Source organism: Miniopterus natalensis, chromosome 2 (assembly GCF_054644295.1).
Source record: "Miniopterus natalensis isolate mMinNat1 chromosome 2, mMinNat1.hap1, whole genome shotgun sequence".
Taxonomy (NCBI): Eukaryota; Metazoa; Chordata; class Mammalia; order Chiroptera; family Miniopteridae; genus Miniopterus; species Miniopterus natalensis.
This window is the reverse complement of record NC_142082.1, coordinates 32,344,964-32,417,052: the sequence shown is the minus strand read 5'-3', so window position 1 is coordinate 32,417,052 and position 72,089 is coordinate 32,344,964.

Sequence of the window (72,089 nt, the reverse complement as noted above, 5' to 3'; positions counted from 1 at the left end):
ATAGACACATTTAATCAGCGACTTATTGTTATTTATATTGCTCCCAATAGCTCGAAATTCAAAATGATGCTGTGATAAGCATTCTTGTGTTCTAGCAACAATAAATTCTTTGGCATACATTACCAAAGATAATGTTGAATTAATCAAATAACTCAGAAAGTTTTAAATAAAAAGACTGAGAAGAATATACAAAAAATAAATTATTACTATTAATAATAAACTGAGCAATATTAATATAAGCAATTTTGATTAAGTACTAATACTTTGCTATGCACTTGAATTCATCAAAGGACAATTTCATTTGGTGGGCACTATTTCCACTTTATAAATGAGGAAGTTTCAATTTTCAGAAGCTATTTTACTTGAAATAAAACAAGAAATGATAATATGTTTATGTACATGTGGACAAAACACAAAATATTAAACAGTGTTAAATGAGAAAAAGTTATTTTTTATAAATAAATAATGCTTATTAGTTATAAACATATAAATCACAAGTTTATATGTGTATTTATAAATATATATCATAAAAATCTATTTGCTAAATAATACAAGTATAATTAGATGAATAATAGTCGGAATAAAAAAGTTCACAGGTTAAGAATAAGACTAGCATAGCAATCAAAGATGTGTACCCAGCGTGTATTATTTCTTTTGTTAGACTGTCAAAGATTAAAAATAATAACATTCTTCTTATAATGGGAAGACTGAGGAGATGACTTCATCTTTCTCATATCCAAGTCCCATAATCTTGGAAAGACACTTTAAAAAAAATAAAGCCATATATCAGATAGACTGAGATGGGCCCAACAGAGAACAAGATATTTCAACACATTTCTCAAAGAGAGAAGCTGAGTGGATATGAAGTGAGGCACTACAAAACAGGCAGAACAGAAATTGTTAATAAACATCTGATTTCAAAATCTAGTGGTTATGGCTGAAAGCAGATGTACCCAGAGAGAGGACTAGTTAATTAAAATTTGTCTGTGAAAACACAATAACAATTTTTTATTATACCTCACTCTTCTTGCCTTTCTCTGATATTTATGCAGGTTAAGTTCAGCCAGGGTCTTGTGTATCCTCAGGCTGAAAGACAAAATTCAATGCCTTCTTTCCTAAAGATAGTGAAAGAAATGCCAGTGAAGATTTAAGGTAGTAATGGCTTTATATGGAAAAAACAAAAACAAAAAATAAAACCCACCAAATACTCTGAAATTTAAAAATTCAGCCTGAAGTGCAGATTTATGATTGTTCTACCTTTATTTAGTAACTCTATCTTATTAATGCCTTTTAGGCAGCTAACTTTTCTCACAATCTGAATTACTAATCATTAGCCAATCTTCTCAATGAAAGATGTAGTAAGGTTATGGCAGGGAGAGGAAACATGTGTCTACATATACAGGTACAAAAAAATAAGAGAGAATTACTTTTAATACAGCATTATATTTGTTTTAAAATATAAATGTCTAATTGAAGTTTATAAGACATATGACAATAGTTAACGTATTAAAGAAAGTACTCAAAAACAAGAAAAGTTGAAAAAAGTGTAACAGACAAAAGGAACCTAACTGTAATGTCATATCCTGAATGGGATTCTGAAAGTGACCAAAAAATTTAGGTATAAAAATAAAGGAACACTGACTCAAGTATAGACTTCATTTAATAATACTATATCACCTTTGCTTATTAATTATGAAATATGTACCATTACAATTTCTCGATGAAATCTGGGAAAATTTTCCCTGGCATTAATAACATGGTAAAGTCCTGAGCTTTATCACTGATGTCTTTCATGTACAGAGATCATATGCAAAATCATTTGCCTTGTGAGATATTATAATCACTTTCATAAATATTATTTTCCAATTATCAGAACCCATAATTTATATCAACATACTATGTTATTTATTTTCTTTGTCTCTGTATGGAATATATCAGCATATCTTCCATATGTTAAAGGTCACAAGATGCTTGATTTTAAAAAAACACACAACTTTTATTTTTGTATGCAGGGGTGGGCAAATGTAGATTTACAGTTGTGAGTGTGTGAAACACAGTTTACTCTTGCATAATTATTTATTAATTATTGTATTATTTTCCACTGGAACAACTATAGACCTACTTTTGCTAATCCTTCGTATAATGTATAATGTATGTCTTTGGTTTTTTATTAGCTGGTATTTATACTTACTGAGTATCAAAACAAGGTTTTATATTTTTTTGGATTTTTTTGACTTTATTATGTATACCTACTAAGTATCAAAAGCCACCAATCTGTGTTCTATTTTTACCAGTGGTTGAATTTATATGGCATGAACTCTGCCTGGTGGACCCATCTGGTTTTCTAAAAACATAGTATGACGTGTTAAATTCTAGAGATAAAATCAGGTATCATGACTTGTATTTCCAGATGCTCAGTATTGATTATTTATGACTTTGTAAAAACTAATCAACTGGTAAATTAACCTAAATATATCTCATGGCTTGAGGGTAAATAATGAATTAATTATTATCAAAAATTTTAAATATTTTTTAAACTGTAAGATGCACTACATAGACTCATGTTCATAACCATATTGTAAATTAATTAATGTATGAACATATAAGAATTTATGTGAATTTTAATTTTTGATAACTAAGAATGGTGATTAGAAGTGCTGCAGGAATTCAGAAATTTGATTCTCCAATTGTTTTAGACAAGAAAATAGAAGCTGATATAGAATTTCTGCAAGGCAACTGGGACATTTTCCCAGTTTCAATTAATATGCCTGGATGTCATCATCTTCAGCAGGCAGAGAACATGGAATTATCTTTGGTTCCACAAGGATCCTCCTTTCCATTGCAAACAAAATGCTGGCATCAGTGAGTGAAAAAGAAACAAAACCAAAAAAGGTTCAGAAGAAAACAAACACATTAACATTTTTTACTTGCTTTTCTTTTAGAGAAACGACGATGCCCACTGCACGAAGTCACTGCCAAATGAACACAAGCATACAATTACTGCTCTGGGTTGAGGAGTTGCTTGTTTTTTTCTGGGAGCACTGTATGAAATTGTTGTAGATGTCAAGAAGTGGTATAATGAAAATGAGGTGATTACTCATTTAAGCCAAATGGAAAGCTGTGTCTAATTGTCTGACTGCTCCATTGACTTCAAATAGTCTGCAGTCCCAGACTCCTGATTCGTTTAATGCCTTCACGAGGAGCGAAATGGTCTTTCCGCAGCAGTGAATGGCCATGGGAATTCAAAGAGGATTCCTGTTGATTCTGTGTCTTTTCATGTCTTCTCAGTGCTAATTTTGTTTTTTTAATTCACACACTGAAATTTCTTGGTTCCTGGTTTTCTTAGAGGTTGTGAGAGAAAACAAAAGCTTGGGAGTAATAATATCAAAGCAAGATTACACTATTTCTTTTTGTTATTTTACATCTAAGCAAAATACAGGCACAAGTTTTCATCTCTCAGTGATCCCATAGCTATTGCCAGCACCCTGGTATTTATTCAATCATTCAAAAAGATTTTCTTTTGTACAATCTTTTCTAATTTCATAACAGAGTAAGTTTTCTTTTTAACCAGCTTAAAAAAAAAAAATTCATGAGCTACTTTAACATTCAGCTTTTTTTCTTTGATGTTTAGATTGACTAAAGTAAAAAGTTAGACATAGCCTGCAGTTAACATACCGAATGAAAAAAATTTAAATAAGGGAGTTTCCTAAAGAATGTTGAAAATTGGGCATTGTTTTGATTAGCCATAGAGATATTTTTACTTAACAACAACCAAAAACATTGGATCAAAAATTTATAAAATCTAAATTGAAATTGCTTAAGTTGTAGAATATTTTCTCATCGTGATGCTCTGGAAATCTGGAACTTGGAAATAATATTTGCTTACCATTAATATGGCATCTTATACCTATTTATACATATATCTAGATTGTAAAACAATTAGAATAATAAGATAAAGCTGAGCTCAAGTTTCACATAGGTATTAATTCTGTTTCCTATTAAGACAGCATTTATTTGGCCTCAAAGAAAATTCTTCATATAAAAATTAACAAAAAAGAACTTAGGCAAAATAAGAAAGCAAATCCTGAATCAGGCAACTCCAAAGTATACATACCATAATATTTATTTGGAAATAATTTATGGAAATTCACATATTACAGTCAACAGTAGAGGTAAATAGGAGCTAACCATCAGAGACACATCAAAATTCATGACTTCTGATTTAGTAAGCTAGTAGCACCAGTGAAATTTCTTAGTTCGTGGTTTTCTTGTTTGTTTTTTCATGAATTTCATTTGCTAGAGTCTTAGGGAAAATTAAACTGATCAGAGTGAAAAGGCTCAGATAGAAATAGAGAATATAAAAATATACATATTGTTGAACAGTCTAATCAAAGACCAAGCATTCCTACTGAAAAGGATTAGAACATTAGAATTTGTGGCTTATATTGTCATATGATCAGAGGACCCAGGAACACAATAACAATGTGGAGATTTTTAGAGGTAGCCCCATCCCCCAGGAAACTAAATATAGCACAGAAGGAGGGTATCATTTACAAGGCTTGGAAGAACTTATCTGGCTAAGATGTGTTCGAAGTCCTTCTGACAATGAATTAGACTAATGGTAACAGTTGTGTGCAGAGAGATAGGCAACTCTGAAAGATCATTACTTTTCTTTTAAAAATAGCCTTTGGTTTGCTGTATTTATCAAGTTGACACCCATAGTTTCCCCAGTTATCTCCATTGTCTTGTGTTCATCTTACCAAGCCATCAAAATCAGTTTATAACTCTGCAAGGCAGAAGCTGTATTTCACTTATATCCTAAGTGCTTACCATGCTTTGGTTTTTCAGTTAAGTAGTTGGTGTAGATAATATATTTGCAAAATGAGTAAGCTGCTCCTGGAAGATATGAAACTTATTTATTTTTTTAAATATATTTTTAAAAAATACATCTTTATTGATTTCAGAGAGAGGAAGGGAAAGGGAGGGAGAGATAGAAACATCAATGATGAGAGTCATTATCAGATGCCTGCTGCAGGCTCCCTGCTGGGGATTGAGCCTGCAGCCAGAGCATGTGTCCTGACGGGGAACTGAGCCTTGATCTCCTGGATCCTAGGTCGACGCTCAACCGCTGAGCCACGCCCGGCCGGGCTGTCTTCATTTTTCAAGAGTATTTTTTCTGGATTCAGGATTCTTGGTTATTTCTTTTAGCCTTATAAAGAACTTAATCCATTATCCTCTGATTTTTTAAAATTTCTATTGAGACTTACCAATCAGTCTTATGCTTGCCCATTTGAAATAACTGTCTTTTTCCACTCATTATTTTTCTAAGTATTTCCTTTTATTTGCATACTTTCTGCTAACTTCCATTTCTCCCTGTCTTATGTGTCTAATCTTCTGTTAATATGACCTAAATAGTTCTTAATTCCAAGTGCTTTATTTTTCAGTTCCAGAGCCTTCATATATTTTCTCTTTATGGATTCTAATCAATTATGAAATTATTCATATTTTAATCTACTTTGTCCATCCCACTCCCCCCACTTTTTAAAAAGTTGTTTCAAAGCCCTAATCAGCTGATTTCAATTTTTGGCTCACTTGTAAGTTTGTTTCTTTGTTTCATTTTCCATTCTCTCTCTCCTTCTTAGCTTTCAGTTCTATCATTTGGTGCAAGTAGCAATTTTAGATTGAATGCCAGACTTTGATATTGCATATACAAATTTTGAAGCCTCCAGGTAATATTATCATCCTCTAAGCCAAGGGTTGGCAAAATGTAGCTCATGAGTCAAATCTGCCTAGTTTGCTGTTTTTGTAAAAAAAAAAGTTTGATTGGAACACAGCCACACTCATTTATCTACATATTGTATATGACTGCATTTGCAATTTAGCATACTTGAGAAGTTGCAGTAAGACATTGTATGGCCTGCTAAGCCAAAAATACTTACTATTTGGCCCTTTACAGAAAAATTTAGGCCCCCTCTTCTCAGCTACTAAACTAGATTTTGATCATTCGAATCTAAACAGGACTTGCTATACCAAAGCTGTGTTGCCTCCTGGTGAGGCCCACTCTAGCTATGGTCTCTCTGGTCCTATAGTGTTTTAAATAAAGTGACAGTGGGTCCTTCTATATAAAGAAATAATATTTTTGTCTCAGAAAACTAACAAAATTCTCTGCTTTGGCTTCTGCTGGCTTTCAACTTCAGTATTTCATCCCAGCCCCATAGACTCTCAGTATTCAGCAAATGTACTTAGGGAAAAATTGGCTGTATGTTTGTGGACCCTCAGCCCTCTAAAAAAAATTTTCAGTTCTATTTTTCCAGTAGCTGTCCTCTATAGGCACATAACCTGGAGAGTCAATCTTCTGCAATTACCCAGAATTCAAAAATTGCTCAATAGTAAATTTCTTGACAGAATGTTAGCTCACTTCTACACGGTTCTTTCCTCTCAGTAGTGTTAGTTCCTTTATTTGTCTTTGTTTCAGCAACTCTCATTGTCTTCTCATAGTTTTCCATCCCCTTTATTATTTTACTTTTCTTGTAGGTGAGGAAGGAGGGAATGTCAACCACCAACTATTTCACATCAGCCAGCAAACTTCCGGCACTTAAAGTTTGTCAGATGTTGCTATATATAACAGCCATGGTGAAATTGTTCTTTTATAATGGTTTCCAAGTTTTTCCTTTGGATCTGGTTTTTAATTTCTAAATGTTCATCTTATTATATATGTTATACTTTGTAAGCTACCTCGCATGTTATTAGAGTTATAAATGCATTAAATGATTAACAAGAAGACATTTAGAAATGTCTATTATTTGCATTTAAATATATTTAAATAGAAAATAAAATGCTTTTCAATAACAGTAAATTTATATTGGTTCTTTCATAACCTCTTTCAAAAGTAGTCTGACAATAAAATAGAAGCATCCCTTATATGCACAGCCCTTCAGGAATTTCCTTTGACCTAGAGATTAGAAATCCTCTTATCATTCAGTGCACCTAGTTATTGTTCAAATTCATTAATACTTCTATTTTCTCCACCACAATGAGGTCATCATTCGATTATCTTTAGTCATATAATTTTCAATTATTACTTATTCACAAACATGATATTTTAATACTATTGCTTCAGCCCTCCTTTTATCATGGTTAGTGGTTTGCATTAAATAAAAAGTTGTCTATCTTACAGATTACCTCTTCATCAATACTCAACAAAGGCTGGGATGCTTTTTTTTTACACTCTTCTTAAAATTGTCCCGTGTTCTGATATTGCTTTTCCTAAGTCTCTTACAATTCATTTTTTCTAATTTTTGAGGTTATTGGATATTACTTTATATAAAGATTTGATTAAAATAATACAATATGTGAGGAACAAAATTGATCAAGAAACTAATATAACCTAGTTACTGTGTGAATTATAGTATACATATTGTTTTCAACTTAATTCCTTATATTTTTACTGATATTTAATGCATGAGAAAACTAAGCTGAAGAAAAGGTTAATGAATTTTCCTAAATTACTCTCTAAGTTATTGTTATCAGACTTTGAAAGTTACAAATAATTATTAAATAATCATAAATACAGAATGAATGTTCATTTCCCAAAGTGTTTTATAACAGAGGTTCTCATTTATTCCATATATCATAATTCATTAATAGGATAGATAAGTTACTTCCAGTTTTTTATTGCTGTATAACAAAACTTTTAAAATTTAGTGGCTTAAAACAAAAAATAAAGTACTATTTTCTTTTATGTGTCTGAATGGAAAAGACCAAATTTATGATTTTTCTCTTCTGTGTCTGTGGGTTGACTGGGTTCTGCTAGGTAGTTTTCTCTTGGAGTTTCCTTTGAGGATACATCAGATGTTGGATGCCCTGAAGTAATAGTAAATTGGAGTCAGCTTTTGCTGGCTCAGAAGATGCAATATAAAGATAATTGGATTTTATAATCTTCACATACAACTTAAATAAAAGCCATGATCTTCTATACTCTCTGTTTGGGATTGATATTCACTCATGTATTCATATATTTATTTCAATCAAAATTCATGTATTTAAAGCATATAATGAAGCCCACATCAGGGGCAATTTCATCACTTAATAATATTCTTCTACCTTATAGAGGAAGATGAAACCCATTTATATTGGCCACCAATAAAACTAAGTAAAATTATTTTTATTGTACCTTTCAAGATGAACAAGTCAATACTCCTAAGGGAGATTTCAGAAACCTCTAAATAAATATTTTTCAAACTACTGATTAAAGTTTGGGAGCTGCCCTGGCCAATGTAACTCAGTTGATTGGACATTGCCCCAGGCATCAAAGGTTGCTGGTTCGATTCCCGGTCAGGACACATGCCTGGGTTTCTGGCTAGATCCCCTGAGGGGTGCGCAGGAGGCAGCCCATGGATGATTCTCTCTCCCCCTCTCTCTAAAAGAATCAATTAAAAATCTTTTAAAAACTGAGTTTGGAAATGCTGTTAGTAGAGAGAGAATATTATACATTCATTTTATTGGAATCTTCATAAGGGATGAATCTGTAAGAGTCTTAGATAATACCAATTTTGGAGGGTTTTCTTTCCATTCTCCTACAAGAGATTTTTTATTTTCTTCTAAACTCAGATCTATTACATATTATAAAGTAGATCTTTTCCTCAAAAACAAGCAAGTTGAAAAAAAGAAAAGAAAGCTAATTATAAGAACCTAACTAAAGGTACGATAAAAATAATTTTACTTTGTTTTATTGATAGTCAATATGAAAGAGTTGCAAAAATTGAATTAATGATACATGCTTAGGTAGAATACCAAATAACTACCTGAAAAGACTTTCTGAAGAAGATGAAACTATTGATTAGTGATATTTCTCATTGGTTTAAGATCAAGGAATGTGCCACTTATTCGCCATCCTTGGTTCACAAAATCTAAGAACCACTTGAAGGATCCAGTGATTCAGAAAGTACAGGATAATGATGCAGAGCATAGTTTTTGAGTCACACTGACTTGAATTGTAGCTCCTCCTCACCTCGTATCTGAGTAAACTTGGGCAGATCACCTCTGAATCTTGGATTTCCCACTTGTAAAATGGGAGAAATTATAACTATCTCAAAGGTCTGTTGATGATGGTAAATGAGATAAAACATGTAAGACACTTAGCCCAGTAAAAGGCATATAGTAAGCAGCCACTAAATGATACTCATCATTGCCTGTCCACAGCAGGATTAGAAAACCTTGAGGCAGCGCTCATATGCAGTTTTCTCTGAAATGATTTAGAGTAAATATTTAGATGATAAAATATATTTATTATTTTAAAGATTAAAACACACTTACTTCGATAATACCATTCATTTCAAGTAGGAAAATGTGGTTTTGTTATGGGAAATGGATGAAAAACATTCTGAGACATTAAGGAGTATGCAGTCAACAAGTAACATAGCATCTGAAGTTTTAATTGATGACTGCTTACTATGCTCAGCACTTCCCTCTATTTTTAATTGTGGCTTTAATATAGAATTTTGACCAAGTGTAGGGCAAAGATTCTTTTATTATTAATCTTTTTGTTTTTGTTTGGACTTAGTGTAGAGCTCTTTATTTAAGCTGACTTAGGTTTGATTTAGCAAAGACAGAAAATCCCCAAACAGATTGAAACCATATTGTCACCTGAAGCATGTGAGATCATTCTTTTAGCAAAATTTATTTTATTTTTTTATAGCTGAGGCTTAATTACTCATCTAAGGAAGAAGTTTCTCAAATTTAATAGAGGAAAATGTTCTTTTATAAAGGTATCTTACTCCAATAACAGAATAGTACTTGGAGATCAATCTAGTTATAACCTAGAAAAAGAACAATTTGGTGTATAGTTCCCTTCACATCTGTAAGACTAATCCATATTTGGTTCTTTTTTTTACTATAACTTGTATAGAGATGTAAAAGTGCTAGCCAAAGAAGTGATAATGAATAAAATCTTATTATTTTCATATCACTACCCTGTCAAATAATACATTACAAAATAGTTTTTCTTAAACTGGCAACCGTTAATTAGCCAGAGTGTGCTAGATTCAGTTCATTATACATTCTAAGTAATATCTATTTTTCATTTTCTCAAAGTATTAATTTTAACCTTATAATAAAATGTTATTTCCTGATCAAACTGTACTGGAATGAGCTCTTAAGGCTTGTTAAGCTTTAATCACAAAAAAATATTTTGTCGTAAGTCTGAAAGCCTGTTTAAAAGTTTTCCATTGGATCTCTCAATAAGGAAATTGGTTAAAAGGTAAAAGGATTATTTATATATGATATATATTTGTAGTCCAAAATATGTGAATTAAGTTATGATGATAAAATTTATTTCACTAGCTTTATTACATTAAGATGCATAATACTCAGTTCAATCAAAATAAAACAAAATAAAAATATAAGTTTAGAGAATTTTAGAAGAAAATATTGTTCTATAATAGCTTAAGATATAGAAATTTAATTTTGTTCACAATTTTTCTCATTAAAAATTAAAATTTATTTTGAATACATTTTTCTTCCTTTTGCACAAAATAAGGCCCTTAACAGTCTCTTTCCCTGTTTCTCTCTCATCCCCCCTCTCTCCACACACACACACACACACACACACACACACACACACACACACACGTAATTTTTCCTTTCAGTGCTTCTTTGCAAGTCTACTATATTTGTTTAGTAAAGACATGTTTTAGACATAATTTTCCATGTATTTTGTCATTATATTTTAAAAAGGCATTGGGAAATATAAACAAAAAAAATTAATTTTTTTTGTTGTTAAAATTTACAGGGAAAGGTATTTTGCTAGTGCAGTCCAAGACATTTTTATTTCCATCCAAATGATATTTAACATAGTAAATTAGACATCATTTAATGTTCATTCTGAAAACATATCTATCTTTTTCAAATCATGATGAATTTTTGCCAAAGAAGTTTAAATGTTCTTTAATATGCTGAATTTTGCTTTGGGTAAATCTATCAATCATATATTATGTAATTAAAAATGATTTTAAACAATTATACTTGATAAGGAACAGTTTTTTAATAATTTAATATGTGTAATTAGTACTTTCTGAATATGAACATTTCAGATGTTCTGTTGTCACTATGATACTCCTGTGAAAGTATTGTCACGTCATTAAGTTTTCTAAATTTAATATTACAGTTGAATAGTGATGTGTAATTCAGTTAATTCAAAAATGAATTCAATTTAAAAGCAACTTCTCATCATAACAAAAGGGAGTTACCCTTTGGTGATTCTACTAAGGTAATTAATTTCCTTTCCAGGTAGACTTGAGTACTGTATTTGTGCAATCCAGAAATTCAGTGCCTTGAACATTTTAATGTATACTAAGCAGATGTCTCCCTTTCAGTACTGGAAATTTTTATTTATTATAAGATCCAGATATCTACCTTTATGTTAATTAGTATTAAAATGTACTTAAATTTCAAACTTTAGAAATATATGACTACTCTCCTGTCACAAAGCATGGGATTTTGACTCTAAAAAGAAGGTTTAAATGAGGTCAGAAGTTGATTATGGTATATAAATGCCACCTCAAAGTTTTATCATTAGAGATGAAGGAAAATATTTAATTTTATAGCAAAAATACAGGAGTCAGTGATTGCAGGAAATATAAATTTTAATTAAAAATATTATATTCATGATATTTTTGTTAGAAAATACAGGTCGGGACAAAAGTAAGTTTACAGTTGTTCATATGGAAAATAATACAATAATAATAAATAATAACACAAGAATAAGCTGTGTTTTGCATTCTCACAACTGTAAAAGCTACTTCTGACCATCCTGTAATATAGCAAATACAAAGGCAAGAAGAATGATCTATCTACCTATCTATCTACCTGTTTATCCATTCATCCATCCACCCACCCATCCATTCATCCATTCATCCATCCATCTACTTATGTATCATCTATGTGTCTAGTTAATAGCCATCTGATATAAAATTCAATAAAACTTTATTGGTAACTTACTAAGTTTTTCAGTGTTTATGTCTAGCACTATAGTTTATATTTTGTTTATTTAAACTTTGTAAACTTTTATTACAGTCTTTTCATTTGTAAATGACATAGGGTACTAAGTTCACTCTTGAAAGTTTGAAATAAATGTGTGAAAATGCAATATACAAACTGGTGTTCTGGACAACAGGACATGTATGTGTATAATATGAGAGCATGATAGAACTATTTCTACTCTGAATATATATGTTGACTAGGAATTCTTCCTAATGCATAAGAGATATTGCATGGCACTAGAAATGATGACGCTGAGTTCTAATTCTGATCTTAATCATCTTTGTGGCCTTCATAAAGTCATATACTCTTTTTTGGGGTCTCAGTATTACCACTGATGAGAAGTACTAATAATCCAGATAGCTACAACTACAAGGATAGCTACAACTACATTTCTGCACAAAGGTAGGGACACACAAATACAATATTATATGTACATAGCCATGCGTACATTTTACACTTTTATTTTGTTTTCACTTCTCAACTTCTCTGCTAAAATTATCGTAAACATTTCACCTCCTGGTCTAAGCTATGCATTTGCTAAATACAAGGTACTGACACATGGTTTTTCATTTGCTGGCCAGCTTGTCCTATTGTTGGCTGTCAATAATGATGTTTCCTAACAGTCCACAATTATTGTGTTGCCTAAATGTTTGCTTTAGAATGTCTTTATACTATCTAAAAGAAAATAAAGTGTTGACAAATGTTCAAAAGTGTCAGTCAGGAAAGTGATAATTGAAAATACTGAAAGGTGGAAATGGTGATAAGATGTCAATGCCAGAGGGGTAAAAACCCATCAGTCAATGAAATGTGGGCTGAAATGTGGTGGCTCTTGGAGGTACAAAGCATTCCTCTAACAAAGAATGCAAAAGCATAAGTATAAAGATGTGAAGGTCTAAAAGCAGGGAACTTTGAGAGAGATAATATCACACATTAAACTCAAAATAAAATGTTTGGCTAAGTTTATGGCTTTCCTACAAAGCCTTTTCTTTGTGGACATCATTTTATATTTTTAACACCAGTCATGTAACATAACATAGAAAGCATATTTCAAAATATTTGTTTATTTAATGAATAAGAAGTAAATAAACAAGAATATCAACTGGACAGAAGGCTAAGGCAGAGATCCTCAAACAACAAGGTACAGACAATTGGATTTTTATATGATAACAAATAGATGTAATTAATTTTCCAGGCAATTCAAGTTAAGGAATAGCAGTTCACAAATTAGTAACTAGTCATAGAGTTTGCATAACATATTGGTTAAAAATAAAATGCTATTACTAATGGAATTCTTCAAGTTAATAAGCAAGTATCTAAATGGAGACTGAGAATACCAGCACTGGTAAAAGAATTTAGTTCTGATTGAAAAAGAGTTAGGGTTAACCCCAAAATGTGAAAAAAAATCTTGGCAAAGAAAAAAGAAGTCAGTCTGACAAAGACTCCAAAAAGGACAAAAATAGTAAATTGGACTGAACATTAAGAAAATATTTTTAGAAATTCATGGATAAATACTTCAGTAGCTTAGTAAATATATTTGAATTTAATACCAGAAACTCATTATAAGTATGCTTTAGAACAATGAATAGATCATAAAATGAGTATTTAGTCCTGTTAAAATAATAATCATGTTCTTTTTAGAAACACTTCAAATAATTTCATGGATAGATTTATACACAAAATTAGTCTTGTCTGACTTATTTTGATTTGAGGGTAACAGAAATTTTAAAAAAGATAAGCAGGACCCCTTGTATAATATTGTCTTATCAAGACTAACTTGATATGCTCTATGTTACTCTCTCATTTGTATTACTCAGCATTCAAGTCAGCATATTTGCAAAACATCAAATAGAATCTTCTGATTTATATTGCTTGCTGCATTGGTGGCATTTGGCTTTGGGCACTTCTCTAATAATTTTCTTTACTGTTTATCTTTTAATGGGTACTGAAAACAATTCACATTCATTAGAGTCATTTTTATTTATTGCACCATTTATCAGTTTTACTACTTGTTTGATCCAAACTGCCTCCTCCTAAAACATAATTATTACTACCAGAGCTACCACTTCAGACTTCGTCTTATATATGTACATTGGTATACACACCCCTGAAATAAAAAGCAAGAGTAAGAGATTTGGAAATGAACAATAAAGCCTAAGCAATTTCAACAGAGGGTTCTTGAAGACACTGTCAACTTTCACACTCTTTCCCAAAGCCAAATCATTCAGGAAGAGTAGAGCTTTAGTAAAGAAAGCTATAAATATCACATGTACAGGACATGGGAAGCTGGTTAGAATAATGTTCAGGCCACACATACTTTAGCGAAAAAGATAAGGTAGAACAAAAGACTTTAATAGAAATGTAAGCAGGTTGGATTTAAAAGTCTGCTTCTGTGCATTGTCTGTTATGTTTATTACAACATACTTATGCTAAAAAAATAATATTTTGCCATACCTTTGGGAAACATTAAAAAGAATATATAGGAGAATACTACCAAATGCTATTAGAAGGTCATTGTTTTCCTTCAAATGTTAATCTCTGTTTTGGTCTATGTGTGTCATGAGACTTTGTTTTTCATGTGCAATTTGTAGTTCTTTATTTCACTGTAGTATAGACATTTCTGGAGATATAACATAATTTTGCTTTAAAAAAGTGAGTTTTAAAGCTCTCTAATACCCTATTGAGGTTATGATGGCCACTTATACATTATTGCATAGCAGGGCTCAAGGTTTATTGGAACATTGTGAGTAATAATACAAACTATTTACCTAATGTATATCAATTTGATTACTTGTTTTATAGAACATTTTATTTTATTTTATTATTTTTATTGATGGAAAATGAGAATTTGTGTTGCATTTATTTTTTATTTTAATTGGAGAGCTAAATATTTTGCTTATTTAAAACATAACTGTTAATAGTCATTTACATGCCAAATTTGTGAAAAATACATTTTTTTAAGCTGTTAACATTTTTTTCTTTGTACTATGCTACGAAATGTTTTCTATTTTGTCAACATAGTCAATATTTTCTTTTGTGATTTCTTCTTCTGTTGTAGTACTTAGTCTTTCAAGGTGTATTTTATTTTTACATTAATTTTATTATTCAAATCATCTATTTATTTATCTTGGGGTCAATATGACCAATGGAACCAGGAAGAAACTTGTCAAAGTCACAGAACAAGTATGTTTCTCTTAGTTTAATCATTGTTATTCCAACAGGGTTCTGGTTTATATGTGTTTTTTTTCCATCCTATTTATTACATAAACATGCGTAAGTGATTACTCATTGCGGATTAGACATTTTATCAATTTGAACTAGCCCTATTTGTCTTAGTCAAAGACTTTCCCTTAAATCCTTCTTTGTCTGCAATTAATTTCCCACATCTGCACTTTTTTTGCTGTGTTCTTTGACCACATCATTACCACCTTTGTTTAAAAGTTTCTTGTCAAATTTTGTTTTAGATGTGTCTCTTCAAAGGCGTATTTATTTGGGTTTAATATTGTTAATTAATCTGAGCATCAAAGGAAAGTTTTACCAGTTTAAGATTGTTCTCAGAAGTGATACATTTGATTTTCTGCTTTGTTTGGTCATATTGATTATTTTACACTTCTTGGATGTTTGTTTCCCCTCTATTGTAATGTAAGATTGTACGATTGTTCATTCTACTACTGACCATAGGAAGAGAGGTGCTGGCGAGGCTGAATCAACATCACCGTGGCCGCAAAGAGCAGCCAAGGACAGCAGCTGGTATTATTTATTTGTTTTCTTTGTTTCTCTTGCTTGTCTGTTTGTGGTAGAAGGGTAGATATTATAATTCCCACTTTGGGGACAAACAGTGGGAATGTGTTTTCTGCCTTGTATCTTGACAGTGAGATTACAGTAATTTTAGCAACTAAAAATGACATGGAACCCTCCTTTTGTTTCTCCATGGTTGCAGTTAAAAACTCCTCCTGTACTCTGTAAATGGCTGCATTGAAAATTCTAGTTGGTGTGGTGGTGTGAGCTTTCATCACTTCTGTTTGTCTCTAGCCTTTAGGATATACAGCAGTTATTTCAATCCTTCTTCTCTCTCTTCATATCTGTAACCCTACAAGTGCTCCTAACCTCTAGCTGATGCACTTAGTATCAACATCTTAGAAATAACTTGATACAGTCAAATGAACCCCTAAGCGCCTCAAATTTTCATCATGACCCTTCAGAATTATCTTCTCCAAGCACATCTTTTCCTTCTTAATAAACATCTCTGCCCTTCCCAGGCAGCTCTGCATTTCATTCCAGACTCCATCACCGTTGGCCTTTCCAGAAACATGCTCCAATCACACTTCCCCTCTTTGATATTTCCAAAGACCCCTGCTTTGTGCACCCCATTCATCAGTTTTGAAATCTTAATTAGTTTTCCAATCTTAAAAACAAAAAAGAAACCACAAAACTAAAATGAAAACAAACCTCAACCTCACAACATAGCCCCAGCAACCACCTTAAATTGTTTCCTGTTTTCACACCCAGGTTTGTTGTTTACACTTAGATCTCTCATCTTAACAACACTATGCATTCCTCAGCAGCAGTGGGCACCTGCCCTTTGGTTTTCCAGCAACCTTCCTTTGTCCTGGATAGCACTCCTTCCCCTATTCAGTGAAACTACTTTTTCTTAGCCAAAAACATGAGGTTCTGGAGGAGGAGGGGAACCGGTACCCTACCTATGTCATACCTTACATAAAGAAGCGTGACAAGTGACTCCCAAACTCAGAAGTTTTAATCAACAACCATTTGTTCACTGTGACCACAGGTTGGCTGTGTGTCACTGCTTTAGGATGAACTGCAAATGGGGAGATCTGCCTCAAGCTGCATGTGTGACTGGGCTTAGCTTCTGCTGCATGTGGGCTCAGGTTTGTTCCACTTAGGTTAAGTCTGTGGCTCAGGATGAAGGGGCAACAAATATGCAGAAGAAAGTCCCCCAGTCCTAATGACTGAGGTAGCAAAGAGCATGCCTGACAAAGTAAGCCTAGGTCGAGCTTCTGCAAGTTCCACGGCCACTGAGATGTATTTACCAAGGCAAGACATATGGCTGATACCAAAGTCAAGGGAAAGTACCACACCCAACCATAACTATCAAGACCATACCAAGGGCATAGAAGAGGGGTTGGATCTTTTGGAACAATAATGCTGCCTAACACCCCCATCCTCACTGAGAAGAATTTACCAATTTAGGGGAAGAGCTTGAATCAAACTGCAGGAGTGTGGCATGATATACTTTCAGAACAAAGATGAGCCACAGTTTTTGTCTGTGATTTTTTTTTTTTTAAACAAATTTTAGTTTACTCAAAGATTCAATCTCTTGTTGGTAATCTGGAAAAGCTTAAGTCAACCTCCCCTGGCTGCCATTTCTCCTAAACTTTCGTATTTGAGAGAATGTCACCTAGGTACACACAAAAGTCAGGAATTAAATGCAGAGTGTCCTCGTGATGTCCAAAACCTCGATCCGTTATTCCCCACACTCCAGCCACACTTGCACTTTACTTAATATTATTAATATGTCTCTTTGTTTGATGAAGATATTGTAACCAACTTTCTCTCACGAACATCAGTTTACATAAATACAATTGCGCTGCTCATTTACAACATTCAGTTGTGTTTTTTTATTGCATCACATCACATTAAAACTAAACTCTCTGATGTTATGTGGGTTGAACTTCTCATCAACACTTAGTTGTTTTTTTGTCTCATTGAAAAAATGACAATATGAACAATACCATCTTCTTTTAAAATTCTTCTCTCTCAGCTTCCAAAACCTCACTCACTTTTGTCTCTCCTGTTGCTTTTCTTCAGTTTAATTTGTAGGCTTATCTATCTAAGCCTGTAGATGTCATTTGGGGTCTGCTTTAGCCAGAATTAACACCTCATTTTAGACAATTTCCATATGCAGCCATATCTATTCCCATATTTTTAGTACCATGTACATGAAGATGAACTTAGAGTCACTTATTTTCAGTGCAATTTTTTACTAAATATCAGATGATTATACATAACTCATCTCTGGACATATATATGTAGATGCTTTCTAGGCTTTTAAACCTAAAATGCCCAGTTAAACTCATTTCATCTGGCAAACCACTTCCATTTCCTGATTACCCTCCTTCATATAATAAACATTTTAGTCATTCACAAACTTGGGTGTGTTTTATACTCTTTTTTGACCTTTATTATAGAATATTATTGTTCACCAAATCTTGCAAATCTACCTCTTAAATATTACCCCATCTATTGCTTTACTCCATTCTATCTCAGGTTATCTGCCAAGCTATACTACAAATTGTACCCAGAATATGCTATTATACCACGGAATCCTCCACTGATGAAAAACTTTCAATCCCTCTTTTGTTCTCAAGATAGGGTTTAAACTCCTTATGATACTTATTGGAATCATTGTAGTCTGATTTCTGTTTGCCGTTTTCACTCTTTCTTTATCAGTCTTTGCCCCCACTCTATTCTTTTTTTAATTGATTTTATTAGGGTGACATTGGTAAATAAAATTACATAGGTTTCAGGTGTACAATTCTATAATACTTCATCTTTATATTGTATTGTGTGTTCACTACCCCAAGTCAATTATCCTTCCATCTCCATTTATCTCACATTTCCCCTCTTTTACTTCCCACACCCCCTTTCCTCTGGTAATCTCCACACTGTTGTCTGTGTCTATGAGTGTATTTTTTTCTTAATCCCTTCAACTTTTTCACCCAGCCCCACAAACTCCCTCCCCTCTGACAGCTGTCAGTCTGTTCTGTCTCTATGAGTATTTTTCTGTTTTGTTTTTTAGTTTATTTTGTTCATTAAATTCCACACATGAGTGACTTCATATGGTACTTGTCTGTCTCTGACTGGCTTATTTCACTCAACAAAATACTCTCCAGGACCATCCATGCTGTTGCAAAAAGTAAGATTCCCATCTTTTCTACAGCCATGTAGTGTTCCATTGTATAAGTGTACCACAGCTTTTTTATACACTCCTCTACTGATGGACACTTGGTCAGCTTTCAGATCGTGTATATTGTAATTAATGCTGCAATGAACGTAAGGGTGTATATATTTTTTAGGTTTCTTCAGATATATTCCCAGAAGTAGAATAGCTGGCTCATAAAACAGTTCCATTTTTAATTTTTTGAAGTAATTACATACTGCTCTCAAAGATAAATAAATGGGACTATATCAAACTAAAAAATTCTTTTGCACAGCAAAGGAAATCATCAACAAAATGGAAAGACAACCCACTGAGTGGGAGAACATATTAACCAATGATATATCCGATAAGGAAGGGGTTAATATATAAAATTTATAAAGGACTTATGAAAGTTAGCACCAAAAAGAACCAATCCAATTAAAAAATGGACAAAGGACTTCAATAGATAGTTAAAAAGATGCTCAATGTCACTAATCATCAGAGAGATGCAAATTAAAACCACAATGAGATATTATGAACACTCTATTCTTAAGCTATACTGAGCATGTATAATTTTTTTAAATATGTAATGTTCTGCCCAGCTGGGCATGGCTTAGCAGTTGAGCATCAACTTAGGAGATCACGGTTCGGTTCCAGGTCAGGGCACAAGCCTGGGTTTTGGGCTCCATCCTCAGTTGAGAGTGTGCAAGAAGCAGCCAATCAATGACTCTCTCATCATTGATGTTTCTCTCTCTCTCCTCCTTCCCTCTCAATGAAATCAATAAAGATATATTTAAAAAAATAAAAAATAAAAAAATAAATGTGTAATATTCTATATTTTCTCTAGTCTTTCCATGAGCATTTACCTCTCATTTCAAAACATCTATTCACTTTTTCTTCCATTCATACCTTTGCCTTGCGACCTATTTATATTGTACTATATTAAAGCACTGCAGACAAAAATACACAGACTTGTTTTTTTATTTTTGGGTTAATTTTGGTTGGAAAGAAGAAAAAAACACCATTAGCAGAGACAAGCATCTTATTTCAGACATTAACCTGATATACCCTCAAGATGGAAATTTCTGCCTTTATATCATTATGGAAAAATTTGATGAATAACTCTTTATCTAGACCAATAGAGAAATTCTTAAGTCTAAAAAGCTGATTGATATCACCTTAAACCCCCATGAGGTAATTTCTTAACATTAGTAATTTGTAATTTAATTTGTATTGATTAGTTTTAAATAATTTATGTCAACAATGTTTGTCACTTAATTTTTAGATAGAGAAACCAACTTACTCAAATAATTGGACTTTTAAAAATATATATATATGGCCCTAGCTGTTTTGCTCAGTGGTTAGAGTGTAGGCCCATGGACTGATGGGTCTAGAATTCAGTTCTGGTCAAGGGCATATACCTCAGTTGCAGGCTCGATGCTGGCCGGGTAGGAGCACATGCAGGAGTGAACGAATCCATGTATCATATTGATGTTTCTCTCTCTCTCTGTCTCTCTGTCTCTCCTTTCTACTCTCTGAAAAAGCAATGAAAAAAATATCCTCGAGTGAGGATTTAAAAAAAAAGAAATATGATGATATTATGAAATGATTTAGAAAAGTGCTTGTAAACATGAAGATGGATTTAAAGTCATTCTGGGTAAATATTTTTTCAAAGCAGTGGTCAATTAGTAGCCCATTATGATGCTTAAATTGCACAGCGTGCAAAGAGCATATGTTGCTGTTATGGTGTGGTGCTACAACTGGAGGTGTCATTTACAAATAGATAATCCTGAACACGGTCACTGGCATTATTGTTGAAAACAGGCCCTCTCCTTACCCAGTGTTAAAAGTCACTGACCAGAGATCACTGGGGATATACCTGCAGTTCAAAAGTTAGGCTAATTGAGCTTGCTGCAGCAAGGGTCAATGTATCCCAGAGGAATTGTGGCAAAATTTCAAAAAGGACTGTTGGGAAGAGCATTTTATAGAATTTAGGCTTGTGCTGAATGACTACTGGGAGGAATTCAGAAGGCTGTGCTGATTCTGAATTGGATATTTTCTATATGCAGAGGGAGTAGAGAAATTGTGAATCTGAAATATTTTAAGAAGAAGGAGCATTACTGTGGACTACAATTGTCATGCGTAAAAAAGCAATAATCATTCATGTTGGTCAAATGCAGATTTGTTCAATTATTGTTGGGTTGCGGGGTAGTTTGTTTTTGTCTTGTTCTGAGCAAGCTTGCAGTACGGCCTTATTTGAATGTTATTTGTATTCAGTTTGGAATACCTTGCTTTGGCCACAAACAATGTTGTTTTTAATTTTCGCAGAAGTGATTATGCATTTCTTCCACACTCATATCAGCCTGGCCATGAGTCTTGCTTTGATAATGAACTATGAGTAGAAGTGATATGTATCAGTTGTGAGGAAAAGCTCTATGACCATCATGTTTTCCACCTTATCTCTCTTTCCCTCTGTTATGAAACCCATGGTATTGCAGATAGGGGCTGTTCCTCCCAGCTGGGTCCTGGGGTGAAGATAACACAGAGGAGAATCATGGCTCATATGGAAGGACATATAATGTATCTGTGCAACTAACCTTGGCTCTAGTGAGCTATTGAGATTTACAAGTTGTTTGGTTCTGTGATATTACTGAGACTAAGCTGTATGACATATAGTTATTAGAACAAGTTCTAGTCTACCTATAGCCATTCAACTAAAAATTACCTAATTTGCATTTTCTGTTACCTTAAAAATAATTGTAGGCTAGCAGCCTGATTTGTCAGTATACTGATTATTGATTCATCGCTACGCACAGAATTTGTAAGTAATATATAACAGTAGATTTAGTTTAAAAGGGATAAATATCACATTATTAAATTATTCTCTCAACAATGTGTATCATTTAGAGAAAAATATCACTGTGAGGAGGCCAAGAAGATAGGAGGCCAAGTCCTTCTGATCTGAGCATACTGTTTTTATAGGCAAATCTACAAGGGACAATAGACCATGATGAAAAAATGTTACGAAAACATGGAATCATTACATAATTTAGGTAATCAAATGTTTATTTGCATTAGGCTAAGAGACAATAATCTTAAATATTGAATGACTTTGGCAGGAATGGAACACTCAAAGTTGATTTATCCTCCCTTCCCTGGAAACTCATGGTTGAACATTGACATTAACATTTGCATTAATGTAGGATATTGTGATGTGACACAAATCCTTGTCTATTTATTTATATCTTTATGTACATATGTGAAAACTTGGAAGCTCCAATTTTAACTTTCCGTTCAGTACTCTGATGGCAAAATATATGTTTGTACACTATTGGAAACATATTTTTCTAATGCCTTTATATATGAACTGCTAAGTCTTTTTTTTAATAGTGGCATTAAACCCTCATAAAATGATTGCATATTTGTCACCAGCTCCTTCCTTTGTACATCCATAAAATACTGCTGATGGGACAACTGAACATGGATTCTTTGTGAAATGAAACTTTTCAGTCAAGCAGTTAAAAAAAAATTATTACCACCCCAACAGATGTAAAATCCATAATTTAGTACTAATCAACTCAACTGGTTTTACAGGATTTCTGCCTTTAATGTTCTGTGTCTTCATTGTGTATGATTTACATCTAAGCTGAGAAGAGCTTCAAAAGCTTGCAGCTATCAATAACTAGATGATGTTATCTTCCTGTCATTAGTCCTTCCATTGCCAGTGGTCTTTAAATCAGGTGACTAAGTATAGCTGTAGAAAAGTGCACACCTGTAAATGAATTTCTTCTTATATGTGCTACATTAAGACTTACTAGAAAAAAATCATGCCTTGTATATGTTTCAGACCACCAAGCAGCCACATCGTTATTCCATCAATCATCAAGGATAAATGAAACAGATAAAGATAGAATATTTGCAAACAGAGTCACTTTCATCCAGGAAAAATGGTAGCAAAAGAAACTCAAAGGCTGATTCAGCCATGGGTTAAGTATCTGTTAATTTATGCACCCATGCATTGTCTAAAGTTTTAGTATGACAAAGATTTAGTTTGTTTCAAAATTTTTGAAAAATTACTTAACAGTGGAAGTCATTCAAAAATAATGTAACTTACACTGGGTGCTTGGCTTTGGGGAAAGTAGCTATTTCATTTTTTTTGGAGCTTCATTTCAAGATGTTGTATTCCCCAATGTGATTACATTGAACAGATGTTCAATAGTTTATCCTGTTTCTTTTAAATGCCTGAATTGAAACGTTTTATCCACACTAAAGTTCTCTAATTTTCTTTAAACTCCAGAAGTAGAATTTGCATTAAGTAGAATCCCAAAGGAATTTAAATCCTGTGATCTAAGGCCATGCTGTTTTTGTTTAATTTAGCCACCATTTTTAAAGGCATAGTAGAAACATCCAGGATGTTGATTCATAAATGTTAAGTAGTGTAGTGCTTTATCTTTTTCTTTTTCTTTTCTTTTTCTTTTCTTCTTTTCTTTTCTTTTCTTTTTTCTTTTCTATTCTACTTTATTTTATTTTATTTTATTTATTTTCTTGTTTTAGTTCAGAAGTCCTCTCTAAAGGAAAATGGAGTTAAATTACTTCTAAAAATATACCAGCAATAGCTATAATTTGGTAATCTGATATCAATCTGAGACAGACAAGCCAGCTCCTTCATTTGATGATGGATGGGGTAAAATTAATTTTAGAGCCATTGTAGAATATGACAATTATCTCAAGAAATATCTGTGAAGACAAATATTCTCCCTGCAAATTGTGTTTGCAAAATAATTTTTTTTGCATTACTTTTCACTGCTGATTTGATACACCTACTTACATGCCCAACAAGCATCAAGATTCACTCTTTTTTTGAATCAGAAATGCACTGATGCATAATTGGATGCCACAATGTAGGCCTAACAATTCCTAAGAAACAGCTGCTAGAAATCTGGCTTCAATAGAAATAACAAGTATATTTGCTTTGTTTTGATAACATCAATGGTGGGAGAAAGAAATCCATGGAATCTATTAAGCTTGTTTATTCTTTTTACTATGATCATGTTGAAATAATCTGTTCGAATTTCACTGTGGTTTTCAATATGTCACTGCTGTGTGAAAGTGTTATTCATGTGTTCATGGAAGTCAGAAAACTGAATTCATTTTTGATAGGTTGCTAGATTTTCTATAACCAAAAATAAATGAAACACACTTGAGTGCTACATAAGCATGTTGTAAAACATTTTAATATGTAAAACCTCAAACATACATAAAAATAGAGTACAATATAATGAAACTAGAGGTACTCATCACCTATGATCCAGGAAATCACGGTTTGATTCCCAGTCAGGGCACATGCCCGGGTTGAGGGCTCAATCCCCAGTAGGGGGCATGCAGGAGGCAACTGATCAATGACTCTCATCATTGATGTTTCTATCTCTCTCCCTCTCCCTTCCTCTCTCTGAAATCAATAAAGACATTTAAAAAAAAAAAAAAAAGGACAAGATTGAAATAAAAGTCCCTGCCCGAAAAGATCACAGTTACGTGGAATGAAGATATGTGTAAGCAAAAACCCCAGTGTTACATGGCATTTGTGAGAGGTATGAGTCTAGCAAGATGAGCTTACCCTTGGTCTGAGGAAGAAGTGGGAGCAGAGCTCTAGGCTGGGGGAAAAGTTTTACTGGAAATAGGCAAACAATAGAGCAGGGCATGTTTGGTGTGACTGAATAATAGAGTTTACATGTCATCTACTCCACTAGGAAGTTATTTAGGAGGGAAAACACAGTAGTTCATTAAATAGAAAAAATACACATGATCATATGTATATTTTAGAAAGAAAACTCAGGTATGGAAATGCTGGAACAATTAAATTGAGAGAAAATTGGCTAAACTGAAAGGAAACAAACTAGTTAAGAAACTCTTCAATATAACCACTGATTAGATAAATAGTAGAACTATATAATCAAGTGGAAGGCAACTGAGATATCTAAATTCAAGTATAAGCTGCAGCTAAGTCTCAGACCTTGCCCTACACTATCTGATGTTAGACAAACTACACTACTTCTCAACATCTGAAGTTCATATTTATAAACTGAGTAAAATTGAATTACTCAAAAGAGATTTGGATTCAAGTGACAACAAACCCAACTCAAACTTGCATAAGAAAAAAGGAATTTCTTGTTTTATGTGAAATAGTATTCAAGGGAATATCTGAAGCGACTTGATCCAGGGACTTCATCTTAGCTCTATTCACGTCTATGTAAGCACCATCCCTGAAAAAGTAGTATCCCTGTAACAGGTTCTCATTCCAAAGTCCAATAGAAATGGAAGAGATGCTGTTTCCTAAGAGTGTAAATAAAAGTTCTAGGTCTGGATCCCATTGACTTAAATAGAATTTATTGCACACTCCTGGACCAGTCTCTTGGCTGGGAGATTGAGATTTAGTAATTGATTTATACCACAACCACCTTCAAAACTGAGGTTGTGTGACTACCAACCATAAGGACTGAGAGCCAGGGAGGTGACTCCTCTTAATAAGAGAGAGGGTGGGAGAGAGAGAAAGTTGTCATGAGACAAATGAAGAGCAAACACTGGACAATGAGGTAACAAATGCCTACCACCAGATAAGGAAAGTTAAAAAAATTTGCTCTTTGTGTCAACACCCTCTTATCATTATATCATGTATTCTTGGTCCGCATTTTTGGTCTTGCCATTATTAAGGGCAACCTGAATGCACACTTATAGTCTGACAGCCCCTCACCCAAGCTGTATTATGTATGTTTTACTTTCTGCCTCAGAGACTATGGCAGACATAGATACATGCTGTTCACATTCTCCTCAAGAAAGAATCACTGGCGTGATTAGAAGTTGGAACTTTCAGCTCCACCCCCATCCTCTAGGGAGAGCACTGGGGCTGGAGATGGAGTAAATACCTGATTATGCTTGCATGAGGAAGCCCCAAACAAATTCCTAAGCCAAGGGGCACAGGAGGCACAAGTCCCCACCTCCCAGATCTCCCCATTTACTGTGTTCATCATTGTGTCCTTTATAATAAACTGTGTAAACCTAAAAAAAAGGAAAAGAGAGAGAGAGAGAAAGAGAAAGAGGGAGCTAGAAAGAATCACTGCCAGGTATAAAAAGGGTGGTTAGCTGAGAGACTTTAACTATAAATTCTTTCAGAGTCCACTTCAGCTTTTTAGCTAAAATAACACTATTCTTCACATGACCCTTGGTCAATGTTATTTAGAATTGCTCAAATTTCAGATATATGAGCAGAGAATGCAGATGCTTGCATACATACCTTCCTTTGATCTACCAACATATGTCCAATAGAAGAACAGAAATTAAAATGCTCCTCATATGGTTGAAGGAGTCATTGAAGCAATAAAGCCTCAGGCCAGCTATAAAGTTAGGAAGGGAAGTAAAGGTAAGTCACTGGAGTAGAGTAGATCGAAATCTATAAGGTCAAGAATAATAATGTTGTCTAATAAATATAACTCAGTAATTCAAGTAGAGTGTATGAGACAGTTAAATAAGGTTGAGAAGGACTTGGTAGAAATCATAGCAAATATGTCTTAAGACTAAAAGTGTTAAGTAAAGTGGGTGTCAAAGAAGAGGTTTTTCAGGATAAGAATAAATTTAAAGTTCTGACTTGAAAAACTTTGAAAACAACACTACTATCAACCCTTCTTGGAAATATAGATAATGGGAGAAAATGAGCATATTTAACTCAAAAAGACAATGATAGAAGCAGTATTCTGAGGAGAAATTCAAGTTAAATTAATGAGTGAGAAAGAAGTTCCCTGATGAATAGTAAAAACTAAAAACACAGTGTAAATATTTGGTAAGAATATTAGCTTTAATGTTTGTGTCAATGTTAAAGAATGAAATAATGCAAGAGAAAAACAACAAAGGAAAGAGAAACAAAGGTTTTTAAATTTTATTCTCAAAATCAAGGATAGAAGCACAGTTACAACTATCTGCCCTTGAGATTCCAGGTGGGATTATGAAGCCAGGTTGTTTCTGACCAAAACTGAATGTTTGTCATTGAACATTCATGTCTTCACCTGTTTGTCAGTCCTGAAGCTAGATTTTGCTATTCATTCTTGTGTTATTATGTAATCAGCAAACCATAATTGAGTACTTCCTCTCTATTAATTGCCCTCTAGTTGAGAATATAGCATGACTTCACTCCCACTTCAAAGAATTTATAGCCTCTGAGGGAGATAAACAAGTAAGTTAGGAATTGTCGAAATTAGAGATTCTATAATTGCCAAAGTGAATTATGCTATGGGAACACAGAGGAGAGTCTACAAACCTAATCATGTGAAATCAACAAACATTCCCTTTGAAATTAAAGCCTGTTTTGAAGGGTAAGTATAGCAAGGTCATTGCGCAGAATATTTGGGGTGGAGAAAGCATTTACAAATATATTTTAAATTGTACATGTTGGAAGATACTGTACAATGACTCAGAAAAGAATGTGGTGCCCTAGCCAGTTCATAATAGCAATACTTAACAGATTTTATTTATTCATATATTTATTTATTTCAGTAAGTACATCTGTTGACTAACAGCTATGTGTTATTGAACAAAATCTATAAATATCTCAACTCTATTGGAGCATATATTCTATCTGGGAGAGACAGAAAATGAAAAATGAAACTACTGTATTGTTAATGACAAGGTCTACCTTTGACCATGAGGATGACTGAAATTTAGATGAACTGAGATTGAGATTAACAGATTAAAAAAAAATTAAATTGATTTTAAAGGAGGAGGAAGGAAGAGAGCAGCAAAAGCCAGAGCAAGAGATTGATTTGAGAGAAATATGTAGATCCATTGCCTCCTGTACTGACCCACAACCTGGTTATGTGCCTTGACCCAGAAGGGAATTGACTCTACAGCCTTTCAATGCATGGGACCACACTCCAACCAACTGAGCCACACCAACCAGGATGAGATTAACAATTTTTTTAAAAAAAAAAAAGTAGGCAAGTGCCAGGATGCAAAGCCAGGATGTCTGACCTCAGTTAATGCAATACTACTTCATATTTTCTGTTTTGCTACAGACTAATATCAACTACCTGATAACTTCCATTGGTTGGTACTGCTGCAGAAAAATGCACCAGTTTGGCCCTAATGATGTACAACTTTTCATTCATTCTGAGAAATGCTGCAAAGTTTTAACCTCAGGAGATCTTTCAATGAACCCTCAGCAGCATTCCCTGCCACCCGGGTAAGGATACCGATCATACTTCACTCTAACAGCACTCAAAGGAGTTTGCAACGAGGGCTTGGGCAGCAGCTAAGTTGCTTTTAGAATTTTGCTTCTTAGCATCTCACTTACTCTTCCAACGTCCAGGAAATGCATTTCTTTTGCACATCACTTTCAAATATAAAATGCACATATATCAGCCTTGGAAGTGTGTATTTATGTCTGTACTCTTAACGTGGATTTGTGTCTTTGACTGGAATTGTAAATCCCTGCAGCACAAAGGCTGTTTTTATTTATTTCCCTTTTTCTTTCTCATAAATCAGTGCAAAATGAATATCGCTTAATAAATGGTACTGATCATCATAGTTACTTACGCTCCTTAAAGATTAAAATCATTCTTATAATCACCAAATGGTAAACTGCAGTGGTGGTTGGGGGAGCGGTGAGCAGAAGAGAGAAAAGTTTTATTTCTATAAATGCTGTACAGCAGTACGCTAAAAATAAATCTTTGTAATAACTATTCAAGTAAAAATCACATGACTCTTCTCTCAGTTTTCTGAATAAGACACAGAGCCAAGCTAAATATCAGGGAATGTGATTGTGAATACCAGGCTTGTAATCTGCCTCTTTTTCATGGCTACTGTAACTAAGGTTAAGACTTTTTTTTTTAACTTTTATTAAGCAAAAGGTGGGAGGAAGAATCCCTAAGGGATGATCTTGTTTTACCATCTGCTTCATAATGAAGGAAATGTTAATTTAAAGATGTTAATTTTTCAGTTTGGTTAAAAGTTATATTGCTTAAATATGAACCGTATTATTTTAAAAGTTTGAAGACAGCTTTCTATTAAAAAATAACTTTTTACAATAGCATTTCACACTGTAAATGGGGGCCTACTGAGAATAAAACAGTTACAGACATCTAAAAATCGTTCACAATTTTCTTATATTCAGATATAGTTTGCACCACACTTACTGCTTCATACAAAGATTTATAGAGTTTCTAGGGATTTATAAAACTATGTTCAATTGCAGAAAATCTGGCTGTGATGTTGAGGTTTTAATCAAGTTCCTAAACACAGAATTGAAAGAAAATGACAAAGTATAAAAGGAAAAAGAAAGGGTGGGAGAAAAAGAGGGAAAAGGAAAGGAAAGAAGGAGAGCCATTATTATGGGATATTAATGTACAACACCCAAAGTTATAAGGAAATAAGTAAGTGGAGATAAAAGATACAGAATATATCTCATGAATTCCCAGCATATGAAAGCAATGATTCAAGGATGTTTGTGGAGACTGAGAGAAACCCACTAAGTCACAGGGGTGAAGAGAGATTTGGGTTGGGTGGGTTAACTAAGAGAAACAATGTTAGAGTGATTGCATTTAGGTTGCAGGTATCCTCACTGAAATCTTACACAAGAGACTTTGGAAAGGGCAGGAGATCTGTGCAGCAGGAGTTTTTGTCCCACGACCAAAAGAGAAAACGAAGAGGCAGGGGGAAGTAATTTGTGAGAAAATGCTGAAGTATAAAAAAAGAATCAAGCCAGAGAATAAAGATAAACTAAAATAATAAAATTAAATTGAAATCATAAACATAATAAAATAAAATAAAAACTATGAACTCTATTTGTGCCAGAAGCAGGAAAAAATAACAAAAATGCCATTTATTTTCTTAATTTGATTAAAGAGAATATTGTCAACATAGGTACTAGGATCAGGAAGAATAGAGTCTCCTCACCTTGCCAATGAGTTACATGGGGGTTGTGAGAATATAAATTAATTACATACTGGATAATGAAATAAACACTCTATTCGCTGACAAAAATTCTACCAGTGTTGTGCAAGGCTCAGATATTTTAAATGTAATTCTGGAGCACAATATTATGCTCAAAACGTGGAAACTTCACCTCATAAATATGAGTATGATGTAAAATAGATAACTTACCAAAATCAGGATACAAATTCAATTCTTTATGAGTACAAAATCCATGTTCTTTTCACCATAATAGATTGTACTATGCACTGAGGGAAATTTTAGTATGTAAGAAAACATTATCAAAGAATTATAAGTCAAGATAAGCACTATAATATAAGCTTATATAACATAACATGAACTAGAAACTTAAAAAACAATAGTGGAAAGAAACTTAGATGCTAAATTATTGATTTTATATTTGAACTTTAGTTATTACCTGAAGGATTTGGTGTCATGGGGCAAAGTTCAAGATTAATGCATTTTGGTAAACTCAGTTAGTTGGAGTCATGATGTTAATACAGATAATTGTTGAATAAACTTAAAAAGAGCCTGGAGACTTTGGCTAGAAATAAATGTTAACAATTTATTTAAGGGGCTTAGGGTTTGTAAACTGGAGATACAACTAGGCAAAAACCCAAAAGTGTTCTAAAGAAGAAATAAAAACTTAAGAATTTTTATAGTAAAAAGTGTACTCTTGAGAATAATCAGTTCTGAATTCTTAGTCCAAGGATTGGTCCAGGACAGTTCTCAATCAGATGTCAGGTGGTCTGGATGATGGGTATTAGGAGGTCTAGACACATCCTCTGATCTGGATGATGGATGTCAGGTGGATGTCAGATAGCCTGAGTACTTGAGTTCCTCAATAGTTAATCAGAAGTTTATCTGGAAGTCTGATGTATATCCAGGCTTTGATGTAGAACTGGAAAGCTCAAAAGTTTAAGTTCTCGGGCTAGTTAAAATAAAAATGGAATTGTTTCCTCATGCCTCAACCTACTTGACTTGAATCATTTAGCAGCTTGACTATAGTGACTTCATTTTATATCTTCACTGTGTTCCTCACAGTGACACTCAATATCAACATCCTGTTTCACTCAATACATTTTACATGGACAAGTTACTATTCCACATAATTGGTACCAGTATTATTCTACAGAAATGTGTCTAAAATATGTGTGAGTGGTCATAAGCTCAAGTCAATATGAAAGCTCTATCACCTATATTCACAATTTTATTTAATTGGTCTTCAAGGGACATACATTCTCATTAATTTTAACATTATTTATTAATTTTCTTCTTAGGAGGCATTATGTTAATAAAGATAACAAGTATGTCAAGCTTTTTCAGTGGTAAGAAATGTAAAGCATATGCCTTATAAAATTGTAATTCACTAGAGGTTGCAGATAATATATGTAAGATGGCTTGTCTGAGTTGAATTACATTATGCTAGGGTGTGAAAAAGAAAGATGATACTGGGATTGAAGATAGCTTCGTTTGTCTGTTATTCCTCAACTCTATTACTCTTTGTCACCACTTTGAACCTCTTAAAGGTCTTTATTAACTTGCTTTACAACTTTATATGTCAATAACAATTCCTCCAATGTTATTTACAGTGTTTTTTAAAAAATATTTTACTTAATTTAATTTTTATGGGAACCCACTCCATTGTCTTATTTATACTTTTTATTGACAAACATTAGGAATTTCCCAGCTGGAAACAAATAAACAAAAATGAACCCCTTTATAATGTAAAATACTTATCAAAGCACCTAGTTGCTTTATTATTACTGCTTTATTGTAAAATGTTATTAAAATTTTCCGGTTTACCAAAGAACAAGTGAGACATTCAGGGCATTTATTTTAATTCCAAAAGACCCACCATTGCATTAAAATAATCTGTCAGTTTTATGGGATTTAATCCAGGACCTAGCCTTTAGGCAAATTATTTATCTTAAGTCATCAATAATTATGCTAATCAACTAATTCATTTTTAACTGTAAGAGAGTACTCTATAAATTTAATTTAAAAATTAAGGCAACTTAGCACATAGAAATCATCAGTACTTTGTAATTTTGTAACACTTATTTTTATTTCAAGCACCCTCTTTCACTTACCACCTTGGAGAATATTATTACTTATAGTAGATTTCATAAAAGTGACTTTTTAAAATTGAGTACATAAATGACAATCTTCCCAAAGTTTAAAAAATTTTTATTTGCTGTGTTAAAAATAAACCTAAGTGTTGAGATTTAATAAACAGTTTGTGATTGTAATTTCTTTAAAACAAGCTTAACCTTTTCAAGATCAGTGTTACATCAATCCAACAATGGGTTGTTGCCATCTGAACCACCTGCAATTGGCACTCAATTTGGTGAGCACAGCACTCTTGGCATTTAAGGTGAGTCAAGGAAAACTAAGAAAGTAATTAAGGAATGTCAAGGGTAAGTATATCTGACATTAAAATAGCCTGGCTCTCCTGCTGTGCAAGCGACTGCTGTGGAATCTGGTAAGCAACCTCATTAATGAGGGTAATTATCTCCTCCTGCTTTTTAACTATTGTTAATTTTTGAAAGTTCCTTTAACAAGAGCTTGCCAGAAGTTGTAATGATACCACAAACAAAGAAATTAAGCAGATATTGAGAGTTCCGAATACACATGCATAATATAATTTTTTAAATTTTCATTTATTTATTTGAGCTTTTAAACATTCCCTAATGTAACACAGTATCTTTCATTTGTAGGTCTCACTTAGATTAATGTACTGAAAGACTTAAATGATTGGACTGGCTGAAAAGTGATCTAAAGGAAAATATTTTGGAATTTTCCCATCTTTTTAGTTGTTAGTGTTCATGGATTTGATTGATTCTGAGACTAAGATATAGTGGTTTTTCATGACTTTGGGTGATAATTGTGCTTTATAATAAAAATATATATATTTGGTCTTCCTCCCAGCATCTGGAAGAGAATTCATAAAACCCTTGGAATTCCTTAAATTATGAGTGATAAAGATGTTTTTTGGAAACACCTAAGGTTGGGAGCTGGTTGCCAATGGAGCTAACCATGTTATTAGAGGGTTGGAACTTTCAGCCCCACCACCTGACCTCCAGGAAAGGGAGAGGAGTTGGAAGTTGAACCAGTCACCAATGACTAATGAGTTAATCATTCATGCCTATATAATGAAAACTCCACAGAAACCCAAAAAAATGGGAGAGAGCTTCTGGGTTGGGGAACAGGTGAAATGCAGGGAAAGTGGAGTGCTTGAAGAGTGCATGGAAGCTCTGCACTCCTTTCCACCTACATTGCCTATGTATCCCTTCTATCTGGCTGTTCCAGAATTATGTCTTTTTGTAATAAAACTTTGATCTAGTTAGTAAAATCGTTCTCTGAGTTCTGGGAGTTGCACTAACAAATTAATTGAACCCAAGGAGTGGGTGATGGCAAAGCTTTCCAGGATGTGTGAAGACTTAGAGCCAATGGGTAACAACCTGGGTTTAGGACTGGTGTCTGAAGTTGGGGGTGGGGAGGAGTAGTCTGGTACGACTGAGCCTATGGAATCTGGTGCTCTCTCTTGGTAGATAGTGTTAGAATTGAGGTGAATTGTAGGACACACTTCTCGTGTTGAGAATTGCTTGAATATGTGGGGAAGCCCTCCACATGTTGGAAATTGGTAGTCTGGAACCTAATTTACGTTTCTACACATCACTTTAGGTCAGTATACCTCTACTCTGAAATTCTCTATGAAATGTAAAGCAGGTTTCAACTAAGTGTTTTGTTGCAGTAAATTCTAAAAACCCTTTAAGGTTTATGTTAGAACATTAATTTTTAGAAACATACTGGTAATTGTGACACTGTTATAGCATTCTTCTGTGTTTATCCATATGTGTGTGCATTGTAATTTCCATTCATGAGAATTATCACCCCATCTCTTTTGCTATATTTCTGATTTAGTCTCATATGTTTTAATCTTCGGCCATTATGTAAATAAGATACTACCTTAAGTATTCAAATTATGGGCAGCCAGGTGTCTCTTTTTTATAAAAGAGCCTGAGAATTTAGGAAAATATTTTACAGAGCCAACCCCTTCATACTGTATACTTCACCCTTTAAAATGTGGAAATTAAAAGCATGGTACTTGCTATTTTCCCATTTGATGTGTAAAGCTGGTATTTCCCCTTTCTGGTCCTAAAAATAACCTAAAAACAACAAGGAGAACTGAAACCAAAATGAAGCAGTCCTTTTTTTTAGAGAACTGGGAGAAGATTAGGGCTTTCATGTAAGAAATCGCTGGGAGACCTTCCAGGGTACCTGAAGGGTTCAAAGGTCATAAGGAGGTATCTGTGAGAGAGGGCTCAGAGAGCAGTGATCAAAAAGACCTGGTGAGCCGGGCCGGGCGTGGCTCAGCGGTTGAGCGTCGACCTAGGATCCAGGCGATCACTGTTCGATTCCCGGTCAGGGCACACGCCCGGCTGCGGGCTTGATCAATGACACTCTCTCATCATTGATGTTTCTATCTCTCTCTCTCCCTCTCCTTTCCTCTCTCTGAAATCAATAAAGATGTATTTAAAACAAAACAGTGATCAACTGTTCTCAAAGGTTAGGTGCAAAATCCAAGCCACTCTTTTATATACAGGAACAGAACTAGATGGACTGATAACAGAAATCTGTTGAAATCATGTTTGGTTTCAGAAAGAGACTCTGCAAAACCAATGAGGAATCACATGGAAAACCCATTTTTGTTAGTATACAGATCTTTTCTGTGGAAGGGGAAAAAAACTAACAGTCTTTGCATTTAAAATTACAACGCAAATAATAAAATAACAAACACAATTGATATGGATGTTATTCCCTCTTGGTTAGGGAGAAATAAACAAAAACTAATTTACCCATAAATTTTAGATTATTAAGGAAAATTCCAGGTAATCAGAAATGCTTCCTGACCCACACTTCTCCCCCCACAAAAACAAAACAACACCAGAAATCTGTGTGAGTAGATAGATAACTAGAGATCAGATATATGCATATATTCCTGATCCAGGAAAAACTCATCTGTTTAAAACTGAGAAAAGAAACAAAGAAATAATCTGTTAATTTGAACTCAAGTGTCTTCTGATTCCAAATAGAATAGAGTAGTTAATGGCAGATCAGAACTTCTGCCTAAACAACTAGAAAAGATAGAAGAAAAGTAATCATCTTTCTTGTGAAAGGTATAGAATGATACAGGGACAAGTGGAAGCAGCAGAGGAGCTAAGAATCTGGAGGGAGATTCTTGTTCAAGTTACCTACCTGCGGAAATTTCACCCAGGCTGACTCACTGTGAGGGAGGAAAAGCATCAGATGTGATATCCATAGAAAAGTTCAGGGTAAAGAAGGGAGAAAAAAACAGAGACTTAAGGGCTTCAAACACCTGGCCAGTTTTCCCCTAGGATGTTTACAATTCCTGGGGTAGGGGAAAGCCATAGTGGAGCAGGAGACCCTGCCACTAAGCAGCAAACTAACAGCCCCAGCATAAAACTTTTGAAATGCATTCTGGAGTATTTCTGTAGTTTGGTGAGACAATGATTGTAGGTGCCTGAGGGAAGAAGCCCACAGAATGCACAAGACTCTCAGATAAAATCCTGAGTGGTTAGGGACAAACCATAGGCAGATAGTATTGTTTCTGATTGGACAACTGTGACCAACCAGATTATATACGACCTTCCAAGAGACAGTCAAAAGAGAAAGAGAAAATTGCACAATGTTAGTGAAAGATCCAATAAAAGGAACAAGGTTCCTTTTTCAGAGCTGAGGCAGGGGGGGAAAAACTGGACAAGTCTAGAATATATTATTGTGCCACAAAGGAAAATGTGCTCAACGAATGATAATGACATGTCAAATGGACAGATTGTCTATCTTGAAAGAGAATTTGACCATCAGAGTTAATTATTCCAATAATATATTATAGCTCATTAAATGAAATGTAAAACCTGAGTTCATTGAGTTGTAGATAAATCAAAGAATTAGAAGTTTCATGAAAAATAAGATATATACATAGTTTTAAAGTATCTCCCTTCAAATTCTGATTAATTACAAAGAAGAGAATTGTAATTTTGCAGTGGAGAAGCCTGACAAATACTTTATCAAATGATCAACATGAATGCCATCAGTAATTGGCAAATTGAAATCCTGTCTACCCAATCTACTGCAATAAAAAAAAATCCTCAGCGTTATTTTCAGAAAGATATGCTTAACTTAAATCTAAAAGTGAGGCAACATTAAACAAACCCAAATCCAAACTGAGGGACACTTACAAAATAACCAGTTGGTAATCTTTAAAAACGTCAAGGTCATGAGTGATAAATAACAAACCTAGGATTTTTCCGAAGTGAAAGACTTTAGAGCAAGATAAAAATTAAATATGATGGTTCTGTACTGAACTTGTTTGTCACAAAGATATCTGGTGAAATGTGAATGGTTTGAGGATTAGATGGTAGCAATTTATCAATGTTAATTTATTGATTTTGTTGGTGACACTGTAGTCACTAGAGACAGTTTTTGTTTATAGAAATTAACATTCAATTATTTCGGGGTGATGGGGAATTGGGAAGATAACTTAAGCTCAGATGATTCAGGAAAATAAAAGTTCTCCATCTATGTTTGCAAGTTTTTCATAAGTTTTTGATTGTTTCAAAATAAAACACTTTTTTACATAGTAGCCCCTTTTTTCTTGCTTTGGTCTTCTAAAAGCTGTTAAAAATATTTACATTGGGAGAATTAATGTTTCATTGAAAGGCAATCTGTGAAAACATTAAAATACAGAAAAATGAATTGTAGTCTTCAAATCAATCAAGACAGTTTTAACCATTAAAATAATAAAATGCATGAAATTTGAGCTGGCTAATCAGAATAAAGATGCAGTTTGTTTTTAATGAACACAAAGTACACAACACTGTCACATTTAAAGAAAATATAAATGGAAATAGCGTACTTTGTTTTCTCTTGCTTAACTGTTACATATTTGACCCAAAGAAAAGTAAAATTCACTCCAAAGAAATGTAGTTTATATCATCCTTTGGAAATCAAAGTCTCAGGTCTTTGCTGCTGCAATGCGCACAGTGTGATAGCATGACTTGGGATCAGTTCTTCTTGGAGGGTAATTTGTGCCATACGTATGTAAATTCAATTATAGAAATAGCTGTGATGTAAAATAACAATTTATATAAGAGACCTTAGAAATGTGACACGAATGTTTTGGGCTTTGTTAAAAATGAATATGCATTAGATCTCTTTAGGTGTTTTTATCTGAAAAACTGAGGAGTGTGTTAGCAAGCGTACTTTGCTTTTTAGGTTTGTAAGTTTGAACCCAGTGTGCTGAAAAACAATGGAGATTTTGAAGACAGAGTTGGGATGTAACGAGATCCATCTGTTTCCATTATTGCCCTTCTGGTGGGAAGACACCATTGTAATTTAGTGCAGCCTCTGGAATTAGTCCACCCAGAACCTACAAAACACTTGACGTTGAGAAATTTGCAAGGTGTTTTCTCTTTCCTGAAGTTTTGTTTTCTCTAAAATGGGCCTAATAATAGTAGCTGCTTGGCAGACTTTTGTTCAGGGACTGGGATATAAACGTTTCAATGATTCTCAAATATTATTCCACTGGTTCCAAACCTCAGCTCTAGAGAATTTCAGTTTTAAGTATTTTCAAAATTTCAGCAACAATGTCGATAGTTAAGTATTTTTTTGATGTTTACCACACCATGACCCAGTGACATGTGAAAGGTTTGTTTTAAAAAAGACATTTTTTAAGTAAAGCAGTAATTTATTAAGTATCATTTTGTAATTGCTACTTTAGTCCTTTCTTAAAATGGTGTTTGGACTTTTATTTGTCTGCATAGAGTACACAGGCCAATGGGACACTATGAAATAATTAATGATTTTAAGCAATTTAATGGCAGCTATAGCAAAAGATGGATCATGGTTTTGTCCACCTAGGACACCATGAAGTGATAAACTTATATGTCATATGTATATTACACAGCATCTTTTAATGGTTTGATTTGCTAGCTGTGAATACTGGTGAAGTAATAAAAGAAGAGAAATGAGGAACTTTTTTTCCTTTGGGGATATCTCCCTTTGCTAATCTGCTTCATTCAGCTAAACTCATATCAAATCGTTTATTTCTTTAGTTTTTGCTTAGCTTTTCTTTTGCTATAGTCATATGACTCAACTCTCTAAGGTGTTTTGATGTACGGCTCACATGTAATAAGCTATGACAAATAGTGCCGCATCTGTGACTATACTATGTAAGTGAAGGCTGAAGTCAAATTAAGATTGACAGAAAAAGCCACTCTTTGTGTGGGAGCAAGTAGCTTGGCAAAAATAATGATACTCTGGCTCTACAGAGATAATTATGGCCTTTTCCTATCCTACGGTGCCCTTCTGTGCGTTCAAGGAGAATCCGTGAAACAAACATTTAGCTTCTCTCTGTGCATGAGTGCAGCGGGACGGAAATTCTGATGAGAACTGCACAGACTATAAGAAAAAAGGGAGTTGCACCACATTTTTTGGAAACAAAGCAACCATTTTATATTAGATCTCAGTAGACCTGGGGATAACTGATGCTTATCCACCAGGATCTCATACAGTGTTTTTCTTGCCATTATTCTCTGGGCACCGACTTCACCTGGACAATATCCTGAGAAAAGACTTATTCAACAGAGAATTACAGTCCTTTGGAAAAAAAAAAAAAAGAACACAACAAAAAACACTCTTCCAATAGCCCTTGGGACATCTTTTCTATCTCACACTTCACTTCCAGTCTCAGATGAAATCTGCATGACATTGAATCTCTTAGATGGGGTTAGGTTCTAAAATCAGCATGGGAAGTGAAAATGTATATCATCAAGATAACATAACCAGTGAACTGAGGCGATGGCTCTGCGAGAGGCAGGCTGCCTGCGAGCGGAGCAAATCAAATATTTCCTCTCGCCGTCTCATGCTTCTCTGCAGGCCTTACATATCTGCTATTTATATGACACTTGATAATTTGGAAGTATTGCCACAGTGATCATCCTATTTAATTTGTATGTGCCCTGCATGTGGCATTATCCCTATATTAAAAAAAAAATTAAATATGCTAACTAACCTGCCTAAAGAACCTCATTTAAGGCTCACATTTCATATTAGCTAAATTGTGGTTCTAACTTCTTTTCACTAAGACACAGCCACCCCCCCCCCCCACCCCCTCTGCTGGATATACCCACATGAGCACACATTGATTGTGGAGCTCAGACTTCATGTTCTTATTTGTTTGTTTCTTTTGTATCTCAGTATCCTCCACAGATCTTTAGATCCTACCTGTTCTAGAAAGTCTATCAGTCTATTCTTCAATGTCATCCCTCCGCATTGGATTGACAGGGCATGTTTCAGGATTATAAATCACTGTGGCCTGCTTCTATGGCTAGATAATTGAAAAAGTTACACGGGTTGCCCATTCACTCTCAGCATGTTTGTTGCATCTGTTTAAATGTCTACAGACCAGAATTAATGATGTGAAAATAAGCAACACTTCTAATCTCTTTTGTTGCTATCACTTTATCATTTCAGTCTTAAAATACAGCATCATTTTTTTCTCATTTTTCCTCTTTAATAAAATCTTCACGGCTCAAGCAATGCGTTATATAACCTAAGAAACAGATTTAAAAATATCTACTGCTATTCAGTCTCTCCTAATCTTCAACTACATGTAAAATTGTCACTAACCATTTCTACAGTTTTTATTGTTTTTTGTTTTTATGCTAAAAAATTCTTGAAAGTTTCTTTGAATGTATACATCTGTTTAAATTTTCTGATGAGTTACAAATGGCATTTTCCAAAATAATTCATTAAAATTCAGAAATAGATATCTGATCACAAATGGAGTATTTAATCATCTGAACCCTTAGAATAGAAAATTGTTGTTACTGCAAATATTTCAAACATGCATCAAGATAAGATAGTTACTTTAATTGTAAACAACTCATGTGCTAGTCACTTTTGTCAGGAGAAAACTGGAGAAGCTACATGCTTAAATTTTGGTTGGGTGAGAAAGGTAATCTAGAGAAGGATATTGGTTTGTGTGTTTAAAAAGTTTGCACATTTCATAATATTTGACTTTTATCAAGTTACAAATGATGGAATAAAACCATGTTTTCATTTGTTGAAAATACATGTTGTATATGTAATATAAGTTTTTGTTATTTCCTTTATTATGTAAGTATAACACACAAGAATATGAACAATAAACGAGATAGATTATTAAGGTAACATTAAGATTATTTACAATTTTAAAGTACAGTTATATAATTAATAACACTTACACTATAAATCCTTCCTCACAAATGTAAATCCACCCTTTTATTTGGTGATAAAAGGGAAATTTATGGAGGTTTTTTTTTGTCTGTTGAAATTATTTGAATTTTCATAAATAAAGTGTAATTTTTTCTAATTGTTTTTTATCCCAATTGCTGCTTTTTAATTTATCCTTGATTTTAGGAACTAACATAGGGTTGTTTGTGTGTCACTTGTTGTTGGGAATTATTAGTTGGATTTAATTAATTTTTGCTTGTTTTAATTACAGCTGATAAAATCTGAAAAACTTAAAAATAAGCTAATGAAAAAATAGGTTCAGAGGCATGGATGCATGGAACAGAATGACAGACCTCAGTGGGGAGAGGGCTGGAGGGGACAGGGAGAGATTAACCAAAGAACATATATGCATGTATGCATAACCCATGAACACAGACAACGGTGTGGGGAAGGTCTGGGGTGGAGGGGGGCAAAAGGGGAGGGGGAGTAGGGGACAGCTGTAATACTGTCAGCAATGAATAATTTTTTAAAAAAACCTGACTCTAATTTTAAAGTCTGTATTTCTCAATCATTTCCTGTTGTCACTAAAGGAGAAATTTTTTGGAGATATATCTCCATTACTGCTATTTGCTGCTCCTAGGACTTTAGCTGTGGACTACGTACATGCATGAACCTGAGCCCTATGAGCATATGTTCATGAGGAGGGAAAAGAGGTACATTTTACAGAAACAAATCCATGTATTTTGTAACTATATAATTCAACACATTTACATTCTTAGTATAAAACATGGAAGTAAACCTTTGCTATTAAACAGCCTCAAACATGTTTACTGAGTGCAAGTTGTAATGTCCACAATGAACCCACAAAGGAATTTTCCATGAGCCTAAAGGAACCTAAGCGTCAAGGACTCTCCCCACTTGTGCGCGCCTTTCTAAGCCCTGAACAAGCAGTTTGCTCACATAGATATAGGCTTGTAAAATCTTAGCAAAAGTGAGATGCTCTATTAGGATCACTCTTTCTTTTCATTGGAATTTTCCCTCCACTACCTTTTCCCTTGAGGGAATGAGTAGCGAGGAGTGCAATGGACCTTTATGGGTTTTGTTAAGAGGAAGTTGAGTGAAAATACATTTAGTTGATATAGTTTTGTGGGTTATATCACTTTGGTGGATAGCTCACTCATTGCCAGCTGACCTGGGGTAGAAATGGTTTCTAAGAACAATCCACCTTCTCCCTATTCCATCACACTCTTTGTCTCAACTAGAAGGTCCGGGACTGTAGTCATATTATGCATGAAAGTGTTCTACACCACACACCATCAAAGTATGTGGGTCGTGGAAGAAAAACAAAGACAACAATGTATGGAGCCAAACTCTGTATCAAAAGTCTCAAAACCAAATTATAATTATTCTCATGGATAATTTGTCAATTGGAAATTCTTTCCTGTCAAGGATATTCTTGATAATAAATTGTACAAAATTATAAATTTATCTCACATTTTATTTTTTTATGAGCATCATGCAAAATTGAATCAATCAGCATTCTTATGTTTGCAGAGCACAACCTGAAGTAGCACAAGAAAAAATGGAATTGTTCGAAACAGCTCAGATATGGAAAAACCTCACCAAGATTCCCCCCAACTTGGATAAAAATCCTGTAATTGTAAAGCTGAAAGGAAATTTTATAAACTATTAATGATGAAAAGCAGATTTTGATTTGACAGATTAGAAGAAAGAATGACTTACTTTTATTTCTGCAAAAAAATTTAATGTTTTGTCATATGATCACCACAATCAAGCTAAATAACCTATCCATTACCTCACAATTATTGTGCATGTGTATATGTGAATGTGTGTTGAGGTTTGATTTAAAACCTATCTTCTTAATAAATTTCAAATATATAATATAATGTTATTACTATTGTCCACTATGCTGTACATTAGCTCTCCCTTTTTACACACATTTTTATTCTTGAGTTTGTACCATTTTTCTTAAAATGGAACTCTAAATTTTATAAGCAGCTGACCCTATGTAACCCAGACCTGCACTTGCATATATTCTTTGATTTTTTTTTTCTCTCCCTCTCTCTTTTTTGTAGTAATTTTGAAAACAGGTTTGGTGTTTTTTGTTTTTTCACAAGTAAAATTATGAAATCATATGATTCTTGTAACTTATAAAATTTTAGATTTATTAAAGTGATTCACCCTAAAAAAAATGAGAAAACAAAAATTAAGCCTTGATTTGACAAAGTTGAACAAGAACGCCATAGTGATGCAATGTTATGTTGGCATGGTGAATAAAGACAAGAAATTTATTTTTTGAAAAATAATAATGGGAAGTAACTAAAAGGAAATGATTGTAAGAGAAAAATGAGAAAAATGGATTAATTACCATAAAATATTTGTTAAAATTATTTTATTTTATACAGATATTTAATAAAATTATTTATTAAATTATATAACATTATTATATTTATAAAATCACTTAATATTTTATAAAGAGAATCAATACATTGTACTTTTTGTTAATAACAGCTAAAAAATGCCAGATAAGATAATCAAATAAATTTTAATACATTTATAAAGTGTATCTTATCATTTACAGGAAAACATAATATTGAAATAGGTACCAAAATTACAAAACAAAAATTTCATTTGTATATAATGCTGTACACTATTTACTATAACACAAATTTTATAAAGCATTCATTAAATATAAAATAATGAAATATTTGTGCACTTAATTTTTTATTACTTTGGTAAATAGTATTCATCAATTATTAGATACATATTTGTTGAATTATTGTGATTAACCAATTAAATATATTTTAATTTTATTTTCATGCTCCATTTGTGTAAAATTCTAAAAACTTCAAATTATTTCTGGATTTCTGGGTACATGCTATTATAGAATATGTCCCAAGTTTTTCACTTATTTTATTAGGTTACAGGTGCTTTGGTCGCATATTCTGTGAAAGAATAAAACATGCTAAAATGAGATGATTTGGAGAAGCTAATTCAAGAGATTCAAAGAAAGATGAGAACATAAAAATGGTTGCATTTAAAAGAATCCATTTTATATACAGATCTTTGTCTCAGATTTAAGAACCCACAGCTTAATTCACCAGTGAAAGCAGCATTGGAAAAGCAGATATTTGGAAGGAACCTAACAAACTTCCATATAATTCTAACCACATAAAGATTAAGCAAATGATCAGTTCTTTTGTGTCAATGTGCTTTGTACAAATTCAACTGCATTTTGGAAAAGTGCTGTTGGAATTGTACATGCACATTTACAAATAAAACTTGTGGAGTTCTCTGTTGAAACCATCTGAACTGTCAGTTTAGCTAACCTTTGTTTGCCTGTCACTGAGTTCCCATGATTAAATGTGAAGATTATAATCATTAACCATGCCAGGGATTCACTGTGGGTGGAATCTGATGTGTGCATGACATTTTGTTTATACAATGAAGTCAAAATCAGACTTCATTTTTTCTAGCTCAGCACCCAGAGGTCTCTGGGTTAGCTACCAAAGGCCAGCAGCACTTGTATTTCCTGACTGTATATTAAATATTGCATTCATGTTGGTTGGAGAATATTTCCTTACATCTTGAAATCACTGCCTCTCCTCTAACTGGGACATACACCTATTTGACACCATAGGAGTGACTTAATTGAATAATGTTCATCCATTTTAAAATATTATTTTTTAAACATTTTTAGGCCATTAAGCAAATTTAATAAATATGCATTTGCAATTTTATTTCTCATGTTAGCTTATTGTTATAAATGGTAGTAACACCAAAAATGTTAAATATTCTGAAATTATTCAGCTACAAATAATAGTAGAGTGATTTTTCCAAGAGTGTGATAGCCTTTAATATCTTTCTCTAAATATTATTAATAACTCTGAATGTGTTTCTGCAGTATATGTGAAAATGATTTACTTAGCAATTAAAATGCTTAGTAATTTGAATTCAAATAAGATAGCTTTTTAAAACTAACTTAACCTCTGTTGAGAAGGCCAAAACCAGCTTGCATTTTTGGCTGAGATTTAACAATTAAAAAAATACCAAATTAAAGGAATATAATATTTGCTATTTCTATTCTTTTACTATTTACAATTTTTATCATGCTATTTCTTTTTTTAAATTGAGAGCATATTGGTAATTCTAACTCCCTATAATGGATTTAAGTTGTATTCTAAATATGTGAATTTGCCAACCCTCTTCCTTCAAAAGACATGTCTTTTGCAGAAGATACAAATAGTTAAAACCCATTGATTTACTGACTACATAAGTTTATAAAACCCAAGGAAGATAATCACTAAATGAGTCATGTTTCAAAGAGAATAATAAAGCTCTTCAATAAGCTACTTCTAATTTAACATCTTTTTTCTAGATTTGGCTAGACTTTAGTAATCGATACACTAAAAACAATTAGAAATAACCAAAATTGAATTGCATATTAATTACTTGCCTTTTGATTGTAATCAATGAAAATTAATATTATTTACCATCAAACCATAACTTGTTAACTTGAAATATTATCCCCAACATCCTTGGAAATAATGAATTTCACATAAAAAGTAATCAAATACTCAGGCTATATGAAACCCAAAAATCTGTATAGTCGCCCCATAAGTACAACTTCAGACCCTTTACAACTGACCTTTACTAAAATTCAGATAAGGTTTTAAAAAATATATGGAATGACAATAAGTGCGGTTATGAAAGTGTTGAATTGAAATGTAACGTGCTTATTGTGAGTTTGTATAATCATCAAAGTGAAAGCTCTTGAAGAAATACCGATAATATTTGAAACAGGGTAAATCATGGCTGCCACCCACTAATTAAAACCAGTAGACGGATTGTAAGGGAAGACAACTTGAGCACTGCATTTAGCGGGCTTATCCGTCAGTGCCTCATGTGGCTGTCCTGCTGCTAAATCTTCTCTGACCTTCTGTGTTGATTTCATTAACGTTATAGTGATTTTTCCAGGGGATCTCTGCAGTGGGACTGCTTTCTTCCCTCCTTGTCATCCACGCTGTGGGGAGAGGGGTGAGAATCAGGGCTGCGGCCTTCATCAGGACCGTGCAGGTGCTGCTCCATACTGCCCTCCTGGGCGAACTAGGAGGGGGAGTCAGGGTCAAGGGAGACGTTGTGCAAAATGCCTATCACCGACACAGGCGCTTTCTTACGAAATGGAAATCTGACCCTAAGACTTCATTTCATTCCAACATAACTTCAATGAAGAAATGTAACACGCCCTCTCCACCCTAACACCTGAATGCATATCATACACTGTGAAAGAGGTGTATGGGCACCTCAGGGATATACAGACATGGGACAAAGTCAAGTGAGAGTCACATGTGGTTCTAGAGCCAGAAATGGAATAGTAATAACCCTGGTAATTACAATAATAGCAATAAATAAAAAGGAATTATTGTTCATTGTATACCTATTATGTGCTGAGCATAATTTGAATTGCTTTACATGTATTAACAAATTTGATTCCTACCTATTCCATAGGGTTTTATTTTCACCCTTGTTTGATGAACTGGAACACAGAGTGATTGATTAACTGCCCAACCTCACATGGCTGGAAAACAAAAAGGAGTAACCAGGACACAAATGCAAGCTGTTTATCTGTGGAACCAGCCCCCAGGGCCACTAATGTGCTGTTGTGCTAGTGCATTTAAGCACATTATTGAAGGTAGTTAAATAGCATTTGCCTGCCCCCTTATTTTCATTCCATTTTTGTTATATCTATGTGATGAAGACACAGCTTTGACCTGAAAATCTAACTTATTCAAATAATATTTAAAAATTTCCAATACAAAACTTCTTAGAAAACACATCAACCTAATTGTTATCATTAGTTGTTTGGCCTGGGGGTAGGAAAGGATGAGGGAATGAAAGGTAAGTAAGCACAAAATAAAGCAGAATGCAACAAAAACACTTTAAGCTCTGTCTTCAGTGAAAGCACATGTATGATATATTGCCACGTTCCTGCAGGAGACACAGGGAAGGACAGTTACACAAATCAAAGGTGAGTAGTTCAAAATGGTCAAAAGTCTGGTAGAAATCTTCTTTCTTTATTTCTCTTTTAATTGTTGATCTTTACACTGGCCATTAGGCCCTATGAAGAGCCCATTGACTTGAAAACCCTAGCCCAGATGGCTCAGCAAGAAATTTGGGATCCAGATCTTGGAAAGTAGACCTGAACAAACATTAGGCTCTCATACTAATGATATGACTCCTTTTGAATATCACCCTTGATATTTTGCATGTCACCCTTCTCTTGTCTCATACATGTCTAGTTTCTTATTTTTGCTGACCCTCTAACTTACAAGAGATTTGATCTCTGATTGGCTCAAGTTCCCATTTATATCCTGATGATGGTTTCCACTGTTTGCTATCCATTATTTAATCCCCCTACTTATCTATCACATAGACCCAGATATTAAACTTAGCTCTTTCTTTTGTCCTTCACATATAGATACTTGACACAGTAAAACTTTCACACATTTTTGCATATAAAGTAGGCCTAACAGTAACATCAACCTTAGACACCAGTGTTCCTAAAAATGTCTTTGAATATTGGCCAGCATGATGTCCAGTCTTCTTCTATATTTCTGAACCCTTAATCAATTTTCCTGGTTTCTCTCTCTTCTTTGCACCTTCTCAACATATTTTCCTCACCATTTCTAAAGCAGAACAATTGTTTCCTTTCCTTTGATCCATGACCCTGTGAGGGTCTTATTTTTCATTCAAGGATCTTACTAAAGTTTTTTCTAAGACTTTTTCTCCCCACAAGGAGGAATACTGATGCATGTTTTTAATTTTTCCCCCTCTCTACTACCTAAACATATTGTAAACTAATTTCAGGTGGTACACTGATGCAAAAATACATTAAATTACCTTATTGTTTTCTTAATTCCAGCTCTCACTGAGACTCTCCTCTCTTAATTGGTTATCTTGCTCTAAGCTATCCACAGAACACCACCACCAGAATGATATTTCTAAATTGCTGCAGTGATTATTGTATTCCCTCCCACAAGGGATCCCCATCATCTAAACAACAAACATAAGCCTCCTGTACTTCAGACTTGTGTCCACACATACAGACTTATTGCTCAACAAAAACCTTTTCGTACCTAATATAGTCATGCCGAACTCTGTATATTTTTGCCATAGATGTTCATGCTTTTTTCCCACCAACCCTGTTGCTTAGTGTGGCATATTCTATTGAAACTTATCCCAATGAATGTCATCACATGGTAGTTATTGACATTACTCATCTCAAACTTCATGTGTTCTTTGAAGGATTTAACCTCATCACAGATTATATTGACACTCTTTTTTTTCCCCCCTCCATTTAATTATCTATGTTTCTAAGATACAGCTAGACACACTCATGTTTACATCTTCTCCACATGCCTCTGCTTTCTGAACTAAATCAGAGTGATTTTTAACTCTAATAATTTAAATAATACCTTGTATATACCAAGCACTCAATAAACATTAAATAAATGAATAACTTTAAAGTTTAGCTAAAATTTGAAAATGTCTAAATTCAAGAGTGTTAACAAATATGAAAAAACTGTGACACACCAAGCTTGAACATTAACAACCCTCAAAACTATTAACTAAAGAAAACAAAAGTCTTGCTTTGCCCTAATGTCAAATTTATATAATGTCATAATGCTAGATATCAGAGCATTCTAACTAGAGTTATCAAAATTTCTAGCAAATGAGCACTTTCAAAATTTAAGCTTTCTTATATATTCAAGTATTTCATTCCATTGATATGTGTCATAACAAATGTCCATGTCATCTGTGTCAATTTCAGACTATTATTTTAAGATGTTATTTGGTTCAATACTAACACAATATTTGAAATCAAATAATTCTGAAAAATCCAGGATATACCATTTCATGTTTAGAGGGCTAGCACTTCCTTTTCTGAAGCCCTGATTTGGGGGCTGGGAAGTAGAAGACGTGATTCTGGTTTCGACCGACCATTCTTTTGTAAGACTGCACCTCACATGTGAATGAGGGGCTGGGAAGAGATACTTCATAAAGTTATTTTCAGTTCATATCTTTATATGGATTTTTGATGCTTAGATTGGCCAGAGTCCTTCCATGACTGGGACACTTAATCTTCTGCCTCTGTCTGAGGTAGCAGGACTCCCTTCCCCTGATAGAGCCCCCAGCAGGTGCTCTCCATTTATGAAGTCAAACCTTAATGATTTTGATCCCCTCTGGCTCATTTCACCTCTAGAGTCCCTGTCACTGGTTTTACTCATTCCCCAGTTTTGCCGCACAAGAGCAGAGGGTTTTTAGTTTAGGCTTCTCAAACTTGAACGTGGTTACGATTCACCTAGAGAGCTCTTTAGAATGCAGGTTCTGCTTCTGTGGCTATGGGAGTTTTCATTTCCAGCAAGCACCAGATGAAGACACTGCCGGTCCGGTGTCACAGATCACTTTGTGTAGAGAAAATTTAGCTGACAAACCATGGATTGTTGAGTGAGTTTGTTTAGATTTGGGACTCTGGTTTCACTATTTACTATCAGGGGAACCTTGGATAACCTATATAAATGCTCTCAGCTTCAAGGAACTTTTCCTATAAAATGTGCTATTAATACTTCATAGGGTTCATGAGAGGACAGGAGATAATACACTTAAAAGCCTGGCGCCTTTTGAATGGGAGGGAGGTAGCTTCATAACATAAATGCCCTTCCTTGCCTCTCCCTTCCCCCCCATGAACTTTCAACCTGACTCACTTTTTGAAAGAGCTTGTCATTCCCTTTAGCTTGCCACCACCTGCTCCTTTTCTGGCTTTTAGTTTTATCCCTGGTGCTGTGGTCTATCCACAAATTAACTGGTCATTAATGGTCATTCACACTCACATTTTTGCTCATAGGCACTCCTAAGATCCCAAGCACCCATAATAGTAAAACTAGGATAATTTTAACACTCTTTTGTTGAAACATAACTTTTTCCTTCCCTAAATCTGGAGTTAACATTCCTCCAGTGAATTTTGTGAAATTCACTGAAGTCAATTAAAGTCAATGAGAATTTCTATTGGGCTGTCTAGTTTTAACACAGCAGGTGCTCAGGAAAGGTTAACAACGTTCCCCCTTATAAATTTCTCTCCTAATAAATGGGCATATAATAAAGGCCCATTTTGCTAAGGTGCTTAATTACATGTGATTTCCCAGAATTAAGTTTGGTGAAAAGATTTAATTTAAATAAAGCAAGGTTTTTACTATTTATATGATCCAGAATAATCAATTTCAGCTAATTTAAAAAATGTTAAAGCAATTGTTTGAGTTCAATTAAAAAAAGCCACGGAGCACAGAATAAAATTTACCATCATCATTGTAGCATCTGGTATATAAACAATTAGATGCAATTGATCCTGAAATTAGACAAGCAGGGAAATATTAGATCAAATAAACTGCAAACTAAAATAACATGACAGGTAAGATTTATGCATGAAGCAAGTATGGGAGGTAACATTTTTAAAACTGTCATTGATGTATATTAAAAAATGTGTTATTTGTGGTATTTCGATCTATAGTATATTTTATTCAAACTTTTGTTTTGATATTCAATTTTGATGCTATTTTCTTCCACTCAAAGATATAGTCCATCCATCTGCAGTGGTGAACTACAGTTTAGTACAATATCTTATGAATATTACAACTTCTTATATTTTCTTAGTTTCTCCAATTCAAGGGAAAAAGTTATAGTAATAATTGCATTAGATCCTTTCAGGCGTTGTTTGTTTGGCATAATAAGAGATATATTTTTATGCTAAATTTTTATCTTGTAAAATGTGGTATAATTAAGCTTTAAAATTGAATGCAGTTTTACTTCTGTATAAGTTTGTTACAATGACTTAACAAAAAAGGTAGAATTAAGAACTGTGGATAATATGCTACTTTTCTATGGAAAACAGGCTTATCATCTGCATAAAAATACACACATACATGTACACATTGGCACTATAACTTGTGGGTCCTTTGTGCCTATCAGACAGACACCTGTCCCCATTCAAGAGTTCTTTATTTTTTTTTAATGTATCTACATTGACTTCTGAGAGAGGAAGAGAGAGGGAGAGAGAGATAGAAACATCAATGATGAGAGAGTTGTCATTGATCGGCTGCTTCCTGCAGGCCCTCGCATGGGGATGGAGCCCGCAACCCAGGCACTTGCCCTGACCGGGAATCAAACTGCCATCTCCTGGATCCTAAGTTGATGCTCAACCGCTGAGCCACGCCCAGCTGGGACATTCAAGAGTTCTTGTCATGTTTTATATTTCAAACCTCAGTACCTTAAGCCAGTTATTCTTCATTGATTTCGCTAGTGTGCTAAAAGTTGAATACAAAAGGACAAACACATATGAACTGTTTTTCCTTCTTTAACCATGGCCCCTTTTAATTTAATTTTTGCTTCTTGAATATATTAATACACTAATATGGGTTGGCTCTTCAAAAGAGGTAACTATTATACAAAATGTGGTTTTCCAAATTTTAAGTTCATGAAGCTTTTTATTGTTTAAAAGTTTTTTTTTACCATAAAGCATACTAAAACACTTGGATTAAGTGAACCCAGATTTGTATCCTGGTTCCAAACTTCAGTTGCAAGCAATTTCTTTCTTTTTTTTGCAAGCAAATTTCTTATCACCCAACACCAGCATTTTCCAAAGAAAGGGAAACTGATAGACTTTATCTTCTAGGGTTGATATGAAAATTAAATGAGATAATACATGTAAAGTGTTAAACATAGTTCCTCCCACTGGTAATTGCTTACCACATTTCAGTTATTATTGTTATTAATCTAGCTTGTTTTCATTATATATGAAACAACATCTGACAGGTTTTCCCACTCCATTAACTCGAAAGTTCTTCCTGCATTCTTTCTTGTTCAACGAAGTACCTTCTGGCATTAATATTTACTTGAACTAGCCCTACCAAGTACTAATCACAGAAGAAACACCACATTTGTTATGTGTTTTCTTTCTCTCTGAAATGACTCCAAAGGACAAATGAAATCAGAGTTGGGTACGTGGGTGGATAGATAAGTGTGTGTCTTCAAATAGTGAGGTTATGTTACATGAAGGGATTTATTACCCCAAATTTACATTTACTAATAAAGGCTTTGAGAAGTAAATCCAGTCTAAATAAACGATGATATAAATTACAATTTGACTTGTTTCCTGATCCTGATAACTAAACACCGGGGTCGCCTGCAGGCACCCCTCCTTTGCAAGCCCCTCATTGCTGTTCTAAAGCACCGATTCGCTTCCTCCTTCACGAGCTGCGATGACACTGAAGTGCAGTCCACGAAACCATTCTTCCCATTACTTCTGATAATGGGATTACATAATGACCTCCCAGGTACTCACTCTCCTATTATTAACTTTAGCATGATGTGCACTGTCTTCCTTCCTTTTTCTTCACAGTTTTTTCATCATTCTCGGAAACTGCAACATCCATGAGGATGACTCATCTGACATTTCACACGGCCTTCTCAGTTCCTGGACTTCCTTTGCTCTTTTTCTCACATTCGCTCAGTCACCTTACTGCCCGTCTCCCCATGATCAATACCTGTGTCATCTTTAATCTTGATTTCAAATGCTTGTTTCTTATTTATCTGTCTCTGATTTTCAAGCTGACGTACCATTCGTAACCTCCAATGAATGCATTGACCCTACCTCATTTTTATTGAACCTTAACACACCTTGCTGTCCCAATTTCCTTTTCTGAACTCAGCACTGTAATCATTATCTTGCAACCACCATTAACTACCGTATCTTTGTGTTTTTTGGGCATACCCACCTGTCAAAATACCACTGCTTCAGAAGCCCAGCGCTCTGCAGGGGCTGGACACACCCAAGAAGTTGAATGTTATTTGAGAAAAATTCCAAAAACTTGCTGAATGGGCTCACTTCAAATTCATGATCACCGATCTCAACACTATTGGGTAATGCAACAACATTTCTCTAATAAATTGTCGTTTTTGGTCTCTGCGATGACCATCTCATTTATTCTCCTCAAGTCTGCAACATCTCCTTCCCAACCTGACTCTCAGCATAGAATAAAAGATTTGAAACCAGTCACGAACTACTTCATTTTTCAATCACCACAATCTGGACCTATATGCTCAACTGTCTTACCTGTGGAACTAAAAGAACAGCTGCTGTTCATAGGTCAACCTCAGTACTTATATGTCTTTGATAATATTTCCTCCTGCCTTTGTACTGTGATTTCTCTTTCTTCATGGCTAAATTTCTCCAAAAAATTGCCATCATATTGGTCTTAATTTCTTATCTCCCAATTTCTCTTCAGCTACTCTGGTCATACTTTCTATGTGACCATTCCAGAAACTATAAAGTTTGACACACCTTAAGGTTAATTTTCTGTTTTCATGTTACGTTATATAGCATTTGTTACTCTCTTTTTCATAAAATTCTTTTCTCAGCTTTTTTGAAATTTCATTCAGTCACTAATTGTACTCACATTTCTTTTGTTAGTATTTTTTCTATTTTATCAATTCACTAACTAGAGAAGTAACTCAGGACTCCTTCTCAGCTTTTTCTATGTCTGCACCCCTTCCCAAGGTTACCTATTTGTCTCCTGACTGCAAATAGCATCCATACACTGACTTTCAAATGCACATCGATAGCAGAGCCCTATTTCAAGACCATCAGTGTCCCATATCCAACTCCCTGCTTGCTATCTTTACTAAGATATATGCTAAGTTTAGACAAAACAAAGGTAATGCTTTTTCCTTCTACTAATTCCTTCCCACCCCGATCAAGCATTCTCTTTCAGTAAATGCCATGACCATTCACTCAACCACTTAAGAGAAAACCTAGGAGTAATTCTTTATCTCTTTTGCCCTTACCCACATTCACTCCATCACCTAGTTCTGTCACCTCTACTTTCCAAAGGCCCAGAATCAAACTGTGCTTTCCCACATCCATGGCCAAAACCTGAGTCCCTACCACCATCATCTCTTGCCTGGAGTCTGTCCACAGCTTGCTAACTGGTTCCTTCTTCCACACTTTCCCTCTTTGCGCTCTATAGAACAACCAGTTATATTTTTTTCTGATAAATTCATTACTACCAAGTCGAGCATCTCCAGTTGTTTGTTATAATTCTTAAATAAAATCCCAACTTTATATGTAGCCTGAAAGACCTGCATAGTTTAAGGCTTACTTCTCTGAGATCCCTCTGACCACACTTCCCCTTTTCACTATGCTCCAACCCGACTGGCCTTATTTTGGTTTTACAAAGCCACTGAGATCTTCGCTATTTCATCATTCTACGAGTGCAGTTGCTTTGACTTGGAACCCCCTTCCTCTAAACTCATACATAATTCTAAAGTCAAGGCCTAGTTCTTCAGAGATGTCTTACCCTACCATAATCCCTAAACATCCTTCTCATATCCACCTCTCAACTCTCAACCATACTACATACTTTATCTTATTACTGGCAGTTTTTAATAGCTGAAATCGTCTCACTTATTTGTTTATATAGCTTCATAAATACATTGCAGGCAAAGGGAAAACAGACTGTCAATTTTTCTCAGCAGTGTGTACCCAATTCAACAGGATTTTCTCCATACAATGCTTTTATCCTTATGCATTTTGTTTAATTGGAATATGTTGAGAAAAGACAACCATTTTTATTAATGTATTGAGTGAAAATCACCTTAGGTAAATTATTTTAGGATTTAATTCAAAATTACAGTTTTGTGTAATCTCTGAGTCTACCAAAATAGACTTCAAAATTGTAGATATGTTTCATAATTGTCATCTACTGTTCTGTTTTTGCTGGTTGAATTTGCATTTCTGAGATATGTATGTGTGTGGGTAGGCATGCATATGTATGATTTATGTGTGGAGTAATTTTTAAATGTGTCAAGAAAGAAACAAGTCCAGATACAAATGCAAGGTTCCAGAAAAGTCCCTTTGCCTCATGATAGAGGAATTGGACAGGACAAGCTGATGCAGTCATCATAGGGCTGGGTCACAAAATCTGTTGGAGTCTCTGAGCCCTAGAATCCTCTCAACTCCAACTCAGGAAACACGTTATTGAAGCTGGACTCTCTGGAATGCCTCTGTAGGTTTCAGCCCATAGTTTCTATTACAAATGTAACAACAAAAGTGATGGAATAATAACACGTTATGAGAACTTATTTCTTTCCATCCTCTTGCACCATATAAAGATTGTAGGTGGTCCTGAGTGCTGTTACCATGTCTAAAGGTGTTAAGAAAAAACAATCATTTCTTTCTAGTAATGTCAGACATTATGTCTCAGAGGAAAACCCCAAACCATCCCACACTCACATGTCACCTGTGACATATATGTAATAAAAGACCAATCTGAATTTTGAGGTTAAATTATTCTATCACATTTACATTTCTCAGCGACCATCAGACTAGTGCACAATAAGGTTACCAACTGTAAGACTCTCTAAATAAAATGCAGATTTTGTTGAAATTTTTACCAAATTTTGGAAATCTGGAACAGTCTAAAACCCTCCCTGAAGAGACTGAACTTGAAAAGCTGTAAAACATGCAATGTAAAAATAGAAATTTCAAGAACAATTGCTTTTATATGTAACATTCTCTTTGGCATTATCACATCCCTCAAATGTCTGAAAAATGACTAAGTTCAGACACTTCTATCACCTACACCAGGAAGGGGGCAGATAAAACTCAGGGCAGAGGGTCTTCCTAGTGGGTATGCCATGGACTAGCCCTGGGTGGCCACACATGAAACAGTAAGATTAACATGGGTATTTTGAGGGAGGGGGTCAGGCCAAGTGAACTCTGCTTTATCATTTATTTTTAAAATTTGGTCTCACATATCAAATCCTTCTCTCTTCTGTGATCTAAACTTCAGTGTGTTGAACTGAAGTGTGAAAAGATGACACATTCAACTGGTGACTTAAAAATTCATTACTTCTGATTTCTTATCTGATATTTTATGTATTATTTTCTCTGTTGCTATTTCAAGATTATTTGATGACTGAGATGGCATTAGCTTCAGGATTCCAAAATAAAATCATGAGAACAAAATTCTTTAGCATTAGAAGAAAAATATATTTGCATAAATGGCAATAATGATGTAATTAGAGGTAAACATCTTTTAGAGAATATTTGCTCAGAAATGAAGTAAATTACTGATAGATGCCCTGGATTTATCTTGGTGGGTAAATGTATATATACACACAAACTGTATCTTGAAGATATATAAGAGCATACAAAATATAACTATTCTAATACAATGACCACCATCATCTTATAAGATGACTAGTAATTTTTTTATTTAATAATTTTTAAAGTTGGTAGAATTGCTTTGCTGGACTCTAAAGAATAATCTTAATTATATTTACAGAGATGGCTTTATTGAAAAACACACACACATTAGGACATTTTACACATATTGCATTATTTACTTTATCAGTCATTTGTCTGGGTATGTCTCACACAATAATATTTTAGAACACCATTCCTTCAACGGTAAATTCTTATGTTTGCTATCTGATTTGTTAACCTGAAGTCCAGTTGGCAAAAACCTGGGTTTTAAGAAAGAAGAAAAAAATAAGATACTTAGTAATGTTTAGAAATAAAATACACAAGATTGTAGTAAAAATTATTTTACTCTAGCAAAAAATTTTATCTCCTGAATTAAAATGGAACAAAGTACACGGTGTTGTTAGAAAGAATGGCAAAGCCAGAACCAGGTCCCTGAAACAATAGAGTCATCACCAATTTTATAGCCCGGCCTAATTCGAAGTGTCAGGCCCTAATCAGCTCTGTTTCACAGTGCTTCGCTCCATAAAAGCGGATTTGTTTAACCACAACCTCTGTTTCAGCATGACTGAGGCCCGAGAATAACGGACAGACCCAGGCAGATCTCACGGGTTATACGATGGGGGTAGAGTGAATCCATCATTTGCTGGAGAGGCAGAGGGAAAGTGACAGGCCCATTCATGCCTTCGAGACATTTTTTGGTCTATTGAAAATTTTAATCTGTGCACTCTCGATGAACCTCCGCACTCCCTAATTTAGAGCATGTAGTCATGTGAGGAATCTGTCTGCCTCAGATAGGGCAGCCTGGCTGCTGTACAACAGCAAGGCCTCGGAGCGGTTTTCTTCTCTAAATGCATCCTGCCTTGAACTTTACACACACATATCAGCTCCATTTACAGGAGGATTTCAGAGTTAATTAAACGCTGAATTTGTTTCTTTAGACATCCCATATGCCTCGGGGTTAAGTAATAGCATTTCGGCAACGACTTTAATTTAGGATTAAGCATGCTGTACATTTTCTGAGGGAATTTTATTTGTATAAGTACACATCTATAGAGATGGGGAAATTTCCCCCCCTCTGTTACCATAAAAGATTTTAAAAATAGCTTTTAAAAAGCACCATATGCTAGGAAGTGCTGCAAATCAGCAAATTCAATATCATCCTTCACTTAAAAAGCATTGGAAACAGACAAACGGGGAGAATGCTTGTTAAATTGTTGCTTTGCTGATAAGGCAGCGGAATGACTTCCACCAAAGGCTTGCGTCCAGGTTTGCGTTCTCTTTGCTCTGGATTTACTCTGTGCAGCCACGGGAACAATCCCAGAAGCATAATATTTACAAATATTTGGGTCAAAAATGACAGGTCAGATTTTTATTATCAATCTAGCAAGTCAATGCCAACAATATATCACATTACTCCCACTAAAGAGTCTAACATAGAACAGTAAATATTTTCATTCTTAATTTTCTCAAAGGTGGGTACTTAATGTTGGACAAAATGTAAGCAAACGAAGAACAGAGCAGGCCAGGAATCTAGTATCATCCTCAGTGGATTTACTTCTGAAAAACTCTGCTATAAAAGCTTCACAATAACTGTGGTACCTTGAGTTCATGCTCACTGATACCTTTGGGCATCCTTTGCAAGGGAGTTGCATTTTAGCAAAATGACAAATCTATTAGGGCTTAGATCTTTAAAAAGCCAGAGGATATTTTTTTAAATAAAATTTGTAAAGACACAGAAAGGAAAAAAAAGGAAAAAAGAAGTGCATTTAAAGTTTGAAACAACCACCCATCTTTTCCTGTTTATGTTTAAATTATTGAGACTTATGTGTTCACCTCAGCATGAAGTGCTTCTTTCCTTTCCTGAACTTTTTCACTGGCCGTAAAATTTGAAATGAAATAATTGTTGCTATTTTTGAGGTAGAGATACAATTAGGCAACAGTTGGTGTTTTCTGTAGTGCGATGAGCATATGGACTTTTGGAGGTAAAAAGTTCAATTCATGAGGAAGAACAGAGACAACGGAAAGCTAGAATGACTACAGTAAAATAAAACAGCCCCAAAGCTCTGCTGAACAAGCCCCCATCCATAAATCTTATTAATCAGGGATATTTCAAAATAAAGTGAGCAAGGAGAAAAGTATGTCCTAGTTCAGACTTGCTCAGATTCTTTATTACTTGAAAGAGAAGATTGAAAAAAAGAAATGATTGGGACCATGAAAGATGTATAATCAAATCAAGAAACAATGAAACTTTTGTAGTTTGTAGAATATAAACCATGTGTAATATTTTGAAGAGGCTTAGATATCCTATCCTGAATGTATCAAAATTTTATATTTGCATATGTGCAGATTTCTATAGGATGTGAGAAAGATTCTCATTTTAAGGAGATGTATCTATATGCCATGTAATTTCTATTGTTTGACCTATTAAGATAAAAATGAGAATTATCCTAAATGTGTCCCCTGTCCAAATCAAATCCTTTGTCCAGGAATTTATTTCTGGAACACTTCCTATTTCAGTTATTCATTTAGAGGAGAAAAGTTTTTTTCTGATTTCTAAAAACAGACATTGGGTAAGAAAATGAAAACAAACTACCATGATCTAATTATGAGTGAGTAAAGGCCTCAGAAAGCATCGTAATTTTGAAACTGTCTTAATGTCTGAGGGGAATCTGCTATCCAAACAAACTCTTGGTCATGAGAAAACTAACATATATAATAATGCAAACATTTAAGAAAATGTAACTATTATTTGATAAAATTTAATGATTTTAATTGATTTGTAGGATTATTTGGTAATTATAAAAACAATAATTTTATAAAGCTTCAAATCTATACACATAGTAAAAATCATTTAAATGATTTATGCTTGTTAATTATAAAACAACAAAATAATTTTAGAAAACTTCAACACTGTATATAAAGTAAAAACAGGAAAAATAACTCTATATCACAATACTTAGAGATCCTCACATTTTGGTACATTAAATCTTCCCCAGTTAGATGGCTCTCACTCAATCCACATAGACATAGTTATATGAATATAGATAAATACCAAAGTGAGATTTTGCTATTTATTTGTATGGACCTCTTTTATACTTCCACACAATATTATTTCTTAAATATTTATTATGTCAGAAAGTGTTCTTTCAGAATAGAAATTTTGTTAGCTTTATGATTCTCGATGTTACAGAAACAGTACACTTTAGTTGATCAACCAGATGTTTTGAGTATTTCAGTCATTTCCTTTATCCCCATATTAAAAACAACCTTATGCTGTTTCTTTTTTTTTTAATGTAGATCCATGCGACTTTTTAAACTGTCCCTTTTATGGCATCCAGTATGAGTTTCTTAAATAAAATTTCAAAAATTATTAAAAATTTTTTTTCATTGTTTTAAATTGGATTTTTGGAGTCTTCTAAGATTAACTAGCATAAATACATACTTATTGAATTTTTTATTTTATATAAATATATATTTGTACATTTTTCTAATTGATATTAAATTGTATATAATTTTTATATAATCACTCATATATTAACAATATTTTGTTTTATATTTTAGTGAGTTTAAAAGGTTTATTTTTTGTACATATATAATTTCAAATGTCTATGATTAAATGTGACATTTTATTATAATTTATGCTTTCATATAAATTATAAAATCTCTTGAAATCATGGAAATACCATCTATATTTTATTAATCTTTTGTTTTGAACATTACCTCATGTTACCTACATGTAATATGTTTGGATATATGGTAAGATAGAACTCATTTTATTTTATTTTTTAATAAAATGTTACCTTAAAACTATTTATTAAATAATATATCTTTTTAATTTTATCCATATTGTCACTTTTAGCATATGCTAAAATCTATACTCTAATGTCTACTTCTGTATTTTGATTCTGTTCCATTAAGTTCTTTTTCTCCAATTCAGGAATACAGCATTTAAATTATAGAGATATTTAAAGCATATTTTAATACTTGATACAGCAAGTCCTGTCATTATTTTTTAAAATATTGATCAATTTATACCCATTAATACTTTCAAAACCATTTATTATACTTTTGCTAAGTAGCCCAAAATTATATTATGTTATTTACATTTATATTTTACTTAGGAATAAGTTACATTTTAAAAATACTTTTATGTTCATCATACAGTTTTATCAAAATCCTCTACACAAGGGTAAATATATATATAGGTACACATACACATAAAATTAATTTTTGTGTGATGCACATTTTTGTGGTGGGTAGAAATGAATTCTTTGAATCCATATGCTTCTTAATTATTATTGCCAGATTTTAGAGATTTTTGAAATTATTTCTATGAGTCAGTATATATTCATTTTATTCCCATGGCTTCTCTATGTAGGAAATGATCTGAAAGGTGATTTTCCACAGGCTGTTATTTCAGTTAAAAAATAAAAAAGAAAGAAAAAACAACAAAAACAGAGTGTCCACTATGCCCTAATCACTTTTTTAGGTGCCTCAATGACAGCATTAATGCATACCTCTGCCACTGTGGAGTACATGGTCTTATTTTATACCAGGCACACCCCTATTTTTGATAGTTCCTTAATAAACTATTCTATTTTTTCAAAGAATGACTTTTAAAGTTTATAATTTTTATTTTTCTATTTATGTCAATTTAAGCTTTATTGATTATTAATTTTTCTCTGATGGTGGGACTATTCTGCACCATTTTACTCTTATCAAGCCGATGCTTATTTTACTTTAACTCTATTCCATTAGAAATTTAAGCTCTTTTTTAGGGTGGCTTCCAGATTGTGTTAAACTTTATGCTTTGGATTTTTATTTTTTCATATTAATACTCTATCTACAAGATTTATATCTTGTGTTACTAGATATTAATAATTTTTTTCAATTTATTTTCTCTATTTTTCTATGTATACATATATAGAGATAAATATAGATACAGATACAAATATAGATATAGATCTTTGAGAAATAATGAATTTAAACTTTCACAAAAGGGTAAGAAGGCACAATAAATAAATAAATATGTAAATCAAAGTAACCTGAATTTCTTTTCAGGTTTTTCCCTTTGACAAATAATTCCTCTCCTCCATTACCTCTTTTCATTTTGCTTGGGTCCCGGGGCTGGGGGTGCAGTTGTTAAAAATAAGAAGGTTATTGGGTGTTGATCGAAGAGCCAACAGCCCATCCTCTCAGGTGCCCCAGCGGCCATGAGAGCAGGCGCCTGTCACGCTCCAGTCCTGGAGGCCACTCTTTGGTCCCAGCAAGCTGGTGAAGGGCAGTGTGGCTTTAAGGCGCAGGCCTGCTGGCCTCCGGAGGCAGCCAAGTGAGAAATCGGCTCCAGTGGATAACCTTGAACAGGGACAAAAGAATAATCTCCTTTCAGGCTGCACCGGGAATGTGTGCTAGTGAATTCTCCCAAGTTTGAAGGAGGTGAGTATGGGTGCTTAAAATTTATGGGCAAAAACAAATAAAAACACCCAGACATCAGATATTTCCAGTTGTGGACAAACGGCCTCTTTCTAGATAACTTGTTTGATTCATCTAAACACATTCTGATACATTTAAGGTTGGAGTTGAGACTCTTGTTTTGCAAAACATTGTAGACAATACTGGTGACCCCGGGAGCTGCAGCGCCTCTCACAGGCTGAGCGCTGGGTGCTGTCACCCGGGCCCCTTAGCTGCCGGCTCTTCAGCCTCCCATTCCACGCGAGGGCACCTCTGCGTGACCCAGCATGTGCTTTAATAAAAGTGTAAAGTTTTCATCGGCCAAGTACAAAATCTCATCTAGTGACAGTAAAGCTGAAAATTTGATACAAGGGAGCTATTTTGCTGGTCTTTTTATTATTATGTGTTCATACTAGAAGCTCAATTGTGCATATTTCCTTTCTCATTTAGCAGATAAACTTTATATCAGTGCTTTGCTCTAACAAATAGAAGCTTTAATGCAATTTTGAAATTATTTTAAGGTAACTAAAAAACTTTAGAGAAACGTATTAATGCCATTAGTTTGGTCTCCCTACCTTATGGGTTTGACAAAAAAGAATTTTTCTTTACATTTAAAGCTAGAATATATTCTTGAAAGTTTAGTTTCTCATCTGTAAAAGTAACCTGACTATATCAACTAACAGTCTATAGAAACGAGCATGAATTTCACTTAAAAGTGCTCCATAATTTATAGGAATGCATAAATATGTGTTATTAGTGATTTTTCCTGATTAAAACTTAGCTTTCTATACATGGATTTTTTGATCTAGGAACTTCTTTAACTCATTCTCATAGACACAGAAAGTTGTTTTTATCAGTTTTTTTCATGTCACAATTTTCTGATTTTGGGTAATGAGAGTGCTAAATTTAAAACTTTTCAGAAATTGAATCACTCTAATAAATGACAATCATTATTGTTACTACTCCTATAATATTATTATTATTGACACATTGATATTGTTATACTTGGTAAAATTCACTCAGATGTTAAAACAACCAAGAAGTATAATAATCTTGCAATATGTAAGCAACTCTGTTGGGTTGGAGCAAGTTGGCTTCACTCTGTATATTTTTTTATAAAGGTGGATGGTCTGGTGTTAAGCATGAGACAAAAAGATTCAAATAAACAGGTTTTTCCACTGTTTCCTGAGGATTATATAAACTAGGTTCAGAGAGAGGACATTTTCACTGTAGATAAAACATAAATATACATAAGTAAAGATAGACCAGATAATCTAAAAGTAGTCAAAATTCATGCATACACACAGAAAAAATGAAAAGTTAGGAGACAGTTGCTATGATTAGAGGTATATTTTAGGAGTCTGGAAAATCTGAGTTGATCACCCTGATTCTTGACTAACTTTTTGTTAATTCTTATTGGAGGATATGCTTCTTTAGTGATTTTTTTTTTTTTCCGAGAGAGACATGGATGTGAGAGAGAAACATCGACACACTGATTGGTTGCCTCCCTGTACATGCCTGACCAGGGATCCAACCTGAACCTAGGTATGTGCCCTGACCGGGAACCAAACCCCTAACCTTTTGTTGTGCAGGATGATGCTCCAACCAACTGAGCCACCTGACCAGGGCTTGCTGCTGACCAATTTTGTTACGTAGACTTTCAGAGGATGAAAGAATACTTCTGAATAGGTTTAATGTTGAGAATATTAACAAAGAATTAACTAAATTGTCAATTAAAGGCAGAATCACCTCATTCTCTCTCTGTGACTTTGGGAGACAGAAGATACCATCCCTCTAGCACTAAATTTATTTTGATTTTTTATTATTATTGTTGTTGAAGTCAGTGAACATAAGGCTTTATATTCTCATAAACACAAGTTGCTTAGTATGTATGCTCTTTGCACCCTTATTTTTTTAGCAAAATTCACTCAGAAATTCCCCGCAGATCCTTGCTGTGTGACGTGCAAGCAGTCTCTACACTCTCCACTTGTCTTACAAATAAACACGGCCTCATCACATGACACACGTTAGGTATGGACTAAACAGATTCATTTCTACCCCACAGTTATGGCTTTGAGTTTGTCTCCTGTTCATGCTCTCTTGCTCCTCTGTTAGCTGCCCCCTGAGACTCTGACCTTTCGTATTTCGCCCTAGGTCAGTGCAGTTGTATTCTCTCCTGATCGACTTACAGATAAGAGGAAGACAGGGGCTCCTTTGTTTTAAAGCTCTTCACTCTAATTTTTACCCTCACCCATGAGTCCCCTTTCTTCTGAATCTCCAATCTGTTTCTCAAACAGAGACTCTCTTCTGAATGCTCCTTAGAAAAATTACCATCCCTTCCAATGCTATTAAAGGTGACCACACCTTTCCGAATCTGTCTTAGTCCCTTCGAGTTGCTATAACAAAACACCATAGATTGGGCGGTGGCTTATGAACGAGAGAAATTTCTCTCATTGTTCTGGAGGCTGGAAGTTCAAGAGAGTCGCACCAACACCTTCAGCATCTGGTGAGGACTCGCTGCCTGGCTCGTAGATGGACGTCTTGTGACGTGTCCTCCCAGGGTGGAAGCGGTGAGGAAGGCTCTCCAAAATCATTCTTTTATAAGTCCACACATACCATTCATGGGATCCCCACCATCACGACCTAATCACCTCCAGAGGCCTCATCTCCTCACACTATCACTTTGGGGGTTACGATTTCCACACATGAACTTGAGGAAGGCAGAAATATTTTCAGAAGAAGGGGGACCCATTTAAGGGAGAGGCAGAAATGAAAAGCTAGAGACTCTGGGCAGAAGTTAGAGATGTTGGTTATAGGGAAAGAGAGCTAGTAGACAGAGGGCCCAAGTGGTAGGTTAGAAAAGTAACCAAGCGAATCTTGTTTCTGAAGAGGATCTCAGAAAAGTCTGCGACTCTTGAGTAACCTCTGGGGAAAGCAGTCCTGAGCTTCATCTTTGGTATAACCCTGTTCTTAGAGTGACTGACCCAATCCACAGTGGCCACGCTGCTGGTCCCTTTGCTAAAGGTTTTCCTCCCCCTCAGCGTCATAGGAATAGCAGTAGAGAGCTGCTTCTATTCCCTTATAACCGCATGCGCTTCTCCCCTCTCTACCTGGGACGCGTAAGCAATTTTCCCATTGAAACAATACTGATGCAACGGAAAGGGGGGTGACACCTCCATGGATTTGAAACCACATCTGTGTTCATTATATGTGAGGTTGGCTTTTATGGATTTGTCTCAGAAGCCAACCACACTTTCAACTCTTTCTATAGGAAAAGGTCAATTTCAGGTCAATGGGTTATAAAACCAACTATTGGAACATAGTATATTTATCTGCAGCTGAAGTGAATTTCTTTGTTGTGCGTGAGTACAGGAAAAACCCACACCCCAAGAGCAGTGCTTCGCCGAGCTTTGGAAGCTAGAACTCTAAGCAAAGCATCAGGGCTATGATGTCCTTCAGGAAAAAAAAAAAAAAAAAATCTTTATTTTGAATGTGTTACACTTCTATAGATAACAAGTTGAACTAAGCTTTGTTGCATTGTTTCTGTTTCTCTTACAAAACCTAACTCTTTTCAGTGCTTTGTTACTTAAGTCTAGCTAAGTGGTTAAGGGCATGTAAAGTTCACTCCCAGCCGCAGTTTTTTAAGCATTTATTTCCTTGTCAGTGTTACTATGTCAGCAAGTATGTGTGGGTGGTAAGGGGGGCCCTGGGAACACTAACCATTCACCTGATTAAATAAAATGCTGCAAAAATAATATACATGAAGATATGATGGGGCTATCAACAAATCCCAGTGTTCTGGGCTTAAAAATTAAGGGCTTTTTTAAGTTTTGTTTTGATAAAAGATGCCAGTAATAAATAAATAAAAATATATATATAGGCAAATCTGTCATAACCCTAAAATAAACATTCCCAGCAGGGAGTGCTAATGTCTTATATTTGAATGTGCTTTAATCTGGTGTGTTGTCTTCAGTAAAGAAAATCCAATGTCTAGGCTATGGAGAGAAGAAACACAAAACGTGGATTGCCTTGTACTTGAATAATTGTAAGCGGCATATTAAGTGAATTAAGTCTGAGGGGTGGATGGTTTGTTGTGAGAATTTGGTAAACTCATCTACAAAGGTTAGAGCCTAAAATGGGGAGTGATACATGTGCCCACTCAAGGGGAGTGTGGTGGCTACTCCCGTGTTGTACCCACAGGTTTACTGTGGGCATGCCAATATACCCACAATATTGTGGGCTGCTTTCTAGTAAGCATAACTTTAGAAGCAGTTTCTGACTTATACAATCACGTCCCTAGGTGAAGTTTCAGATGAATGAAATAGGACTGTTTGATCTTAATGAAATCATTAATGGCAAAGCCAACCCAATTATGGGTTTCCGTTTGTGCATTCTGCATTCATTCATATTTTCTGGAAAGGGAAAACAACAGGACAATATGGGAAGTATATTAATCATGTTACTACTCTGGCTGGAATAATTTATTAAAGAGTATCATAGTTTCCTGGAAGATTTACTAAGCCTCTTAAATTACTTAAATCTTGTAGAATAATTTACATCCTGGCAAGAGCTGATGAGAAAAATGCATGAATGAAGTCATTGACTTACAATGTTTCAGAAGCACCTGGATGGAGAAGATGTTTTCATCTCCTCAGATCAACATGGAATACATAGAATGTATCAACCTTTCTTTAAAGATAACCTTTAAAAAGAATTCTTTTACATCATTTTTAAAATCTTTAATGTGCATAAATGACAAAGGTTTATTAATTAATAAACTATTTTTAGGTAAGTAAATATTTTGACATAAATTTGCTTGCTGTGGCATAAAGGTCTTATACCAATTTGCTGATACATCAGGCACCTGTCAAAACTGTAGAACTTTTTTTTTTTTTTTTGCAGCGATGTCTGTATTATTTGCTGTTAGTATTTTGCCTATTCCTCCTGATGTTCCAGGAATTACTTGTATGTACTGCCTGCAGAGCCTTGCTCTTAGATGCCATTATGTCAATCCCGTGAAGTAGTTTCTAATAAAATTTAAATTGTTATCTTTTTCAGGTGCATTGAAACAAAGAGCTTAAAAATCTAAATAATGGAATTGTACTCTCTGTTGTACATATAAAAGAGATAATGTTTTCATTTAAATCTAAGAGGCTTTTGATTACTAAATGTACATAAACGTACCGTTGTTGTATGTACCACTCAGAAAGAAAAAAAAAAATCATAAACTTTAATGCATGCTCAGGAGTGATTTGCACAGAATGTGTAATGGTCACATTTAGACTTTGGAAACTTTGAAATGTATATAATATATTAATGATAAGATGTCACTTTTTCTTACATTGTTGTAGGTGATAAGCAATTATTTTGCACATATCTCAGTTGCAAAATGTATAACACCATATGACCTACTTGTATTTGTTTTTTTTTTCTCAGTTCTTAGGTACAATAAAGTACTTTGTTTTTGCTTTGCAAGACAACAGGTAGAATTGCAGTCATTCCTGGAATGGCTAAAATTTACTGGCAGACATTGAAAGATGCTATTAATTTCTAGATGTGTCTTGATTTTAGAGTTGACAAACTGGGGGAAAGTGTGTTTCTAGAGTAGATGAAATGCAGTACTTGAGGGAAGGACTCCGTGCCTGAAACCATTTAATTTGTCTACTCAAAAGAATAAACTGTCTAGTACACCCATCCACCTATGATTATCCATTCTGGAACTTCTGTGACATCAGGAAGATATTTATCAAGAGTTGGACCCTGTAGAGGTGTACTACATGATAAGTGATAAGTGGCCTGAGTTTTCATTACTGATTTTCTGTATTAAAAATTTCAATAATTAGTTATTAACATCTTTAATTTACCTTAATCATTAGTCTTAAATTATTATACTACTTATAAAAAAACAAATATTTGTTCTCAGAAAAATGACAAACTAGTTGAGGGAGAATGCAAGCATAAGAATCTGTATTATTTCACAATAGTGCGTGAAACATGACATGCTTCTGTATACTCTGATATAAGACTATTACAAAATGATGTTTATTAGCACCTCACAGGTTTAGGTTTGTAATGCAATTATTCAGAACAGTCTATAGTTCTTTGATCTTTTGCTAAAATTTGGGACATGCACTTAAGCAGGTGAAAATGGCCTACCATCTGTTCTGAACAATTAAATTTATGAAAATGGCTATATGAGAGTAGCATATTTTTAAAATTAAATCATTGAAAATCATTAAAACTGTAGACATAGAATTTATACGTTATTAACCCCTGCTTTAGAGGAACATTTGCATGCAACAAGATCATAAAGAAACAAATACCTAGACAAACTTTTATATTTTTGGCATTTTTTTTCTCTCTAATATACATCTAGGTCATCTTCTCACTCAGTATATCCTGTGTCTAGATTCTCTCATTCCGTTTACTTTATCTTATTTTTTACTCTATTTTTATTGTTGGCCCTATTACAGAGGTCCCCGTTTTCACCCCTTTGCCCACCTCCTCTAGGTCCCCCCTTCCCCCTCCCCTCTGGCCATCACCACACTCTTGTCTGTGTCTTTGGGTTATGATATATGTTCTCTGGCATAGCTCTAGATTTTTGTACTTGATTGCCTCAAAATTTAAAGAAAGAACATTTTTATTATTTTTCTCTCATTGTTTTTCTGATAAAAATCTTTATTACACATAATGTATTTAAATTTAAATTTCCCTTTTGAAAATTAAAATGCATATGTTTCTAAAACCTGTGACTACCTGATCTAATCTCTGGAGATTTTATTAAAAGTTCTGAGAGGGAAAGTATATTGCTTTGGGGTTTGACAGATCTGGGTTCCAATCCCACCACCTACTCAGCCCAATCCATTTTCTATTCTGTAACATGGGAGCAATAAAACTTGATTATTACTTTGGCACGTAACCTAGCCTGATCCATGCAAATCATGGTGCATGGCCTACAAGTGATAATCGATATTTTAACCCCTCCTCAACCATAGGCATGTGCCATAAAGGGAAAAATATTTTACAACTCTGAAATTGTAAATTCCCGTAACACTTATTCACAGCAACATCTTGAATGCAAATATCTGAAGCCTAGAGGCATTTGTAAACTAAAAAGAAAATGAAGAAAAAATAAAGCAGAAAAAGAGAGTGAGAAAAATTACGAAGTGATTGACAAGAAGAGGGGGAAAGTAGGAACTGATGGGAGAATTAGCCTTTTGTCCATAAATTGTAGTATTTGATAAAATATTAATTAGTGCTTAGTTTTTATTTCATTTCTATTTATTGGGTCTCTTGATTAAGTATTATTGTAAATCTTAATGTCATTCATAAATAAAATGCTTTTGTTATTTGATAATTGCTAAAGTTTTTGAAAGTCTACTGTATTTCATTCACTGAGCTATGCTCAATGAATAGTGTTTTATTCAAGTATAAAAAAATGAGTTAAGCGGAATTATTTTTATTTTACTGATGAGATGGCACAAGATGAGGTTTTGCTGGAGTTACTGGAGAACACAAACTTACTTATTAACGTAGACATAGACCTATATTATAAACCATAACATTTCCTTTAAAAAAATGAACACGATATAAAAGGTTCTCAGTAGCCAAGAATCAAATACAAAACTAAAAAGTAAAACCATTCTCAATGTTAATAACTTTCCTTGTGGAGCTGTAGATAAAGGGTATGAGAGATGCCTTGTTAATGGGGAATCTGAAACACCTGGCTGTCCTTCGCTAACTGGGTGAAATCTTTGGCAGGTGGCTTAATTTGTTGAAAGTTATTCAAACAAGGGTAAATGACCTGAATACTGAAAACATACACATAATATGAAATATTCTGGTAAAGAGCCAAGTTTAGAATGAATGCACTTTAACTTTAACTTTGTAAGGTGAGCATGTAGACTGAGCTCCTAGGACTAAGAGCAAAAAATCCCAGCAACAGGAAAAAAAAGCCAATATTACTTGACCATTAGTCAACATAAAATGCTGAACTTTATTGTAAGAGTTTAGATGAAAAAAAATACATAAATGTGAACACATTTTATTTTTTTTTAACAAGGGAGAAGCAAGATGAAAATGGTGCTCATCTTCTAATAGGTAGATGAAGCACTTGAGACAGGCAGAAATAAGAGAAATTGTTTTAATACATTCCACTACATCATGATGGGGTTAGTCTAGAGACTGGAGAAATCCAGGGGGAAAGAGTTGATTATGTAAAAGACTAAATATTAACATCAAAGGAAAAAGGGAAATAAAACATAACTCAGCTTGCTTGACACATTAGAAGGGAGCTGAAACCACAGATAGTACTTCAGTGAGATTAACGTTTAATTCGGCAAGAGTGAGGAGTTGTGAAGATTCCATTTATCCATTTTCAACAGCTATCAAGGAGAGAAGGTGGATATTTCTCCATCAGTTGTACATATGCCCACATTTATATTCATGACACAAAACACATTGCTGACCACCCCCAAAAAACATACCCAGATGTGTGCAGTATGTGTATGTGTATATATTAACAACATAAATACTTAATTATGTAGGTGCTAACTCAACCCATGTAAGGAGTAAAATTCTAAGGAAAAACCCCACAACAAGTTCTAAGATGTTATATTGATTTTATTAAAATCTTATTTAACCTTTTCTTCCTGCCAAATATCTTATCCAAGTATATATATATATATATATATATATATATATATATATATATATATATATATATGGAAGTATATACTTGGAGAAAGAGAGACATTTTCATTTGTGTATGTGAAAATGCTTTAAGGTTCTCATATGGAATCAACACAAGTGTTTATGGCATTTACTTAGAAATTAAATAAATTTATAAATTCTCCTTGTACAGGGAAGCCAGTAGATGACCAAGAGTCAAACTAACTTGCCAGAAATCATATAGTCAGAAGGACATGGGGACAAGATCTAGGTATTTTGATTTTCAGATGAGATATTTTTCTTTCTTTTTCTTTTTTTTTTTTTAATTTATCTTTATTGATTTCAGAGAGAGGGAGAGGGAGAGATAGAAACATCAATGATGAGAGAGTCATTGATAAGCCCACAACCCTGGCATATGCCCTGACCAGGAATTGAACCGCGATCTCCTGGATCCTAGGTTGATGCTCAACCTCTGAGCCATGCTCAGTCGGGCTCTTTCTGTATTTTTAATAGGCAAAAATATTAGCCCATTTGTATGTGCCTTCCTAAAAATGAAAATGCTATATTTCATTGCTTATTATGTCATTGAAACATAAACATAAGATATTGCTTTATGGCTTTTGAAATAAAAAAAGCTTATTTAAATTTTTTTAATATTATGTTTACCAAATTTAAAAAAAAAAAAAATTTTGAAAGATCAATTTCATTTCACATTTTCTTAAAAATACTATACTGCATAATGAATTTGGGCTTTTATTTATTTACAAATTTTCGTTTTATTTCATCTTGTCAAGATTTATAGGAACTGACGTCTATTACTATAAGGTTCAAAGCACTTTTATAAGCATCTTAAATTCTATATCTTAGTTACTGTAGTTTTTTTATTTCTTTTTTACTCATTGAAGGCATAAGTCATAATTTATTTCTTCAATAGGATTATAACCTATTTAGATTAAAAATAATGCACATGAAATGTAAAATAAGAGCCATTACAGAGTTTTATACATCAAGAAATAGCAAAACCATAAATATAGAGTATGCCTACATATTGAGGGTGTGGTATTTCATGCTATTTAAGAGGTTTTAACTGGTCAAAAAATGTATGTACTTGAAAATATATTCAGAATATAAAATCATGCAATTTTATTACCATTTTACTTTCAATGACTTTATCCTTTGCTAATGAAACATTTTCTGGGAAGAAATGACATCCTAAATGAAGATTTTTGGTTCTTCTTAACCATACAGATTCTGATTTGCATATTTTGAGAAAAATCAATTGAACACATTTTGTTTCTTTCCCAAAAAATCAGGTTGATAGAGATAATGAAAACAAAATACCTGAGCATTTCTCCATTATTTCTTTGCTAAGATGTGATGGCATAAGCACTGCGGTCCCTCACCTGCCTCCACTTCATGGCTGCTATATTGTGTTGGGTTCCATCTGTCTCACTGTGTCATGTCACGTTGCATGGTGCCTTCTAATGTATGCTGACATTAGGTAGCAGGCTGCCTGCACACCTAGGAAAACATACTCAGAATGAAAACAGATGGTACATTGTTTGTTGCAGTAAATATTGTGGCATATAAAATATTTAAACCTAATTGTGGAAAAAGATATCTAATCACTGAACTATATAGTCTGAACTGTATCTAACTTGCTAATATAAAAAAATAAATATTATTTAATATAATATATGTTTTTACTGGAATCATGTGATAAAATAGAAATCAAGCTAAGAAAAGTTTCTTTTTCTTAATATTGCATGAAATATTAAACTAGAAGTTATAATGCAACCAAACTCCATGCTACCATGATTATTTTGAAATTGGTTTCTTACAGAAACAGTAACGCTAGTGCTTCTGCATTTATGTACAGTGACAATGAAGCTAAAATGATTTAATAGTCAATTCCTGTTTGGGAGAAAGTGACAGTAATCATTTTGTGTTGTGTTTTTTTTTCACTGATCACAAGAGATTCTTAAATTGCGGCAAAATGTTGCCAATGTAGATGTGAGTAAAGTTTCAGAGATGATAACAATTTTAATAGGAGGCAAAATGAATTATTGCTGCTAAATAAGGCCAAATGTAGCTAAACTATTCCTGTATTACATTAAATTACAGGCTAGGTCAGTGAACACTGGAAATAAAACCTAATTATTCTCAGTTGAAAAGTTCAATATCACTATTATGATATGACACACTCTGTAAATTCTTGAAGTTTTTTTGCTGCAATAAGTAGCATTCATCTAAACTATTTTTTAAAACTTTCAACTGTTGTATGTTAGATCATAGTTATGCTTAAAATTAATATTTTAGATTATGAATAAAATTAATTACAATAAAAGAGAATAATTTGGTGAGTCTGTTTAATGA